At 39.1% G+C, this 72089-nt stretch overlaps 2 protein-coding genes across 2 annotated transcripts in view; one reads left to right on the top strand and one right to left on the bottom strand.

Moving 5' to 3' along the window:
* lnp1 (leukemia NUP98 fusion partner 1) overlaps positions 1-13558 on the bottom strand; it is a 16424-nt gene extending 2866 nt beyond the window's left edge. The window contains exons 1-4 of the mRNA XM_036569570.1: positions 12986-13558; positions 3702-3941; positions 2096-2200; positions 1162-1342 (exon numbers count right to left, since the gene is read on the bottom strand). Coding sequence (XP_036425463.1) covers positions 1199-1342; positions 2096-2200; positions 3702-3941; positions 12986-13141 — 645 coding nt within the window. The 5' untranslated portion in view covers positions 13142-13558 and the 3' untranslated portion in view covers positions 1162-1198. The remainder of the gene's footprint in view (positions 1-1161; positions 1343-2095; positions 2201-3701; positions 3942-12985) is intronic.
* An 8758-nt stretch (positions 13559-22316) lies between these two features.
* On the top strand, positions 22317-64050 carry opa1 (OPA1 mitochondrial dynamin like GTPase). The gene is made up of 31 exons (XM_036570691.1): positions 22317-22521; positions 24510-24828; positions 26988-27084; positions 27330-27437; positions 30414-30461; positions 31547-31635; positions 32954-33097; positions 34966-35019; positions 35139-35243; positions 35368-35454; positions 35589-35702; positions 35870-35950; positions 36070-36144; positions 36249-36332; positions 37481-37568; positions 37672-37802; positions 38029-38101; positions 38180-38252; positions 38359-38474; positions 39530-39594; positions 39799-39875; positions 40644-40809; positions 41350-41502; positions 41870-41978; positions 42112-42191; positions 42294-42434; positions 42576-42692; positions 42820-42913; positions 43074-43184; positions 62299-62371; positions 63007-64050. Exons 1-30 carry the CDS (start codon positions 22493-22495, stop codon positions 62361-62363), a joined length of 3093 nt encoding a protein of 1030 aa, XP_036426584.1. The 5' UTR covers positions 22317-22492; the 3' UTR covers positions 62364-62371; positions 63007-64050.
* The last annotated feature ends 8039 nt before the right edge of the window (positions 64051-72089 follow it).

The following is a 72089-nucleotide window of genomic DNA, read 5'->3' as shown; positions in this document are numbered from 1 at the left end:
CTTCAAGATACTTCATCAGAAGGGGGTTTTCCTAGTGTTTAAACCAGAAAATCTGACTTTTGAGACTGTTGTGCCACAGTAGGCATGTTCACAACAGATGTAATTTTTTGGCCCAGTGTCTCTTTAATAGTATGAATAATTTCTGCTGTACCTTTATGAACTTATGCTCTTTCTCCTTGTGATTACAATGTCTGAACATTGATTTTTGCTATGTACTGTGTACGATGTACTGTGGCCACCAGCTAATTTCCAGCATGCGCATTGTGTCATCTCATTTCTGCACTGACCCCTTACGTCTGACCTGTAAAATCAGGATAATGTCCAACGTCATAGTTACCACAACAGTCACTGTGACAAGATGGTATGTAGGGTCGCCTGAACTTCGAAGCAAAGCAATATTCCATAAACACCTGAGTTAACGATTACCTTAAATATTGCTTGGATGACAAAAGTAATCCAGAATGAAAGCACAGAAAATATAATTGACAGTATGACAGAGACAACACATCAAAAAAGAACGGATTACAGTAGATTAAGTTCATTTGATGAAAGGGCCAATTGGACTCATATAGTCCACAATTATAATGAAGATTACAAAAGCTAAGAATGCCACATTTTCTCTGCTGGAAGCATATCAAATTGGAGACATATACAAAGTTTGCACAAATAAACTGTGCTATTAGACAAAAATCAAGGTCACCTTGTAGTTCCAAGCAGCAACATTGTTGTCAAGCCAGTTCATTGTCAACAAACTATGTTTTATGTATGAGAGAAAAATGTATGAGAGAAAATTTTGTACTAAAATCTTACTGGTCTCAAAAACGTTAAGATGACTTGGCCCTGCAAAGAACAAGGTCAGGGGCATAGAAAAAGATTACCAAGGGTGAATAAGTACAAGGGCTTCTTACTCAAAACCTGTTAAATAGATTCATTAAGTAATACTCCGTAAAACACTGACAAAAGTAATGTGTACTAAATGTATACATCATTTCCACATTAATAAAATCAACACAGTTACTGCTGAAAGTAAGTAAATTGAAACTAAAACGGTTAACTTATTATATTTTATTAGTGTGGAAATGATATATGCATTTGATTCAAGTAAATTCAACACCTTTTTAAACAGAGTATTATGCATTTTCATTGAAATGTGCTTTGTACATGTTCTGAGAATTCACAGTCTTCAGATGGAGGTGCATCAGCGTTGTCTACGTAGGGACAGTTGGCGACGGGGCATGCGGTACTCTTCCTGTCCAGCGCAGAATGGCACCTCCTTCCTGCGCTCGCACACACCAGTGGAGCTCCCGCTGCGTGGACGGCCGCCTGGCTCTGACCTCCTCGCCTTCTCGATCCACCAATCAGAAACAAGAGATCTAATGATACTGCTGGACTCGTGTGCCCATGAAACTACACTACAGGCCAAAAATGGGAAACAATGCTAAAATTGCAAAAATAAACATGAAATGTACAGTTTTTTTAAGAGATAATGGATAGTATTTATTAATATAGAATAAATTAGTTTGACTAAATAGCATATGACTAACTGATTCTTAATTTGCTTTGCTGCTGGTGATTCTCCTGCAGAGTTTTATTGCAGCTGTAATCATATCCATTTAATTTCCACATTCAAATGCTTCTGAAGGCTTGATTAGAATTAGAACATTAAAACAATTACTGAAGAATTTAGAGCACTGCTATTAGCAGGAACTTTCAAAGGCTTTTTCATAGACTACTTCAGAGCGAGAATGGATTTGACTGTTTGACTGAACTGTAAAAATCTCTGCTTGCTTCCATACTTTTAGCCTGTAGTGTGTATGTAGTGCAGCAAATATATGGATGGACTCTTTAGCTTGGTACCCATGCAGCTTTATGATGTGTATGCCAGATCCAGGACTGGTTTGCCATTCCACAGTTCATTGATGGGATGTGAAGGCCAATAAGCGACATGCAGGAAAAAAAGTAATGATCCTGATGGTCTGCTAGACACAAGGGACGTGCGCTGCAGTGTCACTGAATTAAAAAACTGTCCATGCAGTAGCAAAGGAACTTTAAAATGGTTTGACATGCCAGGCAAATGCTTTTGCTGGGCTCTTACCTCTTTGTGGAAGCGGTGGGAACAGTGAAGTTCATGGGCTCCTCCTCCTCCTCCTCCTCCAGTGCACAGTTCGTGGCAGATCAAACACACACTATCTGCGTCACTCTGAAACAGAACAGTATCAGCAGATTCATACTGAGCAAATCTACAATGGATAGGAAGATTTGGATAGAGTCTTTCTTCCCACAGGGTTTCAAATTGCTATATTAAAAACTCACTTAAGTTCATAAGCCTTGTATGCTGACCTACTTTTTCTGGTTTTAATTTTACGATTTCATGAGAATTAGAGTAAAATACACTAATGTTAGGCTTAATTTAACAATGTCACTGCTGAAAACTGAAAAACAACCTATGTAACAGTTGACTCTTGTTCCAACCACCACTCACTGCCCTCAGAATGCTTGCAAGCCAGAACAAACTAGCTAAACTACTGAGCTAATTCGAGGAGCGACAAAGGAGATTCCAAAGGCAGTCTGCCCTGGGGGTGTACTCATGGCCATAATTCCAAGTGTAATTGGCCTCACTTTCTCTACGTGGGTTAGATGCCCTCTCTTCACCCCATCACTGCTAGCAGTGCTAGCCAACGCAGGCATCTGTTAGCTGACATAACAGAATCGCATTCTCCTCCGAGCGTGTTGAGCTGTCAAATGATGTTGTTCAGTTCAAAAAGATGTGGCTCGTTTCACTTGTCTCAGAGGCAGCACATGCTTTCACCCTCCCAGCTTGAAACGTGGTGTGACAGGGAGGGAGTTAACTAGAGAGTGGAACTGGAAATGACTGAATTGGGGAAAAGATATCTAAAAAAGGAGACCCCCGTTCCACTCCAAAAAAAGGAAAAGAAAACTACTAGATTTACTTTATGCACTTCTTTAATTCAGATGATCAGTTTTTAATTAGGGTTTTATAGCCCAGTAATACATGGGGAACAACTGTTCTGAGCTGGGTCTCACAAAAGCATCTTAATGTTAAGATCATGTTACCTGGTAGAGAGAGTGTTCAATGTGATGCTTGCTCTACCGTTTAAGAATCGTCTGAAATGCTTTTGAGAAACCCATTCCTATTCAGCTTAATTATTGTAAATATTATCACTGTCCAAAGAAAAACTCTCCATTTTTGCAATTTTTACTTTTGTGTATCATTTGAGCACATCAGCTATCGTTTACATTGTGTAAAATTTCATGATGAATTCATGAATAATGCTCTAAAAACGCTTAAAATAAAATCTCTATATTAACTTACATTGCATGTAAAGAAACATTTTTGTCCTCTCCTGTAAACTTACCATTTTGGAGATACTTGTTTTTCCTTGGACAACCACTGTGGGTGGATTACCGGTATTAGGGACAGCTGTTACTGTGATTAAGCCTTTGGAGGGTGAGAAGTGCTGTACAATGTTATCTGTAGTTGTGATAAACTGCATCATATGATGTTTGATGCATGCAGTACATAACATTGTCGGTAATGATGTTTTTATATTAATCAAGTGCATGAGAATGGCTTAGCAGAATCACTTCATGTTGCTTACAAAAGTTATTACAGATGTTTTGTTTGATACAAATGACACTGAGATGTTTTCTTACTCAACTCTGTCAGGACCCTCACTCACCAGAGACATGATCTTCTGGTTGCGGAAGCGCAGCCTCCTCTCAAAAGACTCGGCAAGCTCGGGGATGGTGCAGATGCGGCTCTCTGGACCACCTTTCGTCCAGCTGCTTTCATCTGAGGAGACGCGGCGAGCGTGAGGGTGAGGACGCACCTCTTTCTCCTCACGGGTCTTTATGTGAACGGGGGCAGGAGGCATGGTGGCAGCATGGAACTGCTTCAGCTTCATGGCCTCCAGTTGTGACTGAGAGAGAGAAAGAGAGAAAAGAAAACTTTAGTCTTTTGCAAAGGTCTGTGAGTGGTCCACACTTCTTAATCCACATAACTGCATAACATGCACTTACACCGATCAGGCGTAACATTATGACCACCTCCTTGTTTCTACACTCATTGTCCATTTTATCAGCTCCACTTACTATATAGGTGCACCTTGTAGTTCTACAATTACAGACTGTAGTCCATCTGTTTCTCTGGATACTTTGTTAGCCCCTTTTACCCTGTTCTTCAGTGGTCAGGACACCATGGACCCTCACAGAGCAGGTGCTATTTGGGTGGTGGATTATTCTCAGCACTGCAGTAACACTGATGTGGTGGTGGTGTGTTAGTGTGTGTTGTGCTGGTCTGAGTAGATCAGACCCAGCAGTGCTGCTGGAGTATTTAAACACCTCAGTGTCACTGCTGGACTATGCTGGGTAGCTATGATATAACTACCAACTGGGTAAGCTTCTGATAACCATATTCCGCAGAGATGGAATCTAACATTGTTAATATGTAGTAGCTATCAGCATTAATTTGGTTAGAAAACAAAATATTGACAAACTGGTGCTTCTTCTGGAGAAGCTCATCAGGTATAGGGGTTTGTTTCATTTGCATGTACCTCAGCATTCTTTGTTATAATCTTTCCAAGTGCCATTCAAAGTATGTATGTGTATAGTTAATTAGTTGATGTTCTGGTCATATAGCCTGCAATTAAGTGCAATCTTTTCTATTGCATATATTCTGAACCAACCACAGATTAGAATGATTGTACAAAGGGAATGTTTAACCCCTTAAAAACCCAGACTTATTACATACTAAGGCTTATTATCCAGTAACTACAGGGGATTCAATGTAAACAGGTGGAGCTTTTCTTAGGTTGTATAAGTGTGTAATAAAACTCTGGGCCTGCCAATTAAAGGGTTCAATAAAGGTGAAACAACAAAAACATCATGGGGCATGTAAAAGAGAACAAGTGGGTGATAAACTGCATAATATTATTGATGTCTTAAAAAAACTGTGATATTGGATAATGCACATTTTCGGGCCAAGAATACTTTATAGTTATGCAGTTTGGGCCGTATGGAATTTTGGAGATATGGAGATACATTTAAAGTATTTTATTATTTTTCATTCCAAATTTTGCCAAAATGCATTTTTAGCCTAAAACTTTAGGTGAGTGTGCTGATTGTTTTCACACTACGATTAAAGCAGTGAAAAAGAACATTTCATTAAAATTATACTCAAGAAGTGCAAAAAAAATAGCTTAAAGCTACAATGGAGAAAAGTCACAAGTACATGAAAGGAAATGGCTCATCCATTTAAATAAATGAAACACTGCTTAATAAAAAAAAAACAAAAACATTTATTTCAGAATTGTAAGTCATTCATAGTATTATCTCTGTCTTTCTCTGCTTTTGACTGGCTTAAACAATACGGTCTTCTCAAAACAGCGCACGCTACTGTTTGAAAATAACTGCATTAAGCACACCGGCTTCATGCTTAAATGGAGGTGTGTTTAGCCAGTTGTGTAATTTACGTCTAGTAGTACATCTGAAAGCTTTGACTGGACATATGCCACCTTAGACCCTCCTTTTTTTAAGCAATGGCCAATGATATTTAGCCAAACATCATTAGTAAAATAATGACTGACACAATTCTCAACCACTCACTGCTTATAAATCATCTCCTAATCGTCTCCATCAAGAGAAAAACCTTCTGAATCTGTGGTGAGACCGTGTTGACAGTATGTCAGTGTTAATCACAATTCCACTATAAGATGTGAAAAGATGTTACCGAGGAACTTTTACCTCAAACACAAACACAAGCTATCCTGATCATCTGGAAGGTGGTGCTGTTTTTACTTCACTTATGAAGCTGAAAAGGTTATGGCTTAAACTCTGTGGAAGACCACCCTCACTGCTCATCGTCACTAGAACGAGCAGCTCTGAGTCAAGCTAAACTTCATCTAGTTTACTGTATTTGCTAACACTCATTTTAATATACTATCTAACAATAATCAAGATTACAGAACAATGTAAAGATCATTGGCAAGCAAACTATAAAGTAACAGTCAGATACAACAGTATTGTGTGATTTAAAAAAATCACGAGCAAAGATAAATACTAAATAATACATTCATACGTTTTGATATAATATTGAAATTTGTTTATCAGTCCTTGTGTATAAACATGTCCTCCTTAGCACAATGCTACAGTGAATGGCTCTAATGTTAGCTTTAGTGTTAGCTCATCTGAAAGAGCTAACAGGAGTCTTCTTCAAAGCCCCTCATCCCACACGGACATCTGCTCAGTGACTAAAAGATTTCCCTGCTTTCATTAATGTTAACATGATTTCCACAGTTATTTTTGCCTTAAACTGGCTCACATTTATATTTACACAGTTGTTAAGATGTAAGTCAGCACTGAATATTTTGTAAATCCTATTAATTTTTGAATAATAATAAAATGTTTTAAAATTGTACTCCTCTTTGTGCTACTGGACTTCTGTCTGTTAGCACAACTGTTATGCACTTTACATCTTTCATTGCTGCCATAGTACTTAATACTCAAACGTGACCATTAGCCACCACTGGGTTAAACTGCACTGGGATAATTATATCTGAATGGCCCAGTAGGACCTGAACGAGGCCTTTCACTTAGAGCACATTATTGGTACTTAACCTATTGGCCCTGAGGCAATTATCACACATTCAGCTCACAGCCCATTATGTGTGCAGTGAGAGCAATAATTATATGTCCCTAAAATAAATTAATAAAAAGAACGATTCTTTGTGTAAATATTTAAATTTTGGTAAAATGTGTTATTTATACTCGCTTAGAACTTGTATGAGAGCTATTTATGCTTAAAGCAAGCACACAGTGCTTTACGCTAATTTCTTTCTATGATAGACAAGCAATGAAAGGCAGTTAAGGACTGTTTATTTTAACACTGATCATCCAAATTTGTAAAGAGAGAATGTGATCAGTGTTTATAAGTTTGCTATTGACAGCCACAGCCTAATCAAATCTCTTGCCTTAGCATCAGAAACAGGATTAAAGCTAAATCTCTCCTGAACTACAACTCTAAACCACCAGAGTTCAAGCTTTCAGCTTTTCTGATTCAAAGACTGATATGCTGTGTCCCTCTACTGGCAGCCTGAGGAACAGCATATGTTTGAATGTCATCTTGGTGGCACATTCATTTGCAGTGATGATTCGTTAGAGCAGCACAAGATCTAGATTGTCATTTACAACGGCTAAAACTTAATCTCCAGTTGGCTGATGCAAAGAATTGTCTATTTCTGCAGTTTTATCTGTTTTTTTCCGTTAATTCTACAACCCCAATTCCAAAAAAGTTGGGACGCTGTGCAGATACATTAAAAATAGGATACAAATCATGTAAACTGTATTTTTAAAGGAATTTTTAAAGGAAAAAACAACATATCAAATGTTGAAACTGAGGAATTTTATTGTTTTTTGAAAAATATATGCCCATTTTGAATTTGATGCTAAAAACACGTTCCAAAAAAGTTGGGACGGGAGCATGTTTAACACTGTGTTTCATCACCTCTTCTTTTAACAACATTCTGTAAGTGTTTGGGAACTGAGGAGACCAACTGCTGTAGTTTTGAAAGAGAAATGTTTTTCCATTCTTGTTTAAGATAGGATTTCAGCTGCTCAACAGTTTGGGGGCTCATTTGTCGTATTTTTTATTTCAGAATGCGCCAAATGTTTTCAGTGGGTGACAGATCTGGACTGCAACAAGGCCAGTTTAGCACCTGGACTCTTTTAATATGGAGCAATGCTGTTGTATGTCCGAATAACGTCCATTTTTAAGCGTCCGTGGATCATGGCCAGCAAATATAGTTTTTTGGCCTTGTCCCTTGCATGCAGAGATTCTCTGAATCTTTTATGATATTATATACTGCAGATGATGAAAAGCAAAAGTTCTTTGCTATTTTATGTTGAGAAACATTCTTGAATTGTTACACTATTTGCTCACGCAGTCTTTCAGAGTGGTGAACCCCTCCCCATCTTTATCCCACCTCTCTGGGATGCTTTTTTTGACTTGTTGCCAATCAACCAATATTTATCATTACACAACTCTACCAGCCTTTTGTTGCCCCCGTTCCAACTATTTTGGAACATGTTGTTGGCATCCAATTCAAAATGGGCATACATTTTTCCAAAAACAATACAATTTCTCAGTTTCAACATTTGATGTTGTCTTTGTACTATTTTCAATGAAATATAGGGTTTAAATGATTTGCACATCATTGCATTTTGTTTTTATTTACATTTTGCACAGCGTCTCCCAACTTTTTTGGAAATGAGGTTGTAATTAAATGTGATTTCTTAATGCAGTTTTTAGTTTATTTGATGTATAAGGCCAAAAATTCTGTTTTAGTCTACTGATTGGACCAGTGGGGCCCTGGGGTCACAATGCCTGAGAGGGGCACAAAGACAGGGGACAGTGCACTGCAGATGAATTAGATGAATCAATAGCCTTTGAATATGTAATGACTAAATAAATTAATCAAAGGCCCCTCAACCCAAAGCCTGCCACTATATTTAGAAAAACACCAAAACTGTGCAGAAATATAATTATTCAGAAAACACAGTTCTTTGCGGTGCAAAGCCCACATAAACATACACAAGCTGTTTATTACAATTATCTTTCAGGTCTAGGGTGGAGTGTGGAGCTGGAGGCCCTCTGAAGACACTTGTGCCAAGGGGCCTTATGAGTCCAAGATCCATCACTGCACACAAAAAACCTTTTTGAACAAGAAAACACAGGAAAAAAAATCACACATAATTTGTGCTCTATTGTTGCTCTGATCAGACAAAACACTAATAAGCGCTAACTGATCTGAACTGCTTCCAACAAGAAATCTTTTATATGGTGATAGAAAACACAGAAAGCTCTGGTTCTACGTGGTGAAATAGGTAAATAAATTTTACTGTTGCCAATGGGGAAACGCATGCACGTAACAGATTCTGAGCTGTTTTACCCCGCATGAAATGCAGTCATTTGTCATTTGAGAAATATCACTGATGTTCTATCTCAAAGCGACACAGAAAAACATGTTCATGCTTTTGTAACAAGCAGAGTTGATTACTGTAAAGCTCTTTTTACTAGGTTTCCTAAGAAAACTGTCCATCCTCTACAACTCATACAAAATGCAGCAGCACGCATCCTAACAAAGACAAAAAAATTAGCTCAGGTCACTGCCATTTTAGAAGAAAACACTTGCTACCTGTACTTTTTAGGATAGTTTGCTATTAGTTTTTAAGGCTCTAAATGACCTTAAAGCACTTGCTTAGCTCACACAGTATCTAGTCTGTATATGTTCCAACATGTGATCTTAGATCTGCAGATACTGGCCTTCTGCAAATACATTCCATATTTAAAAGGATTCTTTCTTTTATTCTGCTTCTAAACTGTGGAACTCCTTTTATTGGACAGACAAGCACAGTGCACATTTTTAAGAAACATTTGAGAATTTATCTCTTTAACTTAGCGTTAACAGTCTCTTTTGGTATTTATCTTTTTAATTTGATCTGTGTCATTGTCTTACATGAGTTTAAATTACTGTTTAGCTTCATCATCTGTCTGTAAAGCACTTTCAACTCCCACCGGCATAAAAAGTGCTCTACAAATAAAGATTTTATATTGATATTAATATTAAAAGTCTAAAATATCGCTTTTGAGGCCTTATGTTGCAACACTTTGAAATAACATTATGTTTTATGTCCCCCTCATGACTCCACTGACTCCAAATCATGTGAAGTACTATAGTAATTTATGTTGAAAAGCCATCCTAATGGCTTGTTGGCATGGAGGTCATGCATACTTCCTTTATCATTTATGGTAATCACAGCTTTACTTGTTTTAAGTTCTTGTCAATGTATTGCTATAATAGTGGAGATTGCTAGTATTTAACAGTGATGATATTACTGTGTGAGGTTCTTTATGTCACTGATTTGTTTGTTTTTTCATAGAACATAGACATATTCAGACATATTCAGTATACCCAGAAAGAAAAGCTGACATTTTCTATTTTTGCTCAAGGTTAGCCTCTTCTTATTTGTTTTTGATTGTTTCTTTCTGGTACTACTTGTATCTGGCTCCCACTTCATCCGCTCTGAATGACAGCTAACGATCCTGGAGGATGTGAGCCGGCACATGCGTTCATTTGCACCACATGAATCCAATTCATTGGAACAGCTTCCTGTTCAACACCATCAGGCAGCTCAGCATACTTGGAAAAGAATATGTCTTCATTTGGCCAGCACATCACTCTGTATCAACAAAAAGACAACAACTATGCTGTCCTTCCACTCAGTAAAAATATGGCCCAGCTATTGCACCATCTCTTGCGCTCATGACTGGATATGTAGGTGAAAAATTTGTGGAGTTTCGACTAGTTGTTTCCAGTAAAACCCAGCTCTTTAGAAGTAGCAGAATGTTAGCTGGTTGAGCAAATGTAATACGCCTCTCTTATCTAAAGCACTTAATTATAGTCGAGATAACAGCTTTCGTTTCTCTGACAGAGTGAGGAGGACATTCTATATACTTAAGGTACATGGTTATATACTTAATGGGGAATTTCACTGTTCTCCGGAAATGTCTGCATGACTAAATCATTAGGATGTAAACAAAGCCATTCTCAGTCGTGTGATGTGAAATGCTACATTCTAGAGAAACCTGTGGAGACAGAATTGTTCACAGTGATGGTGATAGGAACCAGACATCTGAAGAGTTCAGTCCATCTAAAAGCTTCCTTACAGTTTTTTCATGAAACGTTTATGAATACATTTCCTGATGCCTAAGGTCCCTGTGATAGTATTGAGAATGTTTTGAGCTAAACCATATTATGGTGGAGAGATACATGCAGGGCATTGTAAGGCAAAATAGTACATTTTTAGGTTTACATCTATTTTATCTTTATCAACAATACTTATGAAGTCCCAAGGATGGATATTGCTTGTTTTGGACAGCAAATAAAATGACTATATTTGTACTGTGGAAATCACAGCCCCTGGTTCTTATCACTACTATTGTGAAGAGATCTGAGTCAGTATGTTTCTCTACAGTGTGCTATTTCACATTAAACCACTCTGAATGACTTTGTCAATGACTGAATTTGCAGAAAGTTAAAAAAATTGGTGGAATTTTCTTTTATGCTTTGTGACAAAAGCATCCCTGCAAGACCTCTAGGAGAAAAAAAATAGCAGATGAAAATTTGTTCATTGGTAATTCTGGAGCGCACAGCAAACTGGCCATTTTGCATGCTGTATTCTTAATTTTTTTACTTTTTAAAGCTGTCTAGAGTCATTTAATATAACTGTGTACTGTGTGCAGGCGAGTGATATATATCTGCGTGTGAGAGAGAGACAGACAGAGAGAGAGATGCCATAGCCTAAGGGACACTGCGTGACAGAGCTGGCACTGTTAAAATGAAGGTAGCATGCAAGACTAGTAGCATACTAATACTAGAACCAACAGTTCAGCTTCTATTATCTTCATCTGAAACAATATCACTTCATAGTGACAATCATACTTTTCCAGATGTAATAGCAAATATACAGCTCTGAAAATCTACATTCAAACACTGGAACGAAAATACTGCAATGAAGGATTTTATACACTGGCAGAAGGAAGGAATGATTGTCAATGCTGAACAATGTAGGCTTGTTCCATAATTATAATATCAATTTACTTGCTTATACATATTATCCTTACATTATATGTACAGTGATAAAGGCTTTTACTAGCATTATACTACTGTTAAATTAATTTCATACATAAGCGTATCCACTTTCTCTTTGCTACTTATCTGCATTCACTCACCTTCGTTCATGTGCTTTGGAACTACTTTTTTTAGTTATTCCAGTAAAGCTGAACTGGACTGAACTGGATGAGGGGGGATGCCGATGTGTAACAGCAGGAATGTGATTGATTATGGGTCACTGCTTTTGAACAGAGAGCATGCAACACATTCCCACCATCTGAACGACTCTCTCTGAGCAGACATTATGCAATATAAACAGCTGCTTATTAGAGACTCTATTTCTGACCTGTCAGTTGTCATATGTCTTATATGTATCTCATCTCTACTCCTGTACTTGTATGTTAATGGAGGAACCACCAGTAAGATATAATAATGTTACATAGCTCTGTACTTTACACTGCTTTCCAAATTGATTTTTTAAATTTGTGTAAATAGCATGCTCTCAAACATTAATGCGTTCAAGCAGAATTGTTCAAAATCTCTGCAAATCTCTGTTCAATTGTTGAGATGTAAACAGTCATTCAGAGAGGTCTGATGTGAAATGGTGCACTGTAGAGAAACGTACTGACTCTTTCTTTATAATGTCTACAGATTTCTTTACATTGGTGATGATACTAGAGGCAGTAATGTTGACAAATATAGCCATTGAAAAAAACATGCTGTATGTACCTCTCCGCCCTGTATGTTTTAGGCCAAAACTTTATCTCAAAACTTATGTAAATTAATGTCTCAGGCATCAAACAGTGTAATTATAACAAGTTCATGTAATAATCTAAATGTAAATTAGCTTACTTTAAGAGGCATTGTAGACTTTGGACTATTGGTTCCTATCACCACTGCTGATTCTCTAGTATAGAGCATTTCACATCAAAATTATCTCTCAATAACATCTTCTTATCTGGTCATCTATCTGAAGATTTAATCACTGTTTGTGAAATGTGCGGCATTACGGACGCTAATGTTATTATAATTCTAGATGTTATACAGCTCTGTTCATCATTGTGGACACATAGAAAACTTTTCTTAAGGTTATTTGAAACCTATGATTCCATATTTATGATGGAGGACATAAAGCATCAGTTTGGAGTGGTCAACAATAGGTCCGTGCTTTACGGTCTGTCTGTAAACATGCCTCCTATAGTGCATTAGCCTAATGTCCCCCACCCCCAGTTTTCCACCTCCCCTCCCCGTCCCATCCCTCTAACCTCTTCCCCCTGGTGCCGTTGGCTTCCTACCATGCAGGGCAAAGAAGAGCGGCGGTCAGCAGTGGAGCGTGAGGGCCTGCGGAAGCTCCTCTTCCTCTCTTTGGCCGGCTCCTCTCCGGCCCCATGACCCCAATAACTGCTCATCCACTTCGTGAAGTTTCCATCATCATCCTCATCATTGTCCATGATGATGGCGGGCAGCAGCCGCAGAGACAGCTTGAGGGCCGGTGTGTGGAGCTCCCGACGGGGCTCCTGACCTCTGGGTGGGAAAACTAGACCTCGACAGGTTAATCCAAATCGGATAGCCGCACAGGTCTGTGCTAGATCGGTGACTCTCACACTGGATGAGCTGAAGCGCTCTCTCTGGGTGCTGGAGAGACGGAGCTTGAGTCCAAAGAATGGCCTGTACTGGACCAGACAGGGCAGGGCAATAAGTTGTAATTAGATCCCTCGGGTTGGTTAGGTGAGCTCAGTGTGCAGCGTTTGTTGCCCTAAGCCAACCCAAAAATAAACACACACTCCCAGCTTTGTCCAAGTCTTTAAATAGGCGAATCCCCTGTAATCAGTTTAGCATCAGAGAATAAGGGAGAGGGATGTAGTAGAGGGAGAGAAAGAGAGACTACTAATGGGTGGAGGCAAGAATCTGAGTGGATGGGGTATGTGTGTTTGTGGGGGGTGGGAGGGGGGATCTGCTTTTAAAATCTTTCCATTACAGAGCGCAGAGCCTAGAGGGCCCAGTCACACGCACACACACTCACACACACACACGCGCACACACACACACTGAAACACCAATTTTCCCATACTTTCCACTGGTTGAGCACATGAAGTCTGCCAATAATTATGGACTGCAACAGCGAAGACCAGATTGTGTAGAGTATCTGACTGCAGGCATCATTTACTCTTTGACAACTACAAACACACAATACTCTGTACAAGTAATTGGGTCATACAGTATATACTGAATGATCAATATGTGACTCTATCTGTAGTACTGTGCCAAAGTCAGAGAGAGAGATCTTATATTTATTTAATTCCCAGTTAAAGTGACTATAAAGTTAAAGTTAAAAAAAATATTCATTTTTCAGCATATATTTTTGAGGAGATAAGATATAAGATAATGTGCTTGAATAAGGAAGGGAAAGTCAAAGGAAAATGGTGAAAAAACAGAAGTTTTCAAAACTGTATTAAAAGATGTAGAGAAAATGGGGCTCTTAACAACCATGCAAGACCTGGTAGACCACCAAAACTGTCACCATCAGACAAACAGTACTTAAACTTTCATCTTTGAGAGAGAGGAGAAAATCAAGCTACACTCTTGCTTCAGATGTGAAAAAAAACACAGGTGTTTCTGTCCATCCTTCTACTGTGAGAAGACAGCTCAACACTATGAGTCTGGATGTGTCAAGAAGCCATTACTGAGAAAAGGAAATAGACAAATAAGCTGCTGGTGTTCTCAGAACAATGGACTGACCGCCCCAGAGTCCAGACCTCAAAATCACTGAATGTGTTTGGGATTACTTGGATTGTAAGACGCAGAAAATGCAAACAATTTCGAAGATGTAACTTTGGAGGTTGAGACTTTAGTCTGATTATCTGTTAAATATATGTTTTCTGCTGTTTTTCTGATGCTGAAAAATAAAGAAAGTTTGTGCCAGCTCACATTCAGCTTGGCAATCCTGCATCTGATCTATTGCAAGCTAGCACCACTGAAGTATGTCAGCAGTGAGAAAATGGTCCAGTAAAGCATGTGGACTCATTCTAGCTGATACTGGCATAATAGCCTCCTTCTCTTTGTAGCTGGTATATTTTGGGCTGACCCTGTTATGGAGAATATGAAAAAACCCTTCATAAAGGAGCAATCTGGGGCACTCAGCAACCTCCCTGCAGCTCTGTCTACTGTCCTGCTCCAGTTGTTCATACCGCCATCCCACAGGGCAGCAGACTGTACAATATAAGAGGCCAGAGACGTGTGTAATATAGAGCACCTGTTGTGCGTCATGCTGTATTGGTAGACTACATGACCTCTGGGTCACATAATCATGTCATTTAGTCTAGTCTGTCTGTTTTAAAATCAGATAGAGAGTGATCTTTACCAAAAATGTAATAATGTAAGAGAAAGAATGTAAGAGAAGTCTAATATTGTTTATTTAATAGAAATTTGCCAAGACAGCCTGTCCTCAATCCTGGTCCTGAAGTACTGTACTTCTCTGGCCTGAGTTTCCAGAAAGTATCTTAGCACAAAGATGATTCTTGAATGCTAGAGTGATCATCACACTGAACACTCTCTTGACTGGTTTAGATGATCTTAATCCTAAGATGCTTTTGGGAAACTGGATCTTGCATAGTTTTCACTTCTCTTATACACCGAATTCAGCTTAACCCCTCAAACCCCTGACTCAGTATTGAGCAGCTACTCAGTTATAAAACTCTAAAATCTGAAAATCTGGTTGGCTAAGCCACATTCAGACGTGTTGTAAAATGCACAGTATGACATAACCCCCCCCCCGAGATTCTCCTCCTCAACCCATGAGGTTTCTGTCACCAGGATTTTGAGAGGCCTTTTGCTCACCTTTCACATTTCATTAGTGTAATTAGTAGACTTTATAAGGCAAGCTGAACAATAGCTCTTTGAGAAGTCTTGGTTGTTTGTCCTTTCACATCTGAGGTTTATTTTTCATTAGTTATATCTCAGTTACCATCTTTTTTGCCTGGCTTCAGGGATACTTACTTATGGACTGTGATTTTGATTTGGATGTGTTTTTTGTCTGCCGTTTTGACATTGTCTTTGTTTTATTGGAATTATGGAGATTGGAATAGAAACCTTATAATTAATGCCAAATTACTTACTAAACATTAGTGTATTTTATTATTATTTTTGAAGGCATCTAAAAACTCCTCTCCTATTAACCCTCTTTATCATCATCTCTCATAGCTTCTTGTTTATTAGGCTGTTTAGTAACAAAGAATTAAGGTAAAAACAACAGGATCAATCCCAATGATATACACTATATGTCCAGATGTATTCAGACACTTCTTCTAAATAGTAAATTCAGCTACTTTAAAGTGTGCTTATTACTAACACAGGCATTTAAATGTGGACACACAGCTTGTATAATTGCCATAGAAGTCATTGCCAATACAATGGGATATTCAGGATAGCTGCACATGAGCCTCAGGTCAATGGCAAATGTTGGCTTGAAGGGTATAAAGCCCTAAAGCATTGGGCCAAGGAGCAGTGGAACTGTGTTCTTTGGTGTGATGGAGTTCCATTCAATGCCTACCATTAATGCTTTTATGGCTGAGTGCAACTGAATCCTCGCAGCAATGTTCCAAAATCTACTCTAGAGTTGTCCCAGAAGAGTAGAGGCTGTTATTGCAGCAAAGGAGGGATAAACTCCTTATTAATGCCCTTGATTTCTGAAGAAATTTTGGATGAACAGGTGTTGGCAGTATAAAGTAAACATAAACAACATTAAGTAAACACTAAACATTTTTCGGAATGTCTGTGGAAGGCTTGGGTTCCAACAGAGTTTTCCGACATGTGAAATGTCCTCATGAGAGGTTCATGGCAAAGTTTCCTCACCTGGTCTGGCCCACTCAGACAGAGCTTAAACTTTCACCTAAAGGTTGTCTCAGGACAGAAACACTTGAGTTATCTGTGCTATTCTCAGTATTCTCAATCTTCTTAAAGTTATACCGTTAGAGAGGGGCGTCTTTAGATGTTCATGGATGGGGGACTAAGCCTGTACTAGGGGAGTCTGGGGGCATGGTCCCCAAAGAGAATTTTTTTTATGTTTATAATGTACTTAGAGAGTAGCAACAGCCAGAAAATGTTGAGTACATCAAAAATGGTTATTTGGTCAAATTGGCACACAGTAGATCCGTCTCTTCATAGTTTGTATTAAGCACCAAGAAACCAAGTCAGTCAGGCAGTGGTCTCTCCTCTCTTTTACATAAGCTGTAATGTCCTAAACATATTATTCAAACACACAGATTATAGATCAGTTCAGTCTGACTTTGCTCTGTAGGCATGTTTAATAAGCTATATGACAGAATTTCATAGTCATGGTGACAAACACTATATTTTCTCAGTAAATTAAATTCAGTATTAATTTTAACTGAAAGCTTAAACAACTCTCCCTCACTTTCTTCTTGATCACTAACCTCCATCAGATCTGCTCCTTCAGTCCTGTCAGTCTCCTTCAGCTTCTTTCTCTCCCTCTCTACCTGTGTTTAGTAATACATTATTTTTTATTAAACTCAGATTTACAAGAACTTAAGGAAATAATTATCAATCATTTTTTTTTAACTGGTTAAAATCTTCTCATCTGACTGGCCTTTGACAGAGCTGCTGCCTGTTAATTGCAATCTACAGAGTAAGGAACTGTGGGATGTAAAACTGTGTTGTGATGACCTTTTCACACAAAGCTAAAGTCAGCTTCGTGTTTGAATTTTCCACCTTAAATGCTGTAGCAGTTTTATTCTGGCGCCTCGCAACGGAAAATTCCAACAGGAATCTGGTGAATAGCGAGCAAATTCAGCCTCGTCCTTTTCGCTGACATTAACATACTGTAAACAACATATGGCAAATACTGGTGTCACTGTTTCCAAATACTGAAGAGAAATCTTAAAACAAAGAATATAAAAAGCTGTCAATAACATTATTTCTATCCCTCTTGTTCATTCATTCTCACACTCACTATAAAGTGAAGTTAAACCACAGACTTTATGGGTGAAACTAGTTGGCTTGTCAGCTAGTTAGCTAATGTTAGCACTAGCCTAGCCTCTTTTCTTTACCTCACTTAAACCCAAAGTAAGCTAAAGTTAGTGTTCTAGAGTTAACAAGCAACCAAGTAAAAACAGATATCCAGAGAGAACATATAGACCATATAGAATATATAGAAGGAAATTAAAAAATTCAGAAATGGACATTAATGGGTTAAATTGTGACTGTTCTCAGAGAAATTAACTAAGGGAGTAGCTGAATTTTAAACTTGAAAATATTAATTGAAGGTGCATTTTATGTTGATGTAACCAAGACTGTAAATGCTCACTCTATGTCTTCTTATTGAATAGAAATGTGTGGCATAATTACATTATGTTCAAACAGTGATGTATATTGTGAAGTGTTCTCTCTGATACTGATTCCAGGACATTTGAGAAGTATTCTATACTTCTGTAGTTAAAATAAATATATTTACAGAAATAAATATTAGAAAGTTAATATGACTTAAATGAGTTTACTAAGGCTGTGACTTTGTGAAGTTCAGTTAAGGTGTCTCCACACACAGAACAACTGCCGACCTCATAATACCTAAACAGCAAGAGATGTTCAGTGTTGCTTTCTACAAATAGCTTCTGATAATGAACTTAGAGTGAGAAAAGTAGAAAGTGTATCTAAACATAGTCTCAATCCTGGCTACGGCCTATCACAGAAGCAGATCAGAGTAAATTGGAGTATACAGGCCTATAATTGTCTCAGCAGGCCCAGGCCCCTGTGGGTGTTTACTTAGGCCTGAGAAAACCTCTTGACACAGTTCATAGCACTATTGTACCATGCCCTGGTGCCACACAGCAAACAGCCAAGACAGAAATAACCTTGCATTCCTCATGAGTTACATTTGGACCTACATAATATGAAGTCTGTGGAGATGAAATTGGTTTATTCTGGCCTTAGTCTGGGAACCACTGTGAGATTTAATATGACCAGACTGTCTACATTGGAACAGGTCCTCTGACATGTGCATAAACAAGATATCAGCCTTGACCCTGTCACATAACAGTATTTTTTCAAGCACAAACAGAGATTGATTGTGTCTCGTGTTCTAGCTGATAGCAACGATTGACCAGAGATGTCCACGGCTGAGTGCGTGGTGTGTTGGATTGCATGTGTCAGCTGGAGGCTGTAGATACAGTATTGAGGACACTCTGAACCACTGAGCAAACTTACTGTCTATAAAAAATGCACTGATACTTGATTCAAATGTGTACATCATTTCCACATGAATACGCCATTTTAGATCAACACAATTTTTGCCAAAATTCTGTAAATTGAAGTAAAAAATTGTGTTAATATATAGTATTTCATTCATGTGGAAATGTTCCTATTCAAATCAAAAATTTTCAATGCAGGATACTGTATTTGGCTGCCAATAGTTATCTATAGCCAAAGTATTAACAGTGAAAATACAAACTTCACTTCCAAAAGAAGTTGAGGTAGTATGTGAAATGCAAATAAACACAGATAAATGTAACTCGTTACATTTACTCAAGTACATGTACTTTAGTAAAATATTGATGGATTTGTACTCTCTTTAGTATTTTCAAATCATAATAATTTTACTTCTACTTCAGTATATCAGTGAGCCATTCATATTTAGTTACTAATTCCTTTTTTGTGTTTTTCATTAGTACTTTTTTGGCAACAACATCTGTACTGCTTTGTGATTGGTCCATCTCTGGCGTTTCTGAAATTTAGCACTTCATTTTAGGTCAAAAGAATCCAAAAAAGACTAGAGTACAGCTGTCCAAGCTTCCTTCAGTTCCTCTGCTGACAGATGCTGGATTTACTAAGAAGTTCAGTTGCAGTTCTGTAAGTTACTCAGTATTTAATAATTTTTGTCCTGGGACTTTTGTATTTCTGCTGAAGCTATTTTTTGGTAAGTACTTTTACTTTTATTTGAGTCATCATTTTACCCAAGTATTAACACTTTTACTTGAGTATTGGTTTAGGCTACTCTACCCACCTCTGCCAGCATGCTTCTGCGATAGTCATCACAGATATCACATATCATGAGTTTGGGAATACTTTGACAAACCATTGTAATAAACACTGAAATTGCATCCACAAAGGCAAGTTTAGACTGTACATTATGCAGAGCTGAAGCCATATTATGTCAAAAATGTTCAGAAATGCAGTTTCCTGGGTTCAGACTCAAGATGGACTGGTGCACAGCGCAAGCCGTGTATTGTGGTCTGACCTTTCAGATTGTTTATGGTTAATAATGGACACTGTGTTCTCTGGGCCAGAGAAGGAAAGGACCATCCAGATTGTTTCCAGTATAAAGTCCAAAAGCCAGGGTCTGTCATGGTGTGAGGGTGTGTTAGTGTCAATGGCATGGGGAACTTGTGCATGTATGAAGACATCATTAACACCGAAAGATTTATACATATTTGGAGCAACATATGCTTCCTTCTAGACAATGTCTATTTCAGGGGCGTCCATGCTTATTTCAACACGACAACACCAAACTGTATAATCAGCCAGTGTCGTTGCTAGACTGGCCTGCCAGCCCGACTGAAAACATGTGGCTCATTATGAAGCTCAGGGTACAACAACGAAGACCCCAGATGAAGACTTGTATAACAGAAGAACGGGAAAAAATCTGCTTTCAAAATGAATGGATTGGTGTCTTCAGTCCCCAAATGATTATTAAGTGTTGTTAAAAAGAAAGGTGATGTAACACAGTGATAAATATCCGATGATCCCACCTGTTTTGGAATGTGTTGCAGGCATCAGATTTGGATGTATATTTGTGTTATATAACCAGTATATGCTCACTGTACTCATTTTGATTGAAAAAAAAAAGTTTGGTGTGAATGAGCATATATTTAAAAAAAAAAATGCAAAAATGAACAAAACTTTAGTGACTTACTAATTTGTCATGGTTGATTCTGAAACATTGCATATGAGTAAGATCGTTTAAAAATGCTTGTGCTCTGTTAAAAGCAATATACCATCAAAGAAAATATCTCTTTAAGGACAAGTGCTGATTTATTGCACACATAATATCCAATAACCCTTTTTATCAGCACTAAGAGACTCACTCCAATATAAACAAGTACTATGAGCTTCACTGTGAGGTATACAGAGCAACACTATTTGTCAATGGCGGCCTGTAGCTTTTAGATGCCAGCAGGTTGCTGGAGCTCATTAGGGTGGAGGACAGAAGGCCTTGGGGCAGAGGGATTGAATAGTCTGACTGCTCACACTGGCATCACGATCAAACACGCGCAGGAACTGGACTCAGAGGAAACTGAAACTAGACTTTACAGCATAAAACCATGTTAGAATGAATACATTTTAGAGTAAATAGATACACCATTCAAAGGTTTGAAATTAATATTTTCAATAATGTAAATGTATTGTGTATATAAAATTATTCTAATTTGATACTAGTTCTATGCAACTTCATAGGTTTCAAATCATTTGTAGAAAGCCATCAAATTTGAAATGTGTCAAAAATGATAAACAAAGCTGCAGATGACTGAAAAATCTGTAAAGCAGTGAGGATTACCTTACATTAAATGAACACTCAGAATGCCACATATTAGCAGTGATCAACTTTTGAGGCTGGCATTTTGTCCAGTATCAGTTATTTGATATATGAAATAAAACATTTAAAAATATCTTGTGGTTTCTATTTTATGCTATTCAATTCTGTAAAAAAATATAGAAAAAAGAGCAAATATGACAAGTAATTTCAAACTTTTGGATGACATGATGTTTTATTATTTTTTTTTCACAGCATGATTGACAGTTGTAGCATTTCAATTTATCAAAAATAACAACCTGTCCATCAGTTCAGGGGGTTAAGAAGTACATTTGTATGCAGGTCATCTATCTGACACTGGATGAGAATGACCCACTATCAGATAAATGCGACTAGAGTGAACACTGCTCTCAGACCAACATTTCACAGAGCCAATACTTGTAGTTAACATGAATAAGTGTTTCATCAAGTATATTTTATTTCATGTATCTTATCCCAGTTGTTTTAAAGGGAAATTCTGTTTGCATAATTAAGTAGTTGAGACATAAACAAAGTCATTCAGAGTGGTTTGATGTGAAATAGTTCATTTGTAAAGAAACTTACCAAGTCAGATTTCTTTACAGTGGTAGTGTCCCGATGTCTACAACACAAATATAGCCATTTTATTTGCTATCCAAAACCACAGTGAAACTTATGAGTTTTCATATGTAATGTTGATGATGGTAAAATAGTGGCAAATCCTAAAAAAATAAATTTCTTTGAGGACTATTTTGTCTTAGAACACTCTTCATGAATCCCCCCACCATGAATAGATTAAAAATAATTAAAATACGTTTTTGTCCAAAACCTCACAAAACTACCGTCTGTCTCAGACATAAGCATTCATACGTCTGGTTCCTATCACCACCACTGTGAACAATACTGACTCTGTAAGTTTCTGTAGAGCATTTTACACTAAAAGACTCTGAATGCCTTTGTTAACATCTTAACCATTTAATTAAACAGGAATTTTGAGAGCGGTGTTTCCCTTTAAATTCCGGTTTGCACAGCAACGGGACTTTTATTTTGATCCCCCACATTTCTGACCAGGAAAGACTTTTTTTGTTCCCTTGCTCGTTTGACACTGGGCATTAGAGCGCTTGCAATGCCCTTGTTAGCGAGAAGGCTATCTAATGCCCCCCATCTGGAAAGATGAATTACAGTTTGTTTTGAAACAAGATCCCGTATACCTCAACATACACCCTTAATTCTTCATACCAACATGTTACGAGCTGGAAGTGCTGTTGCCTGGTAAGATACACTCCCTCTGTCCACCTTGCTGCTTAACTCAGTTCAGCGATAGACTGAAGCTAACAGCATTTCATCGGTTAAATTCAGAGAGAACCGGCTCTGGGCAGCCCGGCTAGTTCTCGAGCTTGGAGGGTGTATATACATTACAGGTGGTGCTGACGATATAAGTGTGCGCAAGTCATATAATGTTATGTTTGCACCTTTTTAAACAGTGGTTTTGTGTCTAGTTACCTGATCTAACGTGACATCTAGCAGGCTAGCAGATCGCCATTCAGCGGTCCGTGACAGGAGCCAGTGCTTCACAGCTGCACACCCACCCAGCTAGCCAGCTAATCAAACATGACAGACCCCCTGCCTCTGTCAAACACAGTGGTCGTGACTAAGATGGTTTTACATTAAAGATAACTGTGAATTCTTAGAGTAGTTAGCTGGGTAGTTGTGAATAGGTGTGTTACAGTTAAACGTCGCTAGCTACTTAGCTAAATAGCTAATGTAGCGATAACGTCAGTGGTGTTAGCAAACGACTGTTATTCATGTTCAGTCAGTAGACTGTCAGCATGTTTACTAGTCTTTCTTATCACGTTTAGTTAGTTAGTGATGTGTGGGGCAGGGCTGTTCAAGGATGTTCAAGCACGACACTTTGCTTATATTGGGCGTACAGTGTATAAATACGGAGGCATATGTATCCAGAGAGAGCAGTTAATTCACAGTTCCTTATGGATCCAAACGTTAAAAAGGTAACCGTTATAAAGAGAGCTGTCAGCGACAGTCTTTGGCCATCCTCCATTGTGAGCAGTATCAAGACTGTCCTAAACTCACCCTTCTGAATATCGGTTGCAGTGATCTAAGTGGACTCTGATTACGGTTGTTCCGTTTATGCAAGTCTTTCATATCTGTTAGCCTGTTTTCTTACGGTGGAGACATGAGCTGATGAACCTGTGCAGCATGGACGTTTAAAACTGACAGCTTCAGTTTACATGTTCGGTATAGCCCTTCGTTTTTCCAAATTTACAAATATCTTTTATCCTTGGGGTCAGTTTGACCTCAGTAATTTAAACCTCAGGGAAATGTCAAAGTTCTGGTGGGAATTATTGTTTTCCCCTCTCCTATCTGTAGTTCTCGCACTCCTACAGGCTTGGTTATGGGCCCCAAAGCAGAGAAAGTTTTTGAAGATTATAAAATTGCATGTTATAGTGACCTCGACATTATCCTAAACAACCAAATCAAATGTTTACAAAATGTTGATATTTCTTATGTTTTGTACAGCTAAAACAGCGTGGGTTCAGACTGACCTCAGAGAACACTGATGAGTACAAAATGTGTACAGGACAATGGAAACATATCAGCATGTTAATTTTATGTGTACCCAGTTATCCCCATTATATTCGGAAAAGCCATTAAATATGAGGCAAAAAAGATTTCACTAATTTCTTTAAACACTGAATAGGGTCAAATTGACCCCAAAGATAATAGATAATATGAGGGATAGAGATGGCATATCTGTACGTGGGTATGGGGATGATATCATTGGAAAATGCTGTAATGGATATGGGGAAATAAGAATGAATCCAATTCTGTAACAAATCTAGCCTAAAACTCATGTTGTGTCATCTAATGTTAACTATTTTTTCTTCTTGGGTAGGAGTGTCAGTCGTTTAAGCATGATGGCCTACTTTCAGATGCTCGTCTTAAGTGAAGTGCCTCAGTTAAAAATAACTCATTTTTAAATGTATTAAATTTCACAGAAAAAGATGTTGTATCGGTGTTGGTGTTGTTTGATACTCAAGATTTCAGAACTAGTATTGTAAAAGAAAAGTGGTATTCTGCAGTCTCTTGCTCATAGTTTTGTACAAAGTTCTTGAAGTAAACCACTATGAACTTGAAAATTTTGACTTAAACTGTTACAGTATAATTTATAACCCAAAAAGGTGCAGATAATTGTAGTAGGCCAACATTAACCCAAATGCTTCATTCCTTTTCCTCCTCAGTGTGGCTTGCAGGAATCTGCTCCCTTCCAGAATGGGGGTGAGGTTCCGGCTGCCTCTGCAGAAACTACACCCGCTCTCTCGTGCCATCCACCACCGCTACTCATCCAATAGCAACCCCCAGAGGCCCCCTCACTGTTCAGCTGCGCGCCATTTCACCTCCCTCTCCAGGCTCCCCATGCGTCCCCCAAAGTCTCGATCAGGAAGCCACGGCTACCAGCAGCAGCGCTCCTTTTGGGTAGCCCGTCTGGCTGCTAGGCTGCTGAAGCTGCGCTACATTCTGCTGGGATCTGCTGTCGGAGGAGGCTACACTGCTAAAAAGGTACTGTGACTCTTTATGTCGTCCACTTCACTGTCATTAAGAGACCAGTCGGGTAAATAACTATAACTATAGTTGTCAGAAAAATTTGATAGTATCATAACTATCATATAGTGATAATATAATTAAACAGATTGTGTTTTGTCAGTGTTTCAGTCTGATTTAGGGCACTTTCCCTTTTGTTTCTAGAAATTAGGCTTAAAGGTATACAATGTGAAGCAAAGCTCCTTTGCTGTGTTTTTTGGTAAACTAATCATCTTAACTCTCTATGGTTGATGAACACACCCGCATGTCAAATTCGATGTTTCTCAATGGTTCTATATATGTTTCTCTATCTTTGCGATAATAGAGCATAGAAATATGGTTCAAACATTTCCTGAATCTTTAGAGTCGCTCTTTTGATTCCATCATATCACAAGATCATATGTGACTCAGATCTGGACTTATGAGGCTATGAAAGAGGTTGAGATACACGTCATCTGCCTCTCACTGTGTGTAATTGGTGGATTCATGTGCATTTTGCATGAAACCGATCAATGGACACTCAGGAAATCACTAAGGACTTACCCATCACATCGGACACCCTTCATTGTTTATTCAGTTCACATTGGAGACGCATGTAAAGTGGTGTGCCAGAAATTGTTTTTGGAAAGCAGAGACGAAGATAACATAGCATTTTGATTTGAATCAAATCAAATGCATCTTGTTATATGCAAGTGCCTTCACATGAATTTAAGAAGATATGCAAAAATCAAGAAAATGCCCTTAGACCCCAGAGAGTTAATGTACTATTGCGTAGCTCTGTTTCATTTCCTTTTTTTCTGAGAGATTACTAATGCCACATTTGACAATACAATGGCCACAGTTTTTAATTTAGTCCCATAAGGAGGCTCCTAATGAAACACTTTTAATGAATGCAGCCTAACAAAACAGTGTACATTCTGTGTACAATACAAACTATGTGATTTGACCTCTGTTAGCTTGACTGCCTCATGTTTGCAAAGTATATATAACAGCATAAACAGCCTGTTTCAGATCAAACAATGTTTTCTAGCGGTGCAGTGTCTCTTGTTGGAAACATACAGTACTGTGCTAAAATCAGGCCAGCCTTTCATTCATTTCATTTCTAATCAAATAGGCCATTAAGTGCAAGTTATTCATTGTTCAGCATCAAGAAGCAGAAAACATGTATTTAACAAAAATTACACAGAAGCCTAGACAACTATTTATAATGCCAGATTTTCCAATATACGGTGTGTCCACTCTTTGCCTCCATTCTTTTCAGGACACTTGCTTTTGGTTTTTCAAAGAAATCTACAGGAATATTTTTCCCCACTTCCCACTACTCATTACGCAGTCTATTCTTAGAAGTTGGTTGTCTTTTTCTACTTCTCACAATCCATGTAATCTCAATTATGAATTAGTCCATGTCCAGTTTCGGTGTTCTAGAGAAAGTTTTCTTCTTGACAGCTACACGTCTTTTCAGACCCATAGTGTTTTTGCTGGTCTACCAGGTTTTGCATATTTGTTAGGTGTCTTATTTTCTCTAGATCTTCTAATTGTTTTTTTAAACTCTGGTTTTTAAAAAACTTTTTTTAAAATCTATTTTATTTCCCTCTTCCTAACGCAAGTTGATTACCTTATATGTAATCTTCTAAAAAATATCTCCTTTTTAGATACACATGAGAAAGAAATTTGCAAGGCAGCTTATCAATGTTTGGTTAGTTGATTGTGTGGTCAGTGTCTCTTTGAAAGGGAAAATAATGTCAATATCACATTTAGTAACAGCTTTTAACACAGCTATAACTTGTTGGTTTTAAGACTGGGAGGATGTAAGAGTTAAAGTGGCAATAGGTGCACAACAGTAAAAAGTGGACAAATGAAATTTGAGGCTTCTGTGTAATTTTCTGTTAAATATGTTTCCTGCAGAAAAATATCAACTTGTAATTACTCGTTGTTTTGAGTGGAAATTGAATAAATAAAATCTTAATAAAAATTATTTCAGGCTTTATTCTTTACACATGAGTTTGCTCTGTGGATATGTGCTTATGAAGGTTTAGTAGCTTTAATGTTGTATAACATGAAATGTTATAATTTGTCAGTGGTCATGACCTTTTCTCTGATCTTATTTCTAAAATGTTTGTCTTCCTCTTGCTCTGTAGACATATGATGAGTGGAAGGATATGATTCCTGATCTAAGCGAGTACACATGGGTAGTGCCTGACTTTGTTTGGGAATTGACTGAAAATTTTGACTTAGGTAAGTAGTACTAACATTTTAACACTTAATCATTTTATTTTTTTTTAAATATATTTATATAAAATGTGTGTCATGCGTAAAATGCAGCTTGAAAGTATGCTAAGCGACTCAGTATTTCAGCAGGATCCCTGTGCTTTGCCATCAACCTTGATTTGTTGTTTTATGATGTGTTGGTACAGATGCACTATTGTACATTTCAGTGATGTTACTAAAAATAACAATATGTCCCTCCTCTCTTAATCAAGACAAGCTAGCCAGTGTTTTGCCTGAAATGGAGGAGATTGCTAAGCTGCTGCCAGATATGGAGAAGATTGGAGAAAACTTCACCTTCCTCAAGAGTCTTCTTTCCAGTGGTGAGTGAAATGTACACTCTGTGATTATCTCAGGAAGGAGACTTCTGATACTGGCACCTTTAGGCCTTAATCGAGAATTCCTTGTCTTTGGTGCTGCAACAGCTTTGGACTAAAGGAGTGCTAACCTATTTGGTACTGAAAAACACTCGCACTGCTACAGCGTAGCTAAGTTGTTAGTATCACTTATTTTAAACATATCTATTATGCGAGAATTACTATGTGCACAAACAGAAGCATAGCAGTGTTGTTTCTAGTGCTAAACATTCAATCCAAGAATGGTTCATTGCTACACAATTCATGGTAGTAGATTTGAACATGAGTCAAATTAATCTCTTGTTTTACAGAACATGAACATTAGAAATGCAATAAATAGTAATTATAATTCTGTCTCAGGTTTGTCAGAGGCTATTCATTCACATAATTAACATTTTATCTGATTGCAGTAGCGAATTTAATGAAAATTGATTGCTTTTTGCAGAATCACTGCTTCTCTAAAATGTCAGTGGTTTTGACCTGAATGTATCTCAGCTTATGCTTATAACAGTGTTTAAGAATGCTATCATAATTGACCGTTTGCAAAGTTCTAAGTAAGTTCCACCTCTTTTAGTAATTGTCTCAATGTCCGTCAAACTCACAGCTTGGAATACCTGATGGTATCCATAACAGACTGTAATGTTATGTAATGCTAGCCAACTTAGAGCAAACAAAATGGGATTCTGGAAACATTAATCAAAGCAGGGAAATTGTTTAGTCAGTTGAAATTAAGCTGTAGGTTTCTGTAGGTCAATAAGGAGGAAGTTACCCCTTCAGATGCACTAACACTAAAACAAAATGCTAAAGCTCGATTGGGAGCAAAATTCAGCCCTGGACTTTTGTGTAGACTAGCCCACTACAACCACAGTGACCAAAAACCAATAGACTAAACAAACTGGCTAATGTACCCTGTCTGTGCTTTGGCCCTGCGGTTCTTTCCTCTAATATCCATTCAAATTGTGTACTTTAATTTTTTTCATTTCTTGGCCCTGTTTTTTTTATTTTTTTTATTTATTTATTTTTTTTTATAAATCACCCCTACCTTTACCCTTTTTGGAGGTATTGTAGTGGACCACTGACATGTTTAGAAATGTGCACTCCAGTATTTGCCCATCAGATTATGTTTGTCCTGGCCGCTCTCCATACATATTATATAGGGCTACATTAGAAATGACTATGCATTTCTTTATTTCTCACTCTTTCAGCCGCCCACACACATGGCAGCCTACCGTCTCAGTCCTCCCGGTGACCAGTCCATCCCTGACTGGAGCTAGTTGACAAAAAGTTGGGACATTTTGTAAAATGCAGTAAAAACAAGAATCTGTGGCTTGTTAATTCTTGTGAAACTTCAACTTAATTGTATTTTGTAAATATAAACAAATTTAGAATTTGATGCCTGCAATACAGTTAAAAAAGTTTTGGGACAGAGCCATGTTTATCACTGTATTACTTCACCGTTCCTTTTAGTTTGTTTAGGAGCAGAGGATACTAATTGTTGCAGAGATTTTTACAATATTATGTACCGTAGATAGTGACACCTAAATTCTTTGCTATCTTGCATTGAGAAATGTTCTTTTTGAATTGTCTGAAATTCTCTCGTAAAGTTTGGCACAAAGTGGTGAGCCACAACTCATCTGTACCTGCAAAGACATTGAGTCTTTGGTGGATGCTTCTTTTACACCCAATTATCATATATTAACCTGTTATCAATTCACCTGCTTATTGTGGAATGTTTTAAAACAGCGTAACTTAAATATTTTATAAAATTTTCACTCTTATTTTGCCCTGTTCCAGCTTTTTCAGTGTTGTAGGCATAAGATTCAAAATTTGTTTACATTTACAAAATACAACCAAAATGGTCATACAAAACATTAAAAGTCATTTCTTTGTACATTTGTCAGTTAAATAAACGTTCAAGAAAATTAACAAATCACAGATGCTTGTTTTTATTCCATTTTACACCATGTCCCGACTTTTGTGGAAATGAGCTTTAGACGTCTTTTTTACACAAGGACTTTCAGTAATTTTTTTTTAACATTACAAACAACAGTATGTGTACAACTGCTTTAATATTTGTCTTTACATACAGTCCTTTAATCACAGATGTGAGTGCTGTGCAGTCCTGTTTAATCTAACTGACTAACTGTAAGCAGCTAAATTAAGAAAGCTAAATAGTTAGCTAACTTTAATTTTTCAGTAACATTATTAATCATTAGGCGTCATATTAAAATGATTTTTAGAAAATGCCGTAACCAGATAAAGCTTAGCTTACCTAAGGGCCAGTATCTGTTAATAGTTTTGACACTGAGCTATGAGTGTTGTCTTCCACAGAGTTTAGTCCAACGCTTATTCAGCTTCAGGAAGGAAATAAAAACAGCACCATTTTCCAGATGATCAGTGTGTCAGACATGAAATAGTCCTGATTCCTTTCCTTAGTCTAATAATTCGGACTAATTGACTTCTCACTGTGTGTTTGTGCTAATAAGTTCTTCCTTCACCTGGAAGAGATATGAACATTTACAGACTACTAGTAACTGGCTGATTAGTTATGTCAGTCAATTTTGCAAATGGTCAATTATTCCGCTTCATATGTTACAAAGAATATAGCAAAACTGTACGTAATGTAATTCTTGCTGTAAGCACTCATGGATATTGTGCATTTGCGTTTTTGCACAGAGTAGTTTATTTCTTTGTCAGAAAGGCAGGTGCTCTTTTTTATGGACGAATTGTTATATTAATTCACGAGTGTTATTGATGATTTGGTGTCTGCTGATGTGTTCTGGGTTTACAAGATACAATGCAATGCAATTATATACAATAATATCTTCAGGGGCTCCAAAAATAAGAATTCAACCCTTTTACTGCCATCTTTTTGATTTTTTTTCCCCATTTCATTTTTCCTCTTGTTTCCCCCCTTCCCTCCCTCCCTCCACGTTTTCACAGGTGTGGGTAGTGAAGTCATTGGAGCTTCTGGTCTGCGTCTGTTGTTAGGTGTGTAAACCACACACAGTGCCGTTCCCCCTGCGCTGTTTGAAAACTGCCCGCTGTCTGCTGCCCCCTCGATGTAAATGGACTTAACTTGATGGGGTGTGTGCCACTAAGGACTGGTCAAACACCTCCAAATATAACTTCAATTTTCTGTTTCTGTTTTCAGAGGAGAAAGCACAAAATTGGGTTAATGTATACTTGAATCAATGAGATATCTTAAATATTTGGAAGCAAATGTTGCTGTTGTCATTGCGCTTCGAGCGGTTTTATTATTGTTTATATTTATTTGATTATAACTAAAATATAAAATTGTGCAGATGTAAGATAGATATAAAATGTGCAGACCCAAAATTTTAATATCAGCCTTTTAGTGCTTTTGATCACAGTGAATTCAACTTGCCGTCTAAAACGTTCACTTCCAACCCTTGTGAACAGTCTGTACAGACATTCCATAGTCTGTTGTTTTAGAACTACAGTCACATTGTACACTGACCCCTAAATATCATTGAATGCATTTAACTGCCTTGCTTTTCTATGTCCACATGACTATAACTTCTTTTTCTTTAAAGTGGTGATGAACCTTTTGCGTCTTCTCTGTTTTGTTTTATCTGTCTGTCTGTCTGTCTCACAATTCTGATCTCTACTGAAAGACTAACAGCTCAAATGTTCTGAAAAGTGCAATGACAATGTTACCTTCTATACTTTCCAAGCAGATCAGGTGACCTACTCTGTTTAGTAAACATGCGTTGATGTGTGTTAAGCCTCTGAGGAAGATAGGGCTCACATTTTTGTGGATATTATGTTATATTAATGTGCCACAGTGTATTCACTGAGCACCAGTTTTATTGTGGTTATGTGAGGAATTTATATACTCTAGTACATCTAGTCTAGTACACTGTAGTACTCTGGACTTTTCAAACGTTTGAGTCTGTGTTGGATGTGGTGCCTGGGGAAAGGAAAAAAAACATAATCCACCATTCCGTTAAATGGCATGTGAAGGAATTTCATAGCTTAGGCTGATGTTCAGTTTGATTCTTGAATTTAATTACTGTTATATAACATGTGCCGGTTGATATGTTTTTTGTCAGAAACTTCAGGTGATCCAACCTTGAAGGCACCTGAGATCCAACCAGCAACAGCAGCTGTCCCTGAGAGTGGTGACAAGCAGTTTAAGAAGGCAAGTCCCTTCCCGTTCCTTGTTGTTTTACTTCTGGCTGTCACAGTTATGGCTGCAAAGGGATTGTAGTCTGTTCCTACAGTTTGCTAAAATTGTGTTGTTTAACTTTCCATTACAATTTTAACCAATCAGCTCATAGGTCTTTTGCTCAGACTATCTGAGCATAAGTCTGGTCTTTGTTGGCTTGCATTTGATTTTAACAAGATTGACAGAGAAGCACTTATGTAGCACTCTACCTTGCCTTGGCCACTTTAGTATTAAAGGGCTTAATACTTTGCTTCTGTTTAATGCCAAACATCTCTGAACTGAAATCAAGCCCTCTGAAGTGATGCATTAGATATCTATTGCTTTCTCTCAGACACTTCCCGTATGCTGTTTATGTTTAAGCATAAAATGATGGTATGCAAAAATAAGCATTTACCTCACTGTCTGCTTTGTTACAGTTGCCCGATCTTTTTTGCCAAGCAGCTTTGGATGCATTTGATGTATTTCACTTCATTCACTTTCATTGTGTATTTGTCTGTCCTCATAAACCATCATGTTAAATGTACTCATTGTCATGCCATTTCCTGCTGTTGAGTGTTGTTATTTTGCTTTACCTACACTGCACAAACTCCTGTTGTGACAAACGCCTATCATTGCTCTTAAATAAACTTTCTGTGCAATGGCAGTTAGGCGCTATGTTAAAAATGACATTGATTGCTTTGGTGGCAAAAATGCAGACCTTGTACAAGATCTCGAGTTATAACAAACAATATGTTCTACTATAACATGCGAGTGATTAAGCAGCTCTTTCTGGGCACCACTGGGCAAAAGCTTTACTTTCCCCAGCTTCAGCAAGCTTGTTTTTCTCACTGCGTAAATCACTCACTCTTATCTGGTCTTGCTCCCTCCCGAAAACAGAGCTTCTTTTAAATCTTTTGAGCTAACTGTCCCTTGAGTGCTTATGAGAGCCTACGCTTTTACAGTTTTAAGAGTATAAAAGTATTAGAATCTTTTTTAGTTTTTTGAAGTCCAGTTGAGCTGGTCAGCAACTGGTCAAGAATTTGGCTTCAGACATGTTTGTTTTAGCTGATTATTAGGATTGACATAGTCATCCCCTGACACTTGTAGAGAGATGCTAGTTGTTGTATCAGTTGCCTAACCTACGATTATGTAGGTTTTACGACATTTAAACAGATCCACAGCTGCTGGGAATAGCTATGCTATCATTCTGTATCTCTGTAGTCACTGTGGACTCTATCTAGAATGTCCTGCCCATGATCAACAGCTTAATTGACTGCTGTCTCCCCCTCTCTCTCACTGTGCCGTCGCTCAGCAGGGGCTTCTTGCCGAACTCATTCTCATTCAGCAGCAGATCCAGCAGCACGAAGAGGAGGTTCGGCGGGCGGCGGCTAACGCGCCACCCCCACCGTCCCAACCCCGCCCCACCCAGGCCCCGAACCCCAGCCCCTCGCGCAAGGTGACGGTCCCCCCTCCCCATCACCTCACCTCAGCTTCTCAAGCCAGTCCTCAAGCAACTCAAGCTGTTCTTTATAGTTCAGTAATTCAACTGCTCAGTATTTGTTCATATTTTCAGCAAATTCCCTAAGAATTATTTTGACATTTTGGAGAACGTTTTTATATGTGCATGATTCTTTGCACAAGGAATTATAATGTTTAATTTGGTTTTCTAGATCCTAAACTGAGTACAGACAATGAATAGCAGGGAAATCAAAGACTGGTGTGAGAACTGCAGCATTTACAGTATTAAAGTTATGGACTGGATATGTAGTGCCGCCTTCTAGGTTTAGGTAGACTGAGACACCCACTCCGCTCAGTCATTTTTATCAATCAGTAGGTGTATTGAATAGCGTGATAAATAGTCAGATAAGATTTAGGCTTTTGAATAGTGTGCCCCTACCAGTATTTGTTTCAACCCAATTGCTGCTACTGACTGACAAAGAGCAACATATGTTTGACCCTGATAAAAAAAAACCATTCATTTTGCTTTTGCCCTGCTATACATGTAGCGTCCTCATGTGTAAGCGAGTGATACTCATTAATACTGTGATTACTGCTGATTCTGAGCTGACCCACTGCAGGCGGCAAAAACCTCTCCCCTTTTTCCATCTCTTTTTCAGTCAGATTTTATTGGGATTCAACCTGCAATGGAACTAACACAGCATTACCTTTCACTGCATGGAGTAATGTGTCTCCCTGCTGCATGGGTTGCAGTGCACTTGGCTGCAAGAGCTTTAGCCATCAGTCTGTAGATGTAGGCAGCCTAACAAGATACAGTACTGTGCAAAAGTCAGAGACCACACTTTCTTTCTTTCATTTAATTTCCACTCAAAATGACTATTGTGTCAGAGAGCAGTAAACATATTTAACAGAATATTACACAAAAGCCTTTAACACAAGGATTAACATAAAATCTGTCAATATTTGATATCATAACATCGAAATTGGATATCTGAGATGTGGTGTAAGATTTTCTGGACTGATGTGTTTAAATTTGTAATTGAGATTACGTAGTGTGAGAAGCAGAAAATGCAACCGACTTCTGGGACTGAACTTTGGAGGTGTTTACAAGAAACATGGAAAAGTATCCCTGCAGATTTCCTTGAGAAACTTAAAGCAGGTCTCTTCAAGAGAGTGGAAGCTGTGATAAAGGTGATGAGTGGATACCACAAATACTGAAAATACGGATATTGTATTTAGTTATTGAGGCTTTTGTGAAATTTTCTATGATATGTTTCATGCCTTTTTCTTGATGGCTTGTACTTAATGGTTGTTTTGACTGGAAATTGTATAAATGAGGGATGGTCTTTGAGTTCTATGACAGTTTTATTCAAGAGACAAAACATCACCTGCCATCCATGTCATATGTACATATATGTACTGTGTTTATCTTGTGTCAGTCTTCCCCTCAGCCCTAATCATTCAGTGCTTTGTAATTGCCCTCCTGTCTCTGGTGTGCTGTCCTACTCCAGAAATTCATTGCAGGTGTGGAGAATGATTTTGCTGATTCGTTATTGATAATTCTACCATCTTTTGCAGGGCTTCTTTTCTTTGTCTCTTGCAATGTGATGATTCAGCCCAGTGATTAATGCAGACTGAGAATGAAGGACTAAATGGAATCAATGTTTCTTCTTCCTGCATTAACTTGACTTTGCTCCACTGCCTATTGGTGTTCATTGCATGAGATTTTGTATTATTATTTTTTTATTTTTTTGGTTTTGTTTGCAAAAGAGTGATTCTTACAGGGTTAGAAAGGGAGGTACAGCAGTAGTCCATTTAAAAAGTGAGGGTCACATGTTCTGTAACACTGTTTCTGTATATCTGTAGTCATCAGATAAAGAAAGAGTTGACCAACTTCAAGAGGAGCTTCTTCGTACCCAGGTTTGTTTTCTTTCTTTCTTCAGACTATTTCCCGTATCAGTACATGTATTGCATGAATGCTATCAGTCATTTCATTTAATCCATAAACTTTAATGACAGTGAAATTGTGTTTTTCTCAGTTGAAGTACCAGCGGATGCTGGAACGTCTGGAGAAGGAGAATAAGGAGCTGAGAAAAGTGGTGCTGCAGAAGGATGACAAAGGAATTCATCAGAGGAAAGTCAAGGTCAGCACAGATGCTCAGTTACTGATAACTATCAATGAACAGTCATAGTTTGTGCATGTTTTACTGTTCGCTGTACTGACCCAATGACTTCTGATGGTCATGGTGACTGACTTGAATTTTGCAGAAATCTTTGATTGACATGTACTCTGAAGTCCTGGACATCCTCTCAGATTATGATTCCAACTACAATACCCAAGATCACCTGCCAAGGGTTAGTCCTCCTCATGGTCCGCCTTTCTGTTTCCCTTCTATCATATATTGAAAATCAGACAATCAATACATACAATTGCAACTCTGAATGCCAGTCTTTCCTAAGCCAGATCTGTTTTAAACCCTCTTTTGTAGGTGGTGGTAGTAGGAGATCAGAGCGCGGGAAAGACCAGTGTGTTGGAAATGATCGCCCAGGCTAGAATCTTCCCTCGTGGCTCAGGAGAGATGATGACCCGTTCACCTGTCAAAGTAAGTAAAATGACCTTCAAAATCCACTTATTCTGATGGAGAGATTATATAATATTAAAGGTATGCAACTAAAAAGGGCTTAAATCCAGAAAGCCATTAGTGGACCATCAATGTGCATTCTGTTAAGATGATTATGAGGACAAAATATATGCTGTGTTCTACTGTAGGTCACGCTCAGTGAAGGCCCTCATCACGTAGCCATGTTCAAAGACAGCACTCGTGAGTTTGACCTGGGGAAAGAGGAGGATGTAAGTTTCTTGTAGTGTGTGATATGCTGAAAGTTGTTGTTCTCCACCCTAGTGAATTACTTCTAATTACCTCACCTCAACAAGAGCAAACAAGTTGGAATAATGTGTTTCTCATTTAGCTTGCAGCACTGAGACGTGAGATTGAGCTGAGGATGAGGAAGAGCGTGAAGGAAGGTCAGACAGTCAGCCCTGAGGTAAGCCTAGAGATGCTATCAGAAACACACAGGCATGTACGCTGTTTTTCTTTTTGGACCAATTCTGAATTTCTATTAAATTTCAATCATTCCTGTTTTTGTAGACCATCTCTCTAAGTGTAAAAGGCCCAGGCATCCAGAGAATGGTTCTAGTGGACTTACCAGGAGTAATCAGTGTAAGTTCTAATATTGTGTGTTTGTGTGTGTTTAAATGTGAGTATATGTAAGTAAACTGTACAAGCATGCTGTACTTAAGTCCCAGAGAATGTAGGGTAGAAGGAAAAAAGTAATGAAATATGATGGTGATTGGTGAGGGTTAAGCTTATGCAAGCTTTACCCAAGACTAGGACTGCCCAGTTTATATTGAAAGGGAAGATTCTGGCACATACAGTACTCTGCCAAAGTCACAGAATATTCTTAATTTAATTTCTAGTCAGAATGGCCATTAAGAACAAGTTATTCATTTTTCAGCACTGTGACAAAAGCAGACAGCATATATTCAGCAGAAAGTTACACAGAAGCCTCAACAACTAAATATCACAAATCACATTTTCAGTATTTAGTGTTTCCACCTTTTGGCTTTATTATAGTTTTCATTCTTTCAGTTTTTCAAAGAAATTTTGGGGATATACTTCCCTATAGGCAAAGTTCTGTCTTAGAAAGTGGTTTCATTTTCTGCTTCTCACCTTTTAAGTAATACCAAACAGTTCAGTGATGTTGAGGTCTGGACTCTGGGGTGACCAGTCCATTGTTTTGAGAAAACGAGCAGCTTCTTTGTTTGATTTCCAAATTTTCTTCTTTTCTTGTCTGTTTTCTTTTCTCAGTAATGACTTCTTGAGCTACACGTCATGTCAGACACATAGTGTTGAGTTGTCTTCTCACGGTAGAAGTGAAAGTAGAGCTTAATGTTGTCCTGTGAAAGTTGAAAGCTTTAAATACTGTATCTGATTGTGACAGTGTTGGTGGTCTACCAGGTCTTACACGGAAATGTGGGTCAGTTTTAGAAACACTTACTTTTTTCACTTATTTTCCTTCCCTTGAAAAAAAATGTATACTTAATGGCAGTTTTTACTGAAAATTAAATAAATTTAGAAAATTCTCTGACTTTCGTAGGGTATTGTACATGTAGACAATCATCAGTTCTTTATAGGGCCTACTTTTTACATGCACAAGACCAGCATGAAACTGATTAGAAAACAATTGTTGATTTAGGTTTCCTTTCTCAAAGTAGAATTCGTATTTTAAAAAGAGTTTAAAACATTTATTTATTCATTCATTTATTTATTCATGTATTTATTTACTTGAATCATATCTCTGTGTTGTAGACTGTGACCACGGTATGGCTTCGGACACTAAGGAGACGATCTTCAGCATCAGTAAAGCGTACATGCAAAACCCAAATGCTATCATCCTCTGCATTCAGGGTGAGCTCTCAACCCCTCAACTGCACCTTCATTACATACAGAACAATGTGTACATCAGTCGTTATGGAGCCCCCTCTCTGTTTTTTTCACTTGTCTGTTTCAGATGGCTCAGTAGATGCAGAGCGCAGTATAGTCACTGATCTGGTCAGTCAGATGGACCCACAGGGCAAAAGGACCATTTTTGTTCTGACTAAAGTGGACCTAGCAGAAAAGAACCTAGCTAGTCCAAGCAGAGTGAGTTGTTCGCTGTTGTGTGATGTATTTTTTTATACATATATTAGGCATGTTATTCACTGTTTTAGCCACTAGATGGAGCTGTGTTATTACTTTAGGTGCTTGTGCTGAGACTTTTGTACGTTCTAAAGGGAGAAGAATCTCTAGTGTAATCTCTAATCCACAGTGCAATAAATTACAAGTTTGCAGTTAAGATGTTTCAGTTCTTTTCTGCTTTTTTGTGTAGATCCAGCAAATAATTGAGGGCAAGCTGTTCCCAATGAAGGCTCTGGGCTACTTCGCTGTCGTGACTGGCAAAGGTAAACTTAAAAGAAAAGATTAATTTCTGGGTATTGTTTTGAATAGTACCTGTTGAGTTGTCTTATTTCTTTCGCTAGGCAGCAGTAGTGAAAGCATAGAGTCCATCAAGGATTATGAAGAGGATTTCTTTCAAAACTCTAGATTGCTAAGGTGGGACTCTTAGCATTAATTCTGATTTTTAATTCTGAATTAATTTGCATGCTTTCTGGTTATGTGTTAGTTTGTCACTAAATAATGTGTGCTTGAACTTGTGCAGGGAAGGCATGCTGAAGGCCCACCAAGTGACTACAAAGAACCTGAGTCTGGCCGTGTCTGACTGTTTCTGGAAAATGGTACGAGAATCAGTGGAACAGCAAGCAGATGCATTCAAAGGTAAGGGGAACTCAGCTGTCATTTTTACATCCTGCACTTTTTAGTGTGATGTACCTGTACGGTCAGACTGCTGCTTTATTAAACCTCTCAAAAACAAGCTGGTTCTCTGCACTTGTTTAGCTCCCCTATTCTCATCTCTGAATTCAGCTTTCTGAATAAGACCCTGATTTTCTGGGTTGTTGTGTGAGATGGCATAGGCGTCAACAGTCTAGAGTCCTAGCTGAAAAATCTTAATAGAAGCCAAAACAGCAGCATGACAAACACTTACCTGTTAAACCAAACTCGGCATCAGAATCTCCCAGCCACGAGTTCACTTCTGTTCCCCCTAGAGCACCCAGACCCAATTCAGCACGTAGCACAAGCTCCTACCTACCAATTAACCGGCCACTCCCGTTAACGGCGTGCTGCTAGATTTATTGCCTGACGTGGGATGCTTCTCGACCCTTTGTGTGGGCAATCGATTGCAGCCTCTGCGCTGGGGGCCAGCCCGATAACCGTGGCAATTAGCGTCATCTCCATTGTGTGGCCGAGACAGCTGGCCCGTGTGTTCTGGGGACAGGGGGCCCCCAGGGGCCACTGGGACGCTGATACAGAGCACGCCCAGCTCCAGGTGCATTGATCATGGCCACGGTACTAGATCTTGAGGCCCCCAGGGATGAGGTAGTATAGAGGGCATGCTTAGGGAGAAAGTTTTAGATGTAGTTTCTACTTGCTTTGATGAATTTGGGTACCTATTCTGTTTTTGCACTGGTGATCAAAAGACATATGGCTCAGTAGTTTTGCATGCACTATTTCTGTTGTTTTATGGCTAGAACATTACGTTGTTTTATGGCCAGACAACATTTAGGCTAGAATTCCACAAATTTTGAGGATTTTTAGAAATTCTAAGTGAATTGTGTGTATGTGTTGTAAAAACTAATTGGTACTTTAGTCCAACAAAGTTAATGTTTGAAAATTACAATACTGGCACACAAAGGTCAGAGAGAATGTACACTTTGAACTTAAGAGTTCATCAGAAGTATACTTAAACAAACTTGTTTCCCTTCACTGAACAGCATCTCGCTTCAACCTGGAGACAGAGTGGAAGAATAACTATCCGCGGTTAAGAGAGCTTGACAGGGTAAGGAGCAGAGCATGATACATGCACGCTGATTAGTGTCTGAGTCATGTCAGTCCTGTTCTACAGAAGCAACAGCCTTACCATTTTAATGGTTCTCTTATATTCAGCTACTGTTGTCGAATATGTTGTTAACTATAGGTAATGATGCAACACCAAACAGAGCTTAAATTGAAGGAAAATATGATCTGATTTTCTGTTCAACAGAATGAGCTCTTTGAAAAGGCCAAGAACGAGATCTTGGATGAGGTAATCAGCCTGAGCCAAGTTACACCGAAACACTGGCAAGTTCTTTCTCTTATTTGCCTTATCTTTTTATTTATTTATTTATTTATTTATTTTACTGTGTTCTAAATGTACATATGAGTAGTATCCACCTCCTAGTAATTCAAACTCATAGTAAAGCTAAATGTATGCACCGCTGCATCAATTTCTGCAAACTTCCTCCAATTATGGCACAGTTTTGCTTCTATTTCATATTGTTGTCTTAGAAATCACCTAGCCCTCCATGACTTTACCTGGGGATTCACTCAACCTAAAGTCAGGATGTGTAGCTGCTAGCAGTGCGTGGAGTTTTAACCCCAAAACCCTAAGGAGCAGGCGGAATGGAATAGATCAGATGTTTGCAGAGGGCCCCAGCGAGCGCCATCAGCCTCTCAGATCAATGCTATGATGAATAGCTAGAGGGTGGCTTCTCTTGGCCGCTCTAGTTGGCGGTATTGGAGATATGTGTATTGATATGCTGTAGTCGAACAAAGCAAACAGGAAGCTATGAAATATGAGCAGTCCTTTATGATAAACGAGTGGGGTCATCAGCCACAGAATCTCTCCTGTTTGTTTCATTGTCAAAACACTCGCAGTCAAAACATGTTTGAAATGTGTGATGAATATCATATATCATTTTTCCTTACCTGATTGATGTAGTGAAAAGGTTTTCTTGTTGTCATAGTTGATGCAAGCCTTTCAACTAATGAACATCTCCATTTAATTTGAAGGGACGTATTCTCTAGTAAAAACGTAAATTTGAATTTCCTCTCTTGTGGATAATGTAGGGAGTCCATCTTGCAAAAGAAGCTGTGGGAAAGAGTGTCCACACATGTTATTGAGAACATCTACCTGCCTGCTGCTCAGACCATGAACTCGGGCACCTTCAACACCACAGTAGATATAAAGCTCAAGCAGTGGACAGACAAGCAGCTGCCACACAAAGCGCTGGAGGTAATGTAACCAACTGCCATCAGTGTTGACTTTATTCAGCAAGTTTTTGTTGGTATTCTGAATGTGTAGAATGAAGAATATTCTTTTGGTCTTTCAAAGTATTAGAAGCTCCATAATTTATTTCAAATGTATATCCATGTCTGAATTTTATCAAGTTATTATATACTATTATATGGTAAACTACTTGTGTTAATCACTATGGCAAGCATGAAGCCCCTTTCTGCAGGCCTCTTAGTGGCCATTCCGCCAGAAGAATGGAAATTGAGTCATATGTTTAATTAATATAGTCCAATCAAATATTCTCTGTCATCAGGTTAACTAGGACATTGTTGGCTGTCTGTGTGTTAAATGTTGTTAGCAATGCTAGCAAGCATTGATGGGGTGAAAGGAGAGGGGTGAGAACCCCTTGCTGTGAAAAGTCATGAGGGTAGCAAGTTAGAATATCGGTAGTATCACAAAGTCTTGATTGTCTAACCAGCTCCAGACAATTTAAAATTATACACTGTATTTATTTCATTTCTCTTTTCTCTTCTTGTGCAGGTTGCCTGGGAGACATTGCAGGAAGAGTTTGCCCGTTTCATGGCAGAGTACAAGGGGAAAGATCAGGATGACATATTTGACAAGCTCAAAGAAGCAGTCAAAGATGAGAGCATTAAGCGGCATAAGTGGAATGAAATGGCCATGGACAGCTTGGTAAACACTTGATACTACTTGTTTACCTGTCCTTTTTAGTGGTTTAGTCCTGCTTGACTTGATTATGAGTTGTTTGAAAGAGTTCCAATACTTCATGTAGTTTTTGTGTGTTTGATGTAGTGGTGCGTGATATGACTAAAATACAACACCACAATACCTCAAGACATTTCTTGATACACACTATGCATCACAATATTTTTTGATATTTTCTAAGATGGAAGAGACAGAAAAGAACTAGTGGTGCCACATCAAAACATATTATCAAAAGCTTTAAAAACGGTGCTACAAAATGTTTCTAATAAACCTTGTTCATTTCTTATTTTCAATACTAACTAAAAGAAATAACTCCACTTCTCCTTCGATGCAGAGGGTGATCCAGCACAATGCTCTCGAGGATCGCTCCATCACAGACAAACCTCAGTGGGATGCTGCTATCCAGTTCATGGAGGAGACGCTGCAGTCTCGCCTTAAAGACAGTGCGTTCCACATTTTCCAGCTGGCTCACTCAGCCACATGCATAAGACATTTCTTGCTTTATTTTCTGTGAACTGCTCTCACTTGTTCTTTGTTTTGTCACCCTTATTTCCCTCTACGAATGTTCTCTCTTAGCCGAGTCAGTAATATCAGATATGGTAGGGCCAGACTGGAAGCAGAGATGGATGAGTTGGACGAAACGCACGCCAGAACAGGTTAGAAAGTCTTCCCCCATTGTCAGCACCTCGGTAGAGCTAGTTTTATTGCTGTATTTAACAAAACAGATGTTAATAGTATGAATGCACTCATTCTCACAGCACATCCGCAACGAAACCAAAAATGAGCTGGAACGTCTACTGAAGCTTCATGAGGACCACACTGCTTATCTGGCCAACGATGAGGTCACCACTGTCCGCAAGAACCTGGAGGCCCGAGGGGTCGAGGTGGACCCTGTGCTGGTCAGTGAGTCCCAGTCACAGAAAACCTGAATTTTCTGTTATACCTTATACATTTGTGTTGTTTAGACCTGATATATGTAGATTAAGTAGTAAAAAGCTGGATATATTGCTTAAATATGTTTGATTCCTTTCTTGCTTTAGATCAAGGACACATGGCACCAACTTTACCGACGTCACTTTCTGCAGAAGGCCTTGTTTCACTGTAACCTTTGCCGACGAGGCTTTTACTATTATCAGAGACACTTCGTAGACTCAGAGGTAGGGATAGAAGCCTTGTATTAATATTCTACAATGCTATTGATTTGCCAAAATATTACTGAGTATCCTGAACCAGAATTATTCTAAACACTATACCATAAAACTATGGTTTTTCCTTCTTTTCTAGCTTGAGTGCAATGATGTCGTTTTGTTCTGGAGGATCCAGAGGATGTTGGGCATCACAGCAAACACTCTCCGACAACAACTCACCAATACAGAGGGTACGTCTGAGGAATTGGCACTCAGCTATAAGCTTGAAGGCTGGAGTTCAGAGCTGAGTGTCTGAGTGGTCTTAGAGCAGGTTTGCTTTTTTCCATATGATGGTTCATCATAGCCTATAGATGTTTAGCGGTCTCTGGTTTGCTTTTGTTGACTCCTCAGTGCGGCGCTTGGAGAAGAATGTGAAAGAGGTGCTGGAAGACTTTGGTGAGGACACTGAGAAAAAAGTGCAGCTGATCACTGGCAGGAGAGTTCAGCTAGCTGAAGACCTCAGTAAGTATATTACAGCATCTCACATAATTAATCATCCTTGTGCCCAAAAGCAGTTTCCAAAAGAACTTACATTTTTCAAAAGGTAATAAGTCATATGTCAATCTAGGTCTACAGTCTTAAGCCTTGGGTGCGCAACATGCCTTTTAAAGTCTTCCAGAAAGACTGAGACATCTCACTCTTTCCCACTGAGTTTTTCCACAAGTATTTAGGTGTGAGTTGTGGATGTGAAGATGTGATCAGTGTGATAGTTTGCGTTTTTTAATGTACATGCACTTAACTGTGCTTGTGCTTTTAACTCAGTTCATTAAAAAGCTTTGCTACATATTGACTGTCTCTTCGCCATGTTTCATTATTTACTTGCTCTATTTACTTACTCCATGTGCTCAGTTATCATTGGCTGTTGAAGAAATCAATTCAGGTTGAGTAGTTGACCAGAATACATTGCTAAATTTCGCCTAGTGTCGGATCTAAACAAACATGCTTGATATTCTCTGACTGGTCTGAAACTCGGTTGGGAGGCAAAAAATCAGAGTTTGTGCCCCAAGCATACTATTTGATTTCTGTCGTGTAGCGTAACCCTGGTCTTAGTCTGAGAAGTCTAATGATACTTCCTCTGTCCTTACACTACATCCTTAACATGTGTGTTGCATGTGTGCCACTAGAGGGCAATGATGTTCTGAAAAACAAAGTTGTAGTCATTTGCAGCAGATGATGTCAGATTTCACTGTTGGTTGTGGTTTGGCTTTCATATTGTATGACAGATTATGAAGTTACAGCAGGACATGCACCTGCATACTGATTTCTTTTAGTGTTCCTAACTTTGAAAAGTTAGTGTATTTTCCCATGTGATTTTAGACATTTTCTGTCTGTCTAGTAATCATGAAATTTTAACACCATGTAAATGGCTGTCATTTATTTATACATTTTTTTATATATATGTATATATATATATATATATATAGTGTATGTGTATATATATATATATATATATATATATATATATATATATACATATATAATGCTGTCTGAAGAAAACCTTGTATCTCCGTTTTTGTAGTTTTTCAGTTTTTGACATAATTCTGGTTCCATTGACTTACATTAAAAATAAAGCACTTTTTTCCCTTCTCCTGTAAAGTTACCATTTTGGAGATATAAGGTTTTGTTCGTACTATATTCTTCCCCCTGTTGAGGCTTGAGTGCTTAATTGCCATTCAGAGTAGGGAAAGTGAGTGAGTGAGGGAGAGATATCCTGGCTAAACGCTGCCTGCTGCCCGTAATGTCCATAGCCTTGGTTACTGTTAAACAGCCTGTTGATTAGAGCAGCAATTTACAGAGGCAACGCAGACATGCCCAGACTTGAGGACACGCATACAAGCGCCCCTGACTAGCCAAGCGCCGTTATTACTATGATAACAGAGAGCAAGGTAATGACGCCGCCGCCCAAATTAGTGTGTGCCCAGAGACAGTAAAGACACAGGCAAAGAGCTTCTCTGCTCACGCCTGTGTTTGGGTCGTAAAGAGTGACTCTCTCTTCAGTGATGAATTGCCTGGCTGCTGGAGAATGGCCCATTGTTAAAAGATATCTCCGAGCATGCGAAGGAAAGGAGAGCTCGCTGTTTTACTGAAGAAGTGCTCTCTTTTTCAGGCAGGTTAGCCAAGAAACATAACAGTGGGCAGGCCAGGGCTTTAGCGCAGAGGCTGCAGCGGGACAGTAATGCTGCTTTCTTATTTGTGGGTTTCACAGCTGGCCCAGTTATTCAGTCAGTTCAGCTGCTGAGATGCTTGCTGTTTTCTTTTAAAACAGAATGATCCTTCACTTGCACTACCATTCAAAAGTTGGGAATACATATTTTTTAATAATATAAACTCCTTTTTGTTGCAGATACATGTGTAAAATGATGGCAATATGTTTCTAGTATTGTGCAGCTTCAAGTTTCAAATAATTGACTTTTCCTTTAGACATCTACAAAGTTTATCCTGTTAAAGAAAAAAGAGAAACTTTTGATGCGTCCAGAAGGATGAACAGAGGTGTAGTTGTGGTCAAATAACTGAGAAAGCTGTATAGCTTCCAGAAAAAAGTTTGGGTACAAGTAAGTAATCTAGAATGCCTCGTATTTCAGAAGTGGTGATCAAGAATACTTGAAATACTGAACAAAACCTATACAAACATATCCAATATTTAAATTAATATTTAATAAGTTGTTAATTTAAATTATTAAGATGGAATGAAAGTAATATTTAATGTTTAAACGGTAGTACAAGTCTGGTCTTATTACACAAATTAAAATGTTTCATGTTTGACAGTACTTTTTTTCAGCTAATAAACATTTTAAACAACTGTTAAATAAATTACTGTTTTTAACTAGTAGGTCAGTAATGTAGTTCTTTGTGTTCCATGATTGTTTGGTGGTTCGCAAAAAACAAACTGATGCAGCAGTTAAGAGGCAAAAAAACAAAACAAAACGGTACTAGTGGAAACTGGGCAAACAAAGATGTGCTGGCCAACCCAGTGGTCCACCTGTACGGTCCTTAAGTGTCATTTCTTGGACCCAGCTGAATTCAAAATCACAGGATGTTGGCCTGTTCTGGCACCGTGGGCACATCTAGTGGTCATTGTGTGTCCTTGGCTCTGCACTGCTCTCCTCCGCTGCTCGGCAGTAGGTGAAGCTTAGAGTGGATTCCTGTGCTTTAAGGCGTGACGTTGCCCAGCGGACAGTCAACACTTAGCAGAAAACACCAGGTTGACCTCCCAAGAAGTGGCCAGTATGCTAATAGAGACATGCTGGGGCATGTGCTTGTGCATCGCTGCACTTGTAGTTGCTAACACACAAGGAACATGCTCGCCCTCTTTAGTCTGCGTTTAGAAAAGGGAGCTGACTGTGGCTCACTGGCTTCTAATGACCAGTAATAATGATGCTTCTAGACCGGACTAGTTTGGGTTGAGTCTGGACCATGCTAAATGCTTCAGGTTCTGGTTGAGCAGAATGGTTTTGTTGAGCCTTATACACAAACAGCCAGTTTATGTGACATTTTGTTTATTGATTGTCGGTTTTAGGTAAAACTTGCGAAGTGGCACTGCTAATGAAGTCTGAGAAACACTTTTGTCTCTTCATCACTCTTAATAATTCCTACTATGCCAGGACATCCTTTGTTTTTTGTTTTTTTTTCGTGCTGGCTGACTTCATTTCTCTGTGATCCTGAGGGCATTGGAGCTGAAAAGTTTGGAGAGCTGCCTAGCTTCCTCTGGTGTGCTCTTCAGAAAACAGGGAGGAATTCCTGGGCCTGCCTGGCCTTGCTGCCTTTCCTGCACAAGGTGGCATCGTGTTCTGTGGGTTTCTGCTGCTTTTGATGTGGGATGTGGGGTGGTGTGCTACAGCTGAGCTGACCTGTCTTCCCCTCTCATGGTTCAGAACAGCCACACTCTTTATTTAACATCCTCTAAAACAGCAGTCTAAACAGTAGTAGAAAACAAAGGTAGGGCTATATTGACTGTATTTTAGTAATCATGTAATATACCAATAATTTTATCAAACAAATTAAATAAAAATTAAATTAAAAATTTAAATGAACTGAAGAGTAACAAACTGTTGTAGTAGGGCTGTACAATGGATCATATTGTCTTGAATTATATGTCAGTATCTTTGTTTTGTTGTATGGTGAATAGCATATTAGCTTTTGAATAGTGTTAACTTGCGGCTAATATATTAGCCAGTGGCTAAGATTAGGTTGGGATATATTAAGCACAGTTTTGGTTTCAGATATTATACTTTTATTGAGTGCTCTTATAAACTGAAAATGGAAACATCAACATGTGGACATAAAGCACAGTTTTCCACTGCTGTGGAAAAAGGTATTGAATCGAGATACCCTTATATAGTATTTATTCAAATTATGAATCTTGTGTCTCATTATACCACTGGTTCTTAGTCTTTCACTGATTCCAAAATGCTTCATTATGAAAAGATAAGCCAGGAGGTTGCTGTATTTTGAAAGGTCTTTCTAAATCAGGGAGTAGAGAGAGGGCAAATCAAGTCAGACTTTTTTGGAGATGTAATGACCTTGGCACTCACTCTTTTTCACAGCTATCGAGGTTTGATCCAATTTTCAGCTCCTGTCATGTCATTAGGTGACTGGCAATTAAGACAAGCTTCTCCCAAATGCCAGTTTTTTTTTGGGGCTGATTTCGAGTGTTTTTTTGAAGTTGAAAAGTCGGAGGAGCCCATTACTTCAGGGCCGAAGGCTCACTGAGTGTCTTGCTCCAGTAGACACAGATGAAGCCGGGATGGAGGCTGTCTTGGAATGCGTTGAGCCCACAAAATTGGGCAGTTTGGGCCATGTCGTGTCTTATCTCACTTCAGATTGAATTGAGTATTCATTCTTAAGTTCTGGAACAAGACGTTAGGTTTGAAAAAGTAGAATTTCTCTTTAGTTGGTTTTACTGTGAGAGACGTCTGCCACGCGTTGCCCACCCTGCAAGACCTGACAAGAGAGAATTCCATAATCCAGCAGTGTTGGGGTGGGAAAGAGGGGGTCTGAATCTTTCTGGCTTGGGTAATCATCTATGAGCTGTTGTTACACGCTCCCTGTTCATTTTTTTCCAAGGTGGGCTGGAAAAAGTGATGGCCCCCTTCATAAAGTGAAAGATGTATGGACAGGAGTGGACAGCCTGAGGCTGGGCCAAGGGGTCAAGCACAGCGGCACACCCACACACAGTCGCGCACACACACACACACACACAGCAGGCTGTGAAGGCTGTTCTTTCCACAGGTGCAGGGAGCTGCGCATGTGTGTGTGTGTGTGTGTGTGTGTGTGTGTGTGTGTGTGTGTATGACCCCTCTCTCACCTGTCTGCCTGTTTGAAGAGGAGCAGAGGGGGAGGATGGGGGCACTTCCCTTAACAAAGAGAAAAATTCACCCCCTGCGGCTCAGTCTGGTGTTAAGAACGATTTACCCTTACTCGCAGGCAGGTAGAGAACTGCTCTAGTTTCACACAAGGGATTGTATGGAGGTGCTTGTGTATGAGTTTTTCATGCATTTTCAGGTCAAAAATATCCTGAATTTGTTAGAAAACCAGAGCTATCTATATATCTGTCTGTATGTCTGTCTAACTATTTATCTGTCTAAGCTTAGAAAATTTTTTTTAGACATAGGTAATAAGATTTTTTGTTATTTACACATAGCAGGTGAATGATTAACTGTTGGTTGACAATTTAAAAAAAAATTACTTTTCGTTAAAAAAAAAAACATTAATTTTGTTTAACTTCCAACACACAACAATCAGTATATGAATAGGTGTTTTTATCTTTCAAGCTGAGCAATGCTTTTTTCGAATTGTACATATGAGGGTGCAATAGGCAATTGCTCTTGCTATACAGACCTTTTGAAAATTGAAGCACGCAGATAGAAATAGTTGTATTCGTGACCACTTTTCGAGAGGACGATGGCACAGCTATAGCTGTCTACCATATCAACAGCAAACAGCGTTGTGCAAAAGTGGGCTGAGACAAAGCTAGTCTACTGGTCATATAATTTTATCTTCATTTTAATTTGGGCTGGTATTGATTGGTAAATGTTACTTTAGAACATTAGAACATAGACCTTTCAGTTGCTCATCATTATGTATTTCATACATATATTCACGTGTATAGTTATATATTTATTTATATTTAGATAAATTTAATTTTAGTTTTTGGTCACATACACTTGAACATTTTAGCCCCTCAGTTTAAACAAAGCCATGCTTTTACGTAGGGTGTTGTTGTTATTATGGATTTTGGACGTTACTTTGTATATACGCTTATGCCTGGCCTCACCTATCATGTTCTATGGTCCATACAGTGCACACGTTTTAATATTTTTATGCATTAATACAGAATTTAATGTTAAATTCCATCACCAGCACTCTTGATTTAACACAACATATTGATTAGCCAAAACAAGCTATTGGCTGATAACAATAATTAATACTGTCACAGGCAGAGGTTTGTACATAGTTAACAAGCACATTGATATACATAAAATCACATATTGTATTAATATTATTTGAATTTATTGTAATATTAGTGTTTTTTCTGTGGAAATAAATGCTTAATGACCAGATAACTTTTTTAAATGGATTTTTCTCAGGTGCCTAAAATGTTTACACAGTACAGAATAAGTATATTTAAAAGTGTATATATAGAATATATATTAGACCTATGTATGACCCCACGCCCTGACATTATACATAAGGCCAAGTCTGTATGCGTGTCTGAATCAGAGGTTGTAGTTGTGCGAGGAGGCTGCGTTCAGGCTTGTCACTGTTGCAGGCTGTCTGTGGGTGGGGTGACAGGCAGTGTGTGAGAGAGAGAGTGTGTGTGTGTTTGTGTGTGGGAGTGTGTGTGAAGCAGAGGGGGAAAGGCGTGCGCCAGAGCAGCTGCATGGCAGTGTGCCTTTGGAGCTGTGCCCGTGCTGCTAATATGCAACTGCAGGCCCGTCAGGAGGAGCCGGCTTTATGAAAGCTCCTTTAATTCACCTAATAGACTCAATTCAATTATAGAAGCCCACTGCCTACACACACTCCTTTATTGCTGTTTTTAGCTTGCACCGAGTGACAGTCAGGGATTTGGCCACTTGTCCACCTTGTTTCCCCCTCATTCTTTTTTAAATGTTGGAAAATTGCTGTGTAAACCATGACAGTGGGCTAATTATCTTTTTTCCAGGTTGTTAAGAGCCATAAATCTTGGTCACACGTCTTTAAGACGTTTAATTTGCCAGTAGTGACACTGTAATTATGTAATAATAGCACACCTTTCCATCTTTTTACACTGTACTTCTTCTTAGTTGTGGTCTGAATTGACTTTTGACTTTGCTTGATGACACTCTTCCAGTTCAACAATGTTCCTGATTTTAATTGTCTGATCAGACATTTGAGAATCAGAATTTTGGCCAAGTAGAGTAACATTCTTTAAACTGTGTCCAGTAACATTCTTCATGAGGTCTGTAATTCTGACTCTTTGTTTGAAGAACTGAATAAAACATGGCAAAATTGTAATTAATATTTCCTCCAAACTCCCATAAAAATACTCCATGCGTAACAAAATGTTTTCGTAATACAATATCTCCTCCTCTACTTACAAACACAAATACTGTATCATCTGAAATTACAGTAGGACTGAGATTTTGGCACAAGAAAATGTTTTTGTCAAAAAATGGTCAAAAATGGCATTCGCTTTTCAGCCAAATTAGTAAAAAGCCTGAAAACTTTGACCGAAAAAAAAAGAACCCAAAGGTAAAACAGGCCTACGACAAAGTGTTAAAACATGAGATTTTACTGTTTTTTCAGTGACACTGAAAATGAAAAGTAGTTAGTAAAAATGCTGTTTGATTCTTTCACATTTCTATGCTGGTCTGATGCGTTCAAACAATTAGAGATGCTGCAAATCAACAGTGAAAATGTCAGCCATGTGGAACTCTTTTCCTCTTTTTACATGGGACAGTAGACGTTCTTTTTATAATATCTACTGTCAAGTGTCAGGAGAGGCTACAACACCCAAAAACTTGTCTGTTACAGGTTTGATACCACTGAAAACATGGCTTCTTGCTCTGTATGTAGAATACTGCGAAGGCATTGAAGCAGCAAGGAAAGTCTGTGCTAGCACACAAACGCCATCTGTAGCCTTAGTCTTTAAAATGATGCCAAAGTCACAACAGAGCCAAAGTGCAAATTATAACTGTAAAATAATCAGATTCATTGCTGTAGTGTTTGTTTTTAGCCCAGTGTGTCCAAAATTGTGATTTCGATTTTACCCAAGAATTTCCATTTCAATGCATCACTGCATCACCAAGTAAAAGTTTAAAGTCTGCACTTCTCTTCACTTATTTTAATGAACTGTGAGTAAGCAAAATAAAACAAATTGCAAGAAAAGTGTTTTGTAGCCTTTGTAAGAGGGTTAAGCTGTAGTTTCCCGCACCTATGTCCTGCCTGGCCTACACAGTGCTGTCTAGACCTGCTCTTTTCCTCCATCTCACCCCCCCCTTTTTATCTTTTCTTCGTCCTTCATGAAAGGATTACTTTCTTTGCTTTCTGTGTCTCCTTCACTTCCTGGTCTTGTACCAGTGATATACTGTATGTACCCCAGAGCGGTGTGTACTCAAGGTTTAAGTGTGTTTGCTCTAGGCGTTAGGCCTCTGCAGAAGCTCCCTTTTTCACGCTTTTACTCCGCACCCCTCTTCCTTGCCTTTACACCCCCTCATTTTTCCTCTATCTAATCAGCAGCTGTTGTATGAACTGTATGCTTCTGCCTTGACTAGCTTATCTGAGCGGTGGATATGAGAGCAATGCATTGAATTAGCCAGTCGTGGACTGTTGACCATGTGTGTCTTATCTTCTGGATGTGAAGTTGTCAAGGTAGACACATTGCAGTGCAGTGCAGGTTGTCGACGCAAAGTTAAAGGAATGAGTTTGTATTAATGGTTGGAAGACCTTTGTCTGGTGAGGAGGCCCCATCTTGTGACTGTAGACGTGGTTAAGAATATGAATTACCTGCCTTTGCCTTTCTTACGGCTACTGATTCATAAATAAATCTTTCACCTTGGCTGATCTGTGATCACCTCACTGTGCCTGTACATCATTGTCAGAATAACCAGGCCAAAGGGCAGAAACTACCAATTTTCACCATTTTTGCCATGATGGGGGCAAAATAATGCCTCCAGATTGATTTGTTTTAAATGTGGTAAATCAATACAATGAACTGAATGAAATCAAGGTGAACAGTTGACACTAACAAATGTCGCACTAACAACAGCCAAGGTCTTAACCTGACAGGTGACAACGTAAACCTGCATATCTGTAGATGAAATGGATCGCTATGTTATACACAAAATTGACTTGATGCTTAATGACATTATTCCAGTTGAACAATATTCCTGATTTTAATGGTCTCTTTAGACATTTAAGAATCAGAATTTTTTTTTGGCCAAGTAAGGGATCACTTACCAGGAAGTTATCTTGGCAGTACCTCACATTAAGAGAGACATAGAAACAGTTAATAAATTGAGAATTTATGAATGCATCATAAATGTATACCACTCATGCACGTCACCTCACCTCAGAGCGCAACTAACAATTGCACCACTTTCCACATGACTGTTGAAGTTGCTTCACAAAGAAATCGTGTGTGGGAGCACTTAGTGATCAGACAATAAAAAAAAAAATGCTCAAAACAAAGTTTGTAGTAAGTGGCTGGTATAACATGAAGGCATAACTCGTTTGATGATTTATCTCAAATACAGTGATGCTTATCCAAGTGAATCATTTCAAATCTAGCAGTTCTTATCCAAGTACCACCATGCGTGCAATCCACGCTACCTCCAACTTGTTTCCATCATATGACTGTTTCATGCTAGAATGTCAGCTCTTTTTTTTTCTCCTTTTGTTTTCTAGGTAAACAGTTTTACAGCACATTTAAAACTTGACAGCACAAACAGCAGATGCTCTGCTGATTTCCCAAGTTTTTACTTTTGTATCAGAGAGGAATTTCACACACACACTATTTGTACAGAACAGAAGCTGCTCTGCAACTACCACACCAACAAGATAATCAAATTTTGTTAAATTATAGTTTCATATATAGCTTAGAACACTGTGTTGGTTTCACTTAGTTGGGTGGACATTGATTAAACGGGGAGTGCATCTGTCTGGTGGACGAAAAAAAACTCTTTAAATATTATAGTTTTTAAGGGTGTTTTTGAGTTATTAGAACGAGTATTGGAGCACAGAAATATCAAAGATTATTCAAAGGTTGTAAGATGCTGTTTAGGCCAGCCTTTCAAAAGATTTTGTACACTGCTTAATATGAAAAATGATGATTAAGTAGTTAGTATTCTTGATTAAGTTAAACTTTTGCCCCCCCAAAAAAGGCCCATTTATCTATAAAACCCCTGAATCTCAATCGCTGAGGACAAAAATTGTCCCATAAAAAATATTATTTCCTACCCTGCTGTGTGTACACAGGCAGAAACATCCAGTGTCCGGTGTGTCATAAATGGAAACTGGAACTTGCTGTTTTTTTGGATTTGATTTATACACTGTAACTTGAGGTCATTCATGACAAAGCTGTAGTCAGTGGCTGATTTCCAGCCAAGTGGCCCTCATCCTCAAGGGCCTGTACACAAAATGGCACACTCTGAGATGTCAAGCAATATTTAATGTGGAACCGTGTAAGCCCACCTTTCATCTGTGGTCAGATTTTGGCATTTTCCTCCCTGCTCTCTTCCTCTCCCACTCTCACACTCCCACCGTTCGCTGGGCTCCCAGTGGCCCTGATGGGAAAAGCATGTGCCGGACCTACCCTTTCACTCACAGAAAGACATTTATGCTTCACTCTGTCAGGCTGGGGGGAAAAAAAGGCGCTTCCGTCGTCAGAACAGCTGGAGGAAAAGCCCCCTCCCTCTGCAGGCTGTGGGCCCAGCTTTACTCTCCAAGACTGGAGGGAAAGAAGAGATTGAGGCACCCACTCTCTCTCTAACACATCCCCATCATTCTCGTCATCTTCATCACCCTCTCTTCTCCATGCATGTAAATCTTACAACATTCAGCCACCCCATAAAAAACTCTCGCTTTCCTCTCTTACTTTCTTCCCTATCTCTCTCTCTCTCTCCCCCCATATCTATCTCTGTCACTCTCTCTCTCTGTCTCTGTTTCACTGTTGCTAGGAGCAGCTGAAAAACTGCGCTCAAATGTTCAGGGAAAGAAACAGTAACCGGTCTTCTGGCCCTCTCTGCACTCCCATCACTTCGGAAGCCTTTGGGGCCTGTCTGTCCAGAGCCAGTTGTCAGACTCCCAGAGAGCTGTTCTCACAGTGACTTCTGCACACCACATTATCTATACGTCATATAGCATGCTATGAGATAATAGGAAAACCATACATTTCCTTTCTCACAGGGTAAAAATAGAGCAGTTATTTCAATGCCTGACTCCCTGACACACTCATGATTACACTTGCTATTTTGTCATGTCTTGGTTAGACAGTCTAAAGACGAGATCTGCTGAGTATGTTCTATTTAGCCTGAACATCATTTAATAACCACTGTCGAGGATTTTGTTCAAGCTAGTAAGCCATAAAAGCTATAGTTTAGTGCAAAGGTCCATTTACATGATTTTCACCTTATCCCCAAATGTCATTGTTCAGCCAAAGAAAGTTTGCTTCTTTGGTTTTGAACTGGTGCAAAAAGTACATCACGTAGCTTAAAAAAGGTAGTAATTGCAGCTAGTCTGGGTTGTCTTTACTTTTGTCCATTGTCTTACAATGCCATGACGTTTATTTGTAGTAACTCTATTTGAGATCATTTAACAACTCAACACGGTTTGAGGCATGTGTGTGATGATTTAGACATGTTTGCATGATGCTACTTGGTATTATAGTAGCTTTTAGGGATCAGGTGTGCAATGACCTTTTTTTTTTGCCTATCTGTGTGTCACAACTTTTGATGTAAATATCATAATCCAGATATGTGCATTCACACCACATTTGAATGCTGCTACTACACCTATACCAAAATGTTATAGCAGAATTATACATAGCTCAGTAATTATGCTAAATAGCCAGTTAGTTCTTACTTGATATGATGTATGTTATTTAAATAGGCAAATGCTTTTTCATGAATTTCAAATGCCAGTCTGGACCCATTAAAGAGCAAACAGTGCTTCTCATGTTCCGATTTCGATTAATAGAGAGTACTGTTAGTGTGATTCATGTGTTCATTTAGCCCACACTGTGACAAATATTACTAATTTAGCTGTTAAATTGAATTGAAATTGACCATATACGTTTCTGATCAGTGCACCTCTGTTAGCTTCCATTACTTGTTAGCTACATTAGCCTCATGTGACACTCGCACGAAAGAAAAAATAGTTAAGCAAATTTCGAACACCATTCAGTTTGTGCCCATTGGGTAAGGGGAAATAGTGTTGTTTAATGTTTTGCCAATCTTTAAATCATAAATTAATGTATGGATGTTGCGTCTGGATCTCACGTTACCCAGTCAAATTACTTATCTGCCAGGCAGGGTATCTGGTTCCCCATCGAGCTCAGACTAATCCTTAGAAGGCTTGACATGACATTCTGACTATCGTTGAGTCATCAAGGAATTTAGCGGTATTTACTGTTTCAGCAGTAGCTGCTGTATATTGAAATATCGATGGGCGCCAGCTGGGGAGGACACAGTCTTGTGGGAGAGCTTGAGATGCTAGAGTTGGAGGTGTTTGGTGTTGGGCCACCTGTGTGCATGGGACTACGTGTGGGAGGGGTGTGTGGGATGGCCATTCAGGGTCAGAGGTGGGGCTTTGACTGACATGTAGTTATTAGAAGACTCCCTCCAGCACACACATCATGCCTTGCACATGCTCACTCCCTTTTTCTAAAACATTCTCCATCTCGCAGAAGCACATGGGCAGACAGCCTTCTATTGTCCCTCAGGCTGCTTCTCGTCTATTCCAGGCCCTCACTTGCCCCTAGCCTGGCACCCATCTCTGGTCTGTAATTAAACGCTTATTGAAAGCCGGCAGTGGGGGTTAGGTGAGGAGTTCAGCAGAGAGGTGGTCTGTACACCTGTGCTGGCATGAGGCTGGCTTGCAAAGTTCTCATGAGTGGCTGCCTCCATCATAATGGCTGCGGGGAGTTTGTGTAGAGTACAGTACAGTTTGTTTTCAGGTATCATTACAGGTTTATGGTTCTTAAGCTGCTGGCACTCAGTTGATGAACCAACTCATTTATGTTTCAATTGCACACAAATTCATGAGTCGACCCACAATTGTTAAATAAATTGTTAGAGAAAGTAAAACTTTTTGTATTTTATCTGTGTTTTTAAAAACAATTCCGCATGACCATACTGCTCTGGCCCCTCATGTTTTACATCATGTTTTCACAAGACTGGTAGCTTTGAAGGGTCTACCACTGACTTGAAGAATATGTAGGGCAAATACTGTAATTCCATAGTTAATCTAATAGTAGTAATAATATTTCATTTAATAGTTATATACTGGTTTACGTTAGCAGTTGGTTTATATTCTGTATTGACAGACCAGGAGTCTAACTACACTTCTGACTTAGGTTTTTCAATATAAGGAAATGGCAAACGTTTGTTTTTTCTTTTCTACAAACAAAACTTTTAATCAAGTTCAAGTCATAATACACTCCCCTTGTAGTTATGACAACAAATGTGGTATTGATAGAAAGTTTACAATCAGCACATTCAGCAAAATTGTTCTGCTAGTTTCTGTGAGCTTCAAATGAGCAATAATTAATATAAATTATTAACATGCTTTTGTTATTGCTGGTAATAACTGCAACATCAAAGGGTTAAACTTCAGCTTTATTAATTAGTGATTAATCTTGTTATTAAGATTAACTGCTCCATATTTTTTTAGATACAGTTGTGAAACTAATATGCCAGTGAGGAACAAAAATGTGCACCCACGCACAAACCCTCATGGGTAAGTCAGGGTCCCGTGCCCCCCAGTCAAGATGGTAGTTCTTTTAATTTTTGTTTAGGAAGTTCAAAGACCGTTACACCAAAACATGATGTAAAAAAAAAAAAAGCTAAAAAATTTGAAATTTTCTGATACTTTTTTGTATGAAAACTATGCACACTAGATGCAATGCAGATTTTTATATTTGGAATTTCGCTGTGGTGTTTGCACCATGCTTTACAACAAAAAACAAAATGGCTTTAAGTCCTCCTCACAAAACTTGCAACTTGGAAAAGTGAAAGCAGCACAGAGAGTTTAACTGTCTAATTCATCAGCGGAAACTTTTAGTGTCTTTTGGAACAGGTTGTCTCGGGTGTCCGTAACTCAGTGTTAGCTGATTTTGGATATATAGTACCACACATGATGAAGTGTAGGACAAACTATACCTTTAGATGTTTGTCAAAAATATTGGTTACAGGGATAAAACTACTTAATGACCAGTTAGCCATCTTGGCTGTTGCCATGCACACAGCAGAAACAACAGTGATGGGTTAAGTGATAATAACACCTGTAAGAGTTCGAACGGAAGATTGAACGGAAGGGAGAAGATGTCACGTTTTTGCCTTTCAAAACGTGTTTGTTGTGCAAGATGTTCATGTGTTCTAAGTAACTTGACATCCAAGTAACTTGCATGACTGTCTCATTCAGTGTGTAAAGGCTGTAACCTTTAGAACCAGTCTGAGAATCTAACTCTATGTCTTCTGTGGTACAATGTGTGTTTTTTATTAGCCAAAAATTAATGAACAAATATTGTTACATGTACACACATTTTCTAAGGAATGTCAACATTTCTCCAAATTTTTTGCGTCATTCTTATTGTTATACTTAACGTATGCTAGAAAGCTATTTCCCCTTCTGTTGAACTCCCACATCTCTACAGTGGAGCAGGCCTATAGTTCCTCTGTTTCTCATAGCCATCTGTTTTAAAGATAAGTCTGAGTGTTGATTTGTAGTGCTGCCACTGCTGGGGTGTTGTGCTGTTGACATGCTGTTTTATGTGCCACCCCTGTTTTCCCCTCCTGCTGTCTTTTATAGCTGATGTTATTGTATGGATTCTCAGACAAATCAAATGGCAGCAGTGGCCTTTTTCTGCTTGTTGCATTATGAGGTCTGTCTCACAGAGATGGCCAGTCTCTACTTTCAAAGAGTTCTCTTGTCAGACCTTCGTAAAAGAAAGGCCCACCTTTTGAAATGACACATTGAGTTTCCAAGGACCCACACAGCTAGTGTCTCAACCCTTCTCAGACTTTTTTGGGGAGTGGACCAGGGTGAAACGTGAGCTATTGAAAAAGCTGTTGCCACATTTTAATTTCTTTGCTTTTTTTTCCCATCCCTATTGACTGCCCACCTTGATGGCAAATATTAAAGGGTACCTATTATGGGGGCTGGATTGAGTTTCCTTGAGCTTCTTGTTCTCCTTTTCCCTCCAGCTCTGAGGCCGTATCCCGTGCCTGGACTATCGCTTCTTTCTGTCGTTCTCCTGTTCTCCTTGGCCACACTGTTTCACAGTCTAATTACAGGTCAATTAAAGGCTTTCTCCAGCCTTCTGCCGTGCCCGGCACAGGAGGCTTAGGGCTGAGTAAGAGTGGGAGTGAAAGAGATATCATTTCATGTGGAGATCAAGCAAGAGCCCCTTTGAAAGAAGGGATTGAGGAGGAACCCCTGAAAGAGTGAAAGCCATCCCCCCTTCTCCCTTCTGGAAAAAAGAAGAGGGGACAGAGGCTGCTGGGATAGGGGCCAAGGGATTATGGGAATATTCATGACCAGATAAAGAGTGGGGACTCATGAATGGATGTGTCCAGAAGCTCATCTCTTAGGTAAACAGGAGCCTAAATGGAGTTTAGATCCAGCTTCTCGGACGCGCAGGAGCAGGGTAAGGAGTGAGAGCGTTAGCTTCTTTCCCCCTGTGTCACATTTCCGTTGCAGTGAAAAGAAAAGCCTTATTTTGGCCTTTTCTTCACAGTCATACTACATTCTTCCATGTGGAACAAACAGATGGTGGAAAGAAATAAATGTCTTGTTTCTCACAGTCTTTTCAGACCTGTTAAGCCAATGTGCACACAAATGTGCCTGCCATCCTTCGCTGTGCTTTATTCCTTAAAATTGGAATGGCTGCAAGTCTACAAATGTGTTGTTGGTTTGTGTGTTGTAAGCATATTGGAAAGAATCAGGCCTGTTTTGTCTCTTTGGTCTGGCCTGTCACTTTGGGATTGGGTTTGTCATTTTCAGGCATGGTCAGGCAATTTGCACAGGCTGTTGTTTTCTCACTGTTTGATTATTGTCATGATGCTTTTTGGTTTGTAAACTGTAATAGCATTTTTATCTGAGCTCATTCTGGAGAATTAAACAAATTTTGTGAAAATGGGCCAACTTGCTTGCATATAATGACAGTTGAACAGCCAGGTTGCCACAGGTTTAGGAGTTCAAATGTTGTTGTCGTGAGAAACTCTGTCCAGCTTGAGTTTCAGCCCCACACCTGCAGTGTGTTGACATGCACTCTCTCAGTTCTAATACCTCCATTACCTTCCCTAATCTCCACCATCTCAGTCTTTTATATGCTCATGCTCTAATAGAGTATCAAAGAGCTGGCCATCACTGCTACCTGCCAGCAGTGTGTGTGTAAGTGTGCCGGGAAGGTGCCATAGGGTCGTGTTTCAGGCTAAAATTATTTGAGAGATTGCGCACGTGCATGTGTGTGCGAGTGAGGGGCCAGAGTGTTGTATTTCAGACCACAGAGGTGTCAGAGCGTTTACAAAGGCTGGCTTATTCCTTTCATCCCTCACCTCTCTGCAGAAAGGGGAACCCCCATGCTATAACACTCATAAAACGGCAGCACGAGCCTTGCATAACGGTATTCAGTTACAAGCGCAAGCTAGGAGCATAGTGTCCATGTGAAAAGCCTATTAAAGGTACTGTGGGTAAATAATGTAGGACAGTGGAGCAGGTCTACATGATTACACTTGAACTTTTAGATGGGTCGGACAGATCTTTTGTTTTAAGGGTTAGAGAACCCTTCAGTAGTTCTGTACTGTTTACAGTTCATTAGGGCTTCCAAACAATTAAAATAGTTAATGATTAATTGCAATATTTTGTGTATTTAAGCAAAATGAAAAGCATATGGCTTATTTTCTCAAATCTGACTTTTTTTTTCATTTAAAAACATATTGGTATAGTGTGTGTGTGTGTGTGTGTGTGTGTGGTGTGTGTTGTGTGTGTGTGTGTGTGTGTGGACAAAATCAGTATATATTGATTATTTTCGTTATGTAAATGCTTACATGAATATGAAAATCATGTGATTTTCCTAGGGTGAATGTGGTTTCCAGTTTTCATTACTCCCGGACACAAACCTAATATGGCAGATTTCTGTAAATTTTAGTGCACAGTATCTGTTCTGTTTATTTGAATTTAACATATTGATAAAAATCAAACAAATTTAAAATGTGCCTTAACTTTTACACCGCCCACATTTTGTTTTTAATTTATTTCCAATATGTTAATTTAAACAAATAAACAGTAATTTTGCATTAAGATGTGCAGAAGTGTGTTCTTGGTAGAGGATATGTAAGTACTAAACATGTCATTAAACCAAGACATTTGTGCTCAGACTTTTTTGCGTATGATTGTATACAGGCAGTTGTTCCAGCTGCTCCACAAGTGTAGCCCTGTTCATATAGCTTGTGTATTCTTGCTACAATGGAGGCTCTCGGTTGGAACTGCATCTTTCCATTTTCCATTTGCTTTTGTTAGTTTGCTACTTGTTAATTTATCCATAGGACTCTGTGAGCACTGTCCAGTATAGCCGCTGAACATATTGCTTTAAAAGCCATTTATATACTGTATTTAAACATGAGGGCTACAGTTGCAGATCCTATATTAGCAAAATACAGGCTTCAGAAAAATAATGGCTTTAGTTTGTGTGTCCAGCAAGAAAAATTTGTTTAAAAATGTTGTTAACGTAATGTGAATGAATTCACCCAAGTTTCTTCTCACACATAATAATAATTTGTCTGTTTTCTATAGTGCCTTTCTCATACCCAAGGACTTTTTACAAACGAGTATAGTCAATACCAGATGGTAGTGAGTCAGCCAAGACATGTTTTGTGTTCAAAGTTTGCTTCTTTAGTTTTGAACTGGCCAATCACAACAAGGCCAATATAGCTAACAAGTAAGCTTTTGGCAGCTTTTGGAAGCTTTTGCTGCCCAATTAGCACAGTTAACTGCATACCTAAATTATCACACACTTGCCTCAAAGTGTGTTAAGTTGTTTAGTAATCTCAAATACACTTGCTAATGTGGTTTCTGACACTACATATTATTTTTGTAGATTACAGGATGTCGTACTTCTTGCTGTGCTGAGGAATCTTGCTTGTGTTACTCGTTTAGCTGACTGAATGCCAGCCTGAGCCTCTAGGGCACAGGCTTTGAAGTGGTGTGTGGAGCTGAAGTAGTGCAATGGAACACCATCTCTTCATCAGATCTACTAACACGGACTTCTAAGTTGTCACTGGGTGCCATATGCTGTTTGGGTAGCTGAGGCTCATGACACGACTGTATTTTCAAAAGCGTTGAAAGGTTTTCATAGGTTAGGTAACAGGATTTATGAATCTATAGACTCAATAGGTCACTAATACCTGACCATTCATGGTTTTCTTAGAGGAGCTCATAAGGTGTTATGCTGCTATAACACCAATTGATATTAGGCCTGCAAGTATTGAATATGTTCACTTTGTTGACTTTACAATGTTCTATCGAACATTATATTGATTATTTGAATATTCCATAAGAATAAGAATTCAAGACACTTTAATAACTGAATGGAAAAAAAAATTCATTGTATTATTGTTGTTATTACTAACTTTTATTAATTCAAATATTTTTCTTCTTTTTCTTCTTCTTTGTATTATGATTTTGACCTATTCCATAAAATCTCATTACAAGACTACAGGATAATTAAAAAAAGATTGAAATTACTGATAAATAATTATTTTCATAGCAAGGTGCATTTAATGCTAAACTTGGGATTCTGCCCAATTTGGAAGCCTTATTAGGTTGCAGCAGTGAGTGGTGCTGAAAAGAAACAGCATCTTTTTAACCATGAAATCAGCTTTGAAGTCAGTTATTATTAGTGAAGAGTGGAGTGACTGGAGCACACAGTCACATCTGCTCTAACACCCAGTGCAGTCTGAATAATTTCCCTAGCTCTAGACAGACAGCTAGTCAACTGGCATGTGCTAACTTTTTTTCTGTAATAAATTCAATTGGGAATATGCAACCTAGCTAAAACCTGGAGCAGCAGGACTGCAGGTGGTGTTAACACTTCCTTCTAGCCTCGAATTGCGAGAGTCTCACAAGCTGTACCAAATCACAATCTCCACTGAATCTAGGGTGTAGAGCTGCCAGCGGCGTGCAGCTGGTGACTAGCAATTTTTTTTACCCTGGTGAACAACTGTTTACTTCTCTATGGAAGTGAATGGGTTCACAAATGTGGTAAACGTGTTGGTTATTTGAATGGCTTTTATAATATTTTAACTGTTGAACTTTTTCAGTGTTATTGAATATTTGTTGCAGCCTTAAATAACTTATATTTTTTGTCATCCTTCTGCAGAAAAAGTACGAGAAATCCAGGAGAAACTTGAAGCCTTCATAGAAGCTCTTCACAAGGAAAAATAGTGCCACAGGTATTCAGTAACTGAATTTTTTAGCCTGGAGTTTGCATAAAATTTAATATGCATAGGCTTGATCCATGATATTTAATGTTTAGATTTTAAAGGGCCCATATCTGGAAAAACTGAAAGCTTGTTTTTTTGTTTGTAATAAGAATTTGATGTAGTATGCAAGTGTTTTTAAAGTTTCAAACCTGCCTTTGACTCCTCACTATATATATGGAAGCTGTAAAAACAGCCCATTTTGAATTGTTTTTGTGATGTGATAAATACCAACACATTTAGCCCCACCCATTCACAGTGAAGTTATAAGGAATGTTTCAGCCCAGACTGCTTTTTAAATGAGGCAGAATACAGGGCAGCCAATTAGAACAGTGCTCATTTACATGTGTTAATCTTAAAGGCACCACAACAAAAACCAGCCTGTTTAATGCTAAGGGATAAAGAGAGATTGGTAAAAGGACATGAAAAAGTCTGTTAGGACTCCTTTTAGCACATAAAACACACAAATGTCATAAAGTGGGCCTTAAGATAAAAGATCAAATACAAAAAACTCAGGATACAGGGACTTTAGGAGTTCTTTTAGTCTTGGTTATTCTGTATAGACCCTATTAAAATACACATTTTGATCAATTTCTATTTTGTTTCAGAAACGTTGGATGCCATCATGTCCTCACCCAAGAAATGCACTGATCACAGAAGATGCAGTTTTGCTCTTTTTGCTGTGTAAATGATTGGCCTCCCTGCTTTCCTCCTGTTTTTAACCTCCATTGCTTTAGCTCGCCGTCATTCTTCATGCAGACACTCTCACACACACACACACTTAAGCCCCTGCAGAACTCTGCCTCCCTCTTTAAATGCTGCCCCTGTGAAAACAAGTCAAGTGCGTAGGAGCCCCTTTAAGTTTGTTGAACATTTGATCACTGTTGGAAAGGAGCGCTTGCACGAGTAGAAAGTGGTGCCCGTCACAGCCCCATGCTTTATTCTTTTTTTCTTGTTGCACTTAAAAGCCACTGTGTTCACCAGAACTGTTCTCCATGCAGAACTGAAGAGAGGTGTGTGGGGGAGAGAGGGCAGAGAGAGAGGGAGACATGCACTTACAGGCTTTATGTGTCTTCTCCTCCCTCGTTTCCAATAAATGAAGATTTTGTACAGCGTTCATTTTTTTCGTTCTAGCCTTCCTTATTAATTGCAGTGATGCTTATGGAGAAGGCACATGGTTAAGCTCATCTGTTGTTGATTTGGCTGCTGGAGGATCCCAAATGTCTTTTATCTTTCACTGCTGCGGCTTTTGTTCTTTTTGGCCAGCTGCGTCTCCATGGCCAAAGAGCCTCCCGCTCATTTTTGTGACCTAATGTACCCACAGCATTGCAGCTAAATTGAGACACCTCTATAATCTTATCTATAGCATATCAAAGTTCTTGCTCTAATGTACTGGAGCTGCTAACATGAATAGTGTCAGTGTAGGTAGTTTTTGATAAAGGTCTCAGTATTTAGCCCAATGTGCTATGAAACACAGCACTTAAAGGTTTGCTTCTTGTTTTACTGTTGATTCTAATGTTCACAGAAGCCTGTGGAACGTTCTCATTTGCTCCATAACAGGATAGAATACATCTACTTAATCTGGGTCAATAGTCAGATATAATTCTTTTTATTTGCTTCCCTGCCACTTGATATTTTTCCTTTTATTGCATCCTCGCCTTTCTTCCATCTCCTCTACTTTGCTCTGTACCATCTCTCCATCTGCACCATTCTAAAGTTAAGGGACTTGCTGTAACTAATTGTTTCACACTGTTTGGTCTCTCTGTCCTGTCATTTCTCATGCATACTCCCTTCTCCCAGTACTGCACATTTTTTTAATCTCTCAAACATTCGTGCTGTTTACTTGGATTTTGTAAAATCCACTATGATGTCCTAACCACGTGGAGAAAGAAAGACAGTTTTCCAGACAGCTTATGTGTATAAATGGGTAAATATACATTGTGTACATGTAAACGTTGCTGAAATCATGGATCTGTCATCACAGCAGGGGGGGAAATCAGAGTGTGATGCTTGTAAGAGAAATATATCCATCTAAATAGATTGAAACATTTTCTCCTTTGTTCTCGATTGTAATGTTTGCATGTTGTATGCCATCAGATGCGGTTTATTTATTCAACTGGTGTTAAAGAAGGTAAAATAAAATGGATATTAATAGTCTGCTGCTTCAGTTTTAGCTGATAAAAACATGAACAACTGGGAAACATTCCTGAATACTGTCTACCTCTGTTTAAAGTTTAGAGCACAGTGGGCATTGAACATTCGTGCAATTACATGCTACTAACTGTATTACTGGGTACAGATTAACACTGTTTTGCTACAGACACATTCAGGATGACGTTACATTTTACACTGTTCCAATAAAGCTTGGTTTTACTGATTAGATTTTGTCATCTAACATGGAAGCGGGTGAAATGAGACAAATCTTGTCGTCAAGTTGCATGATTTAAATGTATTTTAACTAAAATAGGCCCAGATTTGCGATTAGAGAGGGCTAGTCATACTTGTCCCATAAAGTATGATAAATTGTTCTATGAAAATGTCAGGATAATTTATCCTGTGAAAAGTTTACCTTTCGTATGTGAACAAGCATTGTGTAAATTTTGATGGAGTACCACGCCATATTCTTATACAGCTCGGCTCATGCTTCTTGTGGATTTAGACAAATATGACACACACTTTTTGAGCTATATTTCACTGTTTCAGAAGCTTTCACTCGTTAACTAATTCAGTCTTCACTACATTTTTGCGATATAGCAAACTGACTGGGTAACGAACATGGAACAACTGAAATATTTGTCACTGAGAATTCAAACAACATAGCAGAGTCACGCACACTATAGAGTGAACTATTTATTTATTAATTAATTTTTTTATTTTTAGATTTTTTTTTTTAACCCAACTTTGTCATGGCTGATTCCCACTTGCAAGCTAGGTCTCTCCCTATCACATGATTCTGCTAAGCTGTGCAGGTGAAGGCAGTCGTGGTTCATTTATGACGTGAAGCATCATTAATTTTTTTTTTGACTGCTAACACATCATTGAACAGCTAAACACGCTTGGAGGGGAATACTAACCGTGAATTATGTTACGTTAGCTAAAAGACATCTGCTTTGGCTAGCATCGCACTATTGTGGGGAGAGAAAGGCTAGTTATGTTGTCTTGGACTTTCAGCCCAGTTCCAGAACAAAATCATAAGAAATAAATGGGCGCACACGTTTATGGTTAGTTTAAAACACATAATGGAATATAAAGCTATTCATGCTGGCCAAAAATTAAAAATAGATGATTTTACTGGAATATACTGTGCTTTAATTGTTAATTTGTGGAGACTACCACAAAAAAAAATCACCACAGGTGCTTTGGAAAAGTGCTTCACATGAATAATGTATAATAATATGGTTTCTCTTTGGGATAATTAAATATTATTTATTAATCTTGCTACTTGCTTGCCTGAATGATTTCCCCCCATTATCCAACATCCTGTATGTTAACGACAGAAGAGGCAAAGTTTAGCACAATTATCAGACATATAAGCACTAGTAGATTTATTACTCTTCATACTAAACCACCAGAGAAAGGTCTTTGTACCCAAAACATTATCTGCATGCTATGCGCTGGTCTTAGCTTGGTATTAGGCAGGCTGTCTAAATGCATTTTCCCTAAAGCTCAACTCCAAAAGCAAGATAAACAAACTATTAGCTCATGATTATTTATAAATTGAAATAAAGAATGTCTAGTAAAATCAGTGTAAAGAGTATTTTGCTGTTAAAAGATTTACTTTTTATTGGGTTCATACTGGTTTTCTCCCAGTTTTTTTGGATTCACTCATGATCTTTTTGCATGGATTTGTGATGAAAAGGTTGCCTAGATATTGAGTGTGCGTACATGGGCCTGTGTGTGCCTAGAATTCAGTGATTTGAGTTGGTTATGCACATATCCTGCAGCTAATGAAGCAGTGAGAATTTGACCTGTATTGTGTGAGTGGAGTCTGTTCTTGGTTACTGGCTCCCTGCTCTCTAGCCTGCATGCTCACAGAACCTGTGGGCAACATGTATAAGCTTGTGGAAGCCCTGGAGCCCAAAGCTCCAGCCTGGCCTGCTGAATAACATGGGGCAGTTTGTGTGCGTATGTGTCGGGGGGTGTCTTTAACTTCTGGGCATCCTCTCCCATTTCACAAGGGCCTGATTGTTCCTGGCATCGCAACCTTGCCGGAGGGGGGCAAGGGGAATTGAGGAGGTGGGGGGATTTCTGTTTTTTAGAGAGAGAGTGGGTTCTGTATCCCTTCCAGCACCTGAGGGCCATATACATGCATACGCTCCGGCCTTGACTGGCTGCCTTCTTGCGTGCCTTCGGAGAACGATTATATTCCCGTTTGTTAAAAAAGGGAGAGACAGAAAAAGGGGCGGTTTTGGGGGGTTGTTTGGAGAAAGAGGCTTTAACCTAATGACTCCATGCAGCATCTCAATAGGGGCGAAGAAGAAGTCAACCTCCAGCAGAATGCCTTTGTGCTATCAGATAACCGGCTTCTGAGAAGGAGGGGGGAGAGAGGGACACACTATACGACCATTAGCATCTCCAAAGGCCGTCACGTTGACTAATAGCCCAGGCCACAACGCCACACTGGCTCAGTTTGTGTTTTTCTCCATTATGTGACGGACACAAAAGAGCGGGAGACTGGTAAAGACCTGTCAAATGTGCCACCGCTGCCGACGCGCACAAAGCTTTATTTCTCCCCTCGCCAAAAAAGAACTGACTTGTTCTTTCTCCGACTCTTTCTTTTACCGTCCACCCACCCCACCACCCGGTCCCTTTTTATGGGGGGGGGGTTGCATAGAGGGTGGGCACTGAGAGTCACTCGGTGAATAAAGCCTTGAGAAAAGGAAATAAATTCAGTAGTTCAGTGCTTGGGCAGATTGGGCCATGTTACCATTTGTTCACAGGCTTGTCTTCTGCCTCGGGCCTTCCCCCTTGGGCTTTGCAGTGCCTCTGTCCCGTGCACATGCAGTTGATGAAGCGCCAGGGCCAGGGCAGGGTTCAGCTTTTCATATGCCACCCACAAAGATGTGATCAAAAGCTGAGAACAGAGTTAGGCTGTTTGCGCACACCGTGCTCGAAGATTATTTTTGTTCCATATATGTACTTGAAAAATACACTCTGAAATTGAAGCGATTAACTAGTATTACTGTAAATTACAAGTCTTCACTTGTTATCCGAATGAGGGGGTTGTGACATCTCCAGGATCTCTTATACTGAGTGGGCTCTTTCAAGCATTTCTTTGAGGGGTTTTGCTCTTACTGGTCCTTAAGTGGCTCTCTTAGTCATAAATAGCACATGTAACTATACCAAATCTCCAGAGTATAAATATATGATCCTTCTTTTTTATAACAAGACAAAGAACTGAACTGATTTTTTCTGAGCAAACAGGCCCAAAAACGTGTTTTTTGAAACCTCTAGGATGACTGGCTAACGTTAGGTACACTATAAGCTGATACAAACTATGCAAGCTGATGGTGCTTAGGTATTCACTTAAATTACCTCGGGTCCTTTGAAGGATTTCATTTTGCTCCCTTTTGGAGCTTCCGTCAAATTACTGACACTGGCACTGCTTTTTCAAGAGGAATGATTTGGGCCACACTCAAACTGCAAAAGCTTTACAGTATGTCTCAGTATAGGATGATTCTTCAATGCTAGGTGCTGTCTGTAAAGACAAATGAGACCCAAGTGCCTCTCCTGATTGCTGAGTCAACACCTTTTTTTCATCAATGTGCTGTTGTCCTTCCTGAGAAAGCAACAGGCTGCATTCTCCCTTTACTGTCCCCTGGGCTGATGCTTAAAGGAAGGAGAGAAACCGTAGCACAATTGCCTATTGTGTGCATTATGTTTGAGGCATCTTCCCATTGCTGCTGTGGGGTCCATTCCCCTGCTGAATTAGGCCCATGGGGATTTTAGCCAAGTCACAAAGGTCAGTTATCTCCCTCTCCCACCCCCCTAGCCTGCGTCTGGGCGCGAGCCATAAATTACTATAACCATTTAGCATTGATATTAGCCCCGACTCGCAGCGCTCACCCTGAAAACATAAGGGAGAACTTGAATAGTCCTGTGGATGCAGTTTCTCATGCGTTGGTTCATGTGTCCCTGCCTAGGCTGGGAGTTCTTTTCTTCCTCACCCTTCATCCGAATGGGAAAAGTGGGAAAAATCAATAAGATGACCTCACCGTCTCATGGCCTGGAATGCCATAAATGAATTAGCCCCTTTGTTGGTGGAATGAGGCCGTTTAATGGATTCCCGATGGCAAATCTATATTTCGTCTCGCTAATCTCCTCCACGGCCGTTTCCACGCCCAAGACAAAACAAGTCTGTCATTTTATGTTCGTTCATAAAGGGACACTAACGCTTACTGTTATGGGCTTAATTTAACACACCAGCCGTCCTCTAGCAGGGGAGGTAAACACAGCAGCCTGTGAAAGCCTTTGAAACAGCAGGAGAGAGCTGAGGCGGAGGACGAGGTTTTGCCTCATGACAGGCACTCACTTTCATGTGAAGATAAGGGCCGTTGCCATGGAAAGCAGATCCGCAACAGAGTGCTTCTTCTTTTGGGGCCTAGGAACTCTAGGCTGGGTGAGTTTGCATGGACTTAGGGGGATTATTGGGGTATTCATAGCAACCCCAGGGCCAGCAGGTGAGGTCCTGCCTCAGCTCCCTTATCCTTTAGGTAAACACTGCTGTGTGGGATGGAGAAGGGAGGACTGAGGGATTCGTTCCCAGGATGAAAGTGTATCCACAGGCTCGCTGATCCCTCCTAGCGGAGTGGCTTCTCTAGGGCCCTGCCTCTTGTTCCAGCATGGGAGTATCTGAGGGCCGCATTCACTCTGTAAGTGGTATAGTGTGGCTGCACCAAACACAGTCTGGTGACATTACTTGACTGGCAAGAATGGTATCTTAGCAGACACTAAAACCCTTCGCAAACAAGTGCAAAGCTTTTGCATTGATGCCAAGGCTTTAGATACGTCTGTGCTTTTTGTGCTGCATGTATTGAAACTAGGAGGAAATAAGGAAAAAGGCCGGTGGCAGTAATCAGTATTTGTTTTTGCAGTCATATAAAGTTGCAGCATTTATGCACGATTATGCATGCAATCTTATACATGTCTTGCATATCATCTTTGCCTATAATTAATATGTAACATATATTACATAGGTATGCATGATGAAATCAGAATCGTATCGTTTTTGTCAGACATCTGCTTAGAAATATATTGGCATAGGAAACATGTTTGTATTTGGCCAGTATTTCAAACTAATATTCGATGTCTTATTTATTTTATTCCTGGAAGGCAGAACAGTTGGCCTACTGTGCTAAAATATCTGTGGTTCCTTTATTTTATTGCATTTGTACCTCTACAAATAAATATTATGTTACTCTGTACTGCTAATGCAGGTTGATGTAGCCCCAGTTTCTTAATTTCTTATACATTTATGCTTCGCTATCGGCATTGGCAGATATGTGCATGAAAAATATTGGCCCAAAATTCCCAAATCAGTGCGTCCCTAATATTACAGTGAAATCCCACTGATGTTTCAACATTTGTGCATAATTAAAATGTTAAGCTGTAAACAATCATTCAGAGTGGTTTGATGTAAAATGCTCTGCTCTAGAGAAACTTGCAGAGTCAGAATTGTTCACAAGTGGTGATGACAGGAACCAGATGTCTGAAGAGTTTAATGCCCCTAAAAGCTCCCTCACAGAAAGATATTACATGACATGGTTATGAATACATTGCTGGATGTCTGCGGCATTGTTTTATGATCGTTTTAGATAAGGTTGTGGTCTAAAACATTGTTTTTAAAATCTGTTCATGGTGGAGAGCTACATGCAAGGCGTTATAGACGCAATGAAAACTTTTTTTTTCAGATTTACCACTATTTTACCATCATCAGCTTTAAATATAAAAACTCAGATGACATGTAGGTTCACTGGTGCTTTTGGATAGTAAATGAAAGGATATATTTGCATTGTGATTCCTGGTTTCTGTCACTACTGTTGCAAAGAAATCCAAGTCAGTAAGTTTCTACAACGAACCATTAAACTGCCCTTAATGACTGTGTTTACATTTATCTCAAATGTCGAATTATGTAGAAATTTTCAACATTTTAGGCTCTTACAGGCTTAATATTATCCAATAATTAATCGTGTGATTTACATACTAGTATAAATTATTTGGTAAGTATGATTAAACTAACTAAATAGTCATTCAAGAGTGGAGATGAAGTTTAAAGCAGTAATAATAGTTACCATGTAAACTTAATGCCATTGTAGCAAATCTTTATTCTAATGTCATTTCTTCCTTTTGACTGTCTGTAGATCATGCTTGCTCTGAATCAAGGCACAGTGTGTACTTGTTTGATTCAGGCGAGCCAACATGAGATTACGCCAAGTCCTCACGAGACACAGAAAATCTCGCTTTCAGACATGCAGGCACGGAGCCGACTGCTCTACACTTGCATTTCCATCATTGATATCCAGTGTACTCGCTAGATAAACGTCATCTTGTGTGCCTGTGGATCTGTGTTTGTTCACCTGCCTGTCAAAGAGAGGGAAGAGCCAGCTTGTTTGGCCTGGAAGGGCGCTTCCCTGCCCCTTCCTGCCCCCCACGTTGCCCCTCTCACAGTCAGCACGCCCATGAGTCTGCTCAAATATTGGCTTAGGGCCTCGGACCTGGATGGTACACACCCTGCAGCCTTTGACAGTTGCTGCCTGATGGGCATTGTCTTCATTGTCCACTCTGACTTTTTGGCCCCTGCCAGACCAGGCCCTGCCCTCTGCAACCAGGGGCCGAGAATGGACCTCTGTAAATGCAAGTGTGTGGGTCAGTGTGTACTGAGGCTGTGTGTGTGGTGGTGGTGGTGGTGGGGGGATGTTGTGAGTGTGTGTACCCATCGCTGTGATCCTGCGCTCAGGAATGTTTGCTCTGACAATACAGAGCAACTGTAGTCATTCTGCTGCGAGCCCTCTCCAGCCTCAAATCAAACAGCACTTGCAAGGCGAGAGGATCTTCTTTATCTGGGCGACGTTGCCCTTTTTTTTTTAGAGGAGGAAGGTAAATAATTACAGGGCTTTAATAGGTGGATAATGTGCTCCCTGGGTGCCTGGACTCACCCTGAGCAAACAGGCCAATCCACTACCACAACACGGTCCTACACATGCCAATTGTCAATAGATACAAATTACTATCCTCAACTCAGCCAAAATAACAGTAATCTAAAGCAATTTACAAAGTTTTTGTCATCTTATGTGACCTAGATAGGCACGCAACATTAGCTTTCGTTTAAAATGCATTTGGTTTAATTTTTTTTCCTTGATTGCATCCTTGAAGACTTTGATTATGCAAAAAATTTGCATCATATACTGCAGTTTAATCTCTATCTGATGCAGCCGCCCATTGTCTTCTATTGTAAGTGAGATTTGAATATGTTTTCTATTGTGTTCCTAAGTACAGGAAAAAGTGTTGATGAAATGATGGTAATCAACCACGTGCTATGCATGCAGCATATAGTGGATAGATTGAAAATGCTGTAGTATTCCTTTAAATGCAAAAGCATTCCAGACTGCTTGCTAATGTTCATATGATACATATGGCCATTCCCACAGACTGCAATATGCTACTGTAAATACTGAGGACAGTATATGGCCTC

This window comes from Colossoma macropomum, unplaced genomic scaffold (assembly GCF_904425465.1).
Source record: "Colossoma macropomum unplaced genomic scaffold, Colossoma_macropomum, whole genome shotgun sequence".
NCBI classification, from domain to species: Eukaryota; Metazoa; Chordata; class Actinopteri; order Characiformes; family Serrasalmidae; genus Colossoma; species Colossoma macropomum.
The sequence above is the reverse complement of the archived record's forward strand: the minus strand, read 5'-3'. Positions and strand labels throughout refer to the sequence as shown.

Bases quoted from the DNA above. Each gene is read 5' to 3' on its own strand.
- opa1 (XM_036570691.1), top strand. From the start codon at position 22,493: ATGTTACGAGCTGGAAGTGCTGTTGCCTG. The intron at 27,438-30,413 runs GTGAGTGAAATG...ACGTTTTCACAG, and splicing joins CAAGAGTCTTCTTTCCAGTG to GTGTGGGTAGTGAAGTCATT. The intron at 30,462-31,546 runs GTGTGTAAACCA...GTTTTTTGTCAG, and splicing joins TGGTCTGCGTCTGTTGTTAG to AAACTTCAGGTGATCCAACC.